The sequence below is a fragment of the Syzygium oleosum genome, unplaced genomic scaffold, assembly GCF_021117445.2.
Source record: "Syzygium oleosum isolate NSW1041296 unplaced genomic scaffold, Sole_v2.1 Sole_v2.38, whole genome shotgun sequence".
Classification (NCBI taxonomy): Eukaryota; Viridiplantae; Streptophyta; class Magnoliopsida; order Myrtales; family Myrtaceae; genus Syzygium; species Syzygium oleosum.
In genome coordinates, this window is record NW_026607522.1 from 2467327 (window position 1) to 2537722 (window position 70396).

Genomic DNA, 70396 nt, shown 5'->3' on the forward strand with positions numbered 1-70396 from the left:
CATAGTGTGGATGGTTTGAAAATCTGTATTGTGACAAGGAGTTAGACTCATAAACATGTCATGTCAAATGAGTGTATGACTTCAACTTAGTATTTGCACTTGTTGCCATTTCAATCCTTGTGAAAATAACAATTCTCTTATATGACCTATTTTAGAATGCTAGTTATTGTTTTGTTTTGTACTAGAAATGTTGGTTTACTGCAATATCTAGTCAAGTTCATGAGTGGTAACAAGTTCACGAGTTATTATTTGAGGGAAAAGTGTCACAAAAGTCATAAACCTATTGCATTTGTGCCAATTTATTCTTAAACCTTCCCTTGGTGCCAATTCAATAATAAACCTTTTGTTTTTGTGACAATTCATTCCTTTCGGCTAATTTTAGCCTGATATTGCTGACATGGATGCCGGTTAGCCTACATGGCACTGCAAACGCTGACATGGATAACTTTGAATAATATTTTTATATTTTTTGAATTTTTTGTTTTTTTTTTTAATTTTCTTTGTTTTTTTTCATTTCTTTCTTTTTCATTTTCTTTTTTTCCTTCCCTTTCTTCTTCCTCTAGTTGGTCACCGGACCGGCTATCGGCTTGGGGCCAAAGCTAGCGAGGCTCGCCCTCGTTAACAATGGCGAACTCAAGCCTCGTTTTGGTTGGGCAAGGCACGACCTCGCTGGATTTGACAAGGTCGAGCCTCACCCATGACCGCGAGGCTTGACTCTTGCTACTCTAATGCAAGGCCACCCTCGCGGCTGTCCAGCGAGGTCGAAGGCCACGACCTCTCGGCCTATGGCGAGGGCTTGAGCCTCGCCGAATTTGGTGAGGTCGGGCCTCACCCATGGCCAGTAAGGCTTGACGCTCGCCAGCAAGTGCAACGTCGCCCTCGCCACCATCCTGTAAGGCCGATGGTTGCGACCTCGCCGGATCTGGCTTTCAACCTCGCTGGATCTGGCGAGGTGGAGCCTAGCCTAGCCATGGCGAGCCTCACTAACCCCGGCCTCTGGCCGGTTGCTGGCTAGAAGAAGAAAAAGGAGAAAACAATAAATAAAATAATTCGAAAAATATTATAATATTATTAAAATGTGCCATGTAAGACGGACAGTGTTCACGTTAGCAATATTCTGCCAAATGCAATAAGTTTAGGACTTTTATGAGTGCCAAACATCATAAAATGGGATCATTTGAGTGCCAATTTTTGTTAAAAGTGATCACTTCCGTACCAATTATTGTTATAAAGTGATCACTTGTGTTGTTCAACTTTTTAAAAAGTGATATGTTAGTTTCACTTTCTAAAACACTCCCTCATAGCATGAGGACCACTTGCTTGCAGATACACATTACATACACATGTCGAAACACATAAAAAGCAACATTGCACCACTATGGACCAATCTCAACTAGGTTTTGTACTTGCATTAGCTACGCTAATAAGTGTCGGTGCAAGCACAATACTATACCAGGTAGCTACACAAACAAGTGCTAAGCACCCACAGCACAAACAAAAGTTGTCACAGTCTTGTGCTTGTATTAGTTGCACAAACAAGTACTAGTGCAATCTTGTGTTTCACAAGCAGCACAAGACCAAGCAAAATTTAGATAAAACATAAAAACCACATGGAGCACTAGCTAAAAGCAAAGACAAATTGGAACCGCAAAAAGTATAGATAAAAACATTGTTGCCTTCACATTCTAGTGCTTCTTTACATAAATTTATCTTTGAATATGACAAAAACATCTCAAAACCAACCAAGCAAAACCATGTGCGGCAACCCCAATAGTCAATATCAACCCCCATCAGTCAAGTTTCCCATCCCCTCAATCAAAACCATGAGCAACAACCCCAACAAAAAAAAATCATATCATGCACCCCTCCTATCAGTAAATATAATAACCCCACATTTCATTTTCCTTTTAATAAACTTTTGGTTTGATTCATAATCTTTGCACTCTTTCTAACTAAAAGTGGATCTCCAAGTACTGGAATTGTCCTTCCTCTCCCATGTATCTTCTTAGCATTAATCATTCTCTTTATGGGAGAACGTAAGGTCATTTGATGGGAGTTATCTGAAAATGATATTGGCTCTATGGTAGTGACATTAGAATCATTGTTTGTGCCATGATCAATTGGTTGAGATAAAACCAGTGTCGGGTTATTTGTTGGTGGTTGTTTTGGAGCTACACCCGATGTCATCTTCTTTGGAGCCACCTCTCTTGTCTTTGGACTTGCTGCTCGTGTCATATGTTTTGGAGCTTCATTTGATTGCTTCTTACTCGATTGTGCTCCACTTGCCCTTGGTTTGTTTGTTTGGGCTTGCCTTGCTTTCGGGTGCAGCCCTTCACTTTTGACTTGGGCCACATTGAGAGATCAGCACCTCCCAACTTCTCTTAGGCTACAACAACATAACCACATTGTCAACAGAATCAAATATCATAAATTAAATACACAAGATTTACAAAACGTACATTCAAAATGGTCATTCCAATATTAAAGTCTCTAAATAATCCATAACCATATTGTGTTATCCTTTTGCCAATAGTCCCTCTTGTTGGTTGTGGTGCTTCACTTTTAGAAACCTTTTCAGATGGTTTTTTTCTCACCTGAGAAAGACATAACAAATTTATACTTTTCTAACATATGGACATAAAACAACACTAACACAAATTGTACAATTTACTTTATTTTTTCTTTTCGTCTGTGCAATAGTCGACTCGAGGGTTGGCCTTGCACCTGGCCCTACATTAAGCCCTAAGTTGGGCCCTCAATTGTCCCTATATCAGAACCTTTAGCAGCCAGCCTTACACCTGGCCTATATCAAGCTTTGCAAATAGCTCTTCATTGCATTTTGTGGTCTATTATTGTTGATGTTGCTTCTTCAAGTACAACTAGCTTTATTTTTCCCTTCCTTATAGCAACGCAAGCATTTCATTTTTGCCTCAGTCATGCTTATACTCTTACTTGTGATCTCCCCATCCTGTATCCTATCTTTCCTTTTTGTCCTTCATAGTTGCTTCTTTAATGGCAAATGATGAATGGCTTCATGATTTGTTGGTCCGAAATTTACTATTTCTAATAGGCTACAACATGTATTGCTATGTAGCAAGATACATGCTTCTCTTGTATCAATCTTCTAGGTAATTCTCAAGATTTTGTTTCTTCGGCTGGATGGCACAGATGACATGTGCACAGAGAATTCCGGTTAGTTGCCAGACTCGACATTAAGACTTTCTCCTCTCCAATTGAACAACACACTTATCAGCATTGTTCATGATCTCATATCCATTATTTCCATCCCAAATTAGATGACAAAACATACTAGCAGCCATATTGTCATCCAATCTCTTGGCAATCTTAGGACTACACTATCTAGCCCACTTTGCAGTCTCATCTCTCTATATTTGCAGCTTAATCATGACCATAACTCGTATATCTTCAAGTATGTTGATGATTGGTTTACACTTGGCCACTATGATTCTGCCATTGAATGCTTCACTGAAGTTATTGTCAATGCTATCGTACTTAAATTATTCACTGAAGAAGGTTCTACACCAATGCTTAAGTTCAGTGTGTAATAGTGCTTCAAAACCTTTCCATGTCAACTCAAACAGCCCCTATTGTGAATTCTGAAATTTGCCAACTCCTTGCTGTGAGCTAAAATTGCTTCTTCAATTTATCCCCTTTATAAATCTTTACATATAGGTGCTCCATACACATTCTATGTTTAGCATGTGACATCAATTCAGCTAATGTAAAAACAAGTTGCTACAATAATTCAAACTGACAAATACTTGTAAGCTATAATATGTGATTAATATTGAAAAGACAACAGTTGACAATGGCATTACCTTTTGTTGGTTACTCATGAATGTCCAACCTCCCCTATTAGTTATGTCAAGGTCAGCCATTGCATTTTTAAGGAACCAAGACCAAGTGTCATTGTTCTCTACCTTCACAACAACCCAAGAAATTGGAAACATCTAGTTATTTGTATATCTCCCCACAGCAGCCAACAACTCTCTTCAAAAAAATCTGTCCAATCCTATCACTCTTTTACAGCTAGCCAAAAATTCCCTTCCACATGCATTAAATCAAACATAAATCCTATCAAAACTTAGTCACACATTTAGGCAATCGTCTCTCCACAACCTCTTCATATACTCTACTGGATGGATTCTGAAACCTACATTCGACAACACAATCCCAAGTCTGTGCATATTCTTCCTTCTACCTACTTATCAGTGTACTCATCACCTTTTACTTGGCTCTTTTGCATTGATTTCTAGACACATTAATTTCTACCTGCACCTTCACTAACTGTTTCAATTGACGACTCTTGATTTCAAGTATGGCCTTGATAGTGTTGTAGAAGTGCTTTGCCAATCATACACTAGTTCCCCTTTTATTGTCAAATACAATGGAACAAGTATGTTTCTCCTGCAATGATAAGACTGAGCCATTCTTCTTACTCTGTGCACCATATATCTTCCATGAACAATTTGGTCGTGAACACTTTGCTCTCACAAATTTTTTGATATTTTTTAATGAATTCAACACTCGTTTGTTGAGTAATTGAGTAACTTGACAAAGGTTTCTTTCAACTGCTTGGTATCATCAAATTTCATACCTACACACGACACTAAACATGCAAAAGTCGAATCATAAGAACAATGCTTACTTTTTCTTCTATGCATAGCTACTTCATCATCTTTATTCTCATTCTCCAAAATATCACTCTCATCATCATCATCATCACTTTCTTCATGTTCAGTTTCTTTACCATCAGCCACTGGAGCTCCTTTGTCCCTATATACTAGTTTAGATTCATGTGATTCTCCAAGTTCTGTAAATTATTTTTTTGAAATTTTCCTCTACTTTTACCTTGATTGTGCAAGTTTCAGACCTGAAGAAGCAGAGATAAAGGGAGATGTGAGTTGGCAGTCGCGTGATGTTAAAGAGCTCTTTTATAGTTTCCATCGAGACGAAGTTCCAGCAAATTTTGTGATGCACAAGTGTGTGGAACACTACGTTCCAACTGACAAGCAACTCCCTCATCGAAAACAAAATCCTGGTTTCGTAGTGCAAAAGGTTTATGACACTTTTAAAAAGAAATTATGGAAGTTGACTGACAAGGATTATAAAGACAATAAACAACATGAGATAGATCTTGTCCTTCAGAAAACCTTTCAATGATTGGGAGATCTCCCAAATATTGATACAGATGATGCTCATGCTAATTAGGAAGATAAGTTGAATCATGTGTTCAAGTATGAAGTGACCCTGATTCAAAGTTACCAAAGATCTAAGATCGGATTGGTTGGATACGTCGTCACTAGCAGACACTACTGAGAAATGGAAGATGTAGAGAGAGAGAGAGAGAGAGAGAGAGAGAGAGAGAGAGAGAGAGAGAGTACCTGAAGAATCAGGTTCGGTCAAGATTCAATTCAGCGACTAATCGTGATGCTTTGAGAAACTTTAAAGAGCACTTAATAATGATTTCTACTTTTTTTGTTTTTCGATTTTTTTTAATAATACTATCCGTGAGATGATTTCTATTTAACATGAGCTTCATGATGTCTTTTAAAATATAGCCACAAAGATGCACACTTATTGCGTTTATCCAAGAAATAGACATTCCAAAATTACGTAAAATCACCCTTGTTAAGAAATATTTGAATCAAAGAAATTGATAATAACACATAATCAGTTGAAATTGTACACATTTATATATATATATATATATAGAGAGAGAGAGAGAGAGAGAGAGAGAGAGAGAGAAAGAGAGAGTGACAATTGTTTTGAGATTCGAAAATTTTTCAATATGTTTTTATAATGAAGAAATCATAGAATTTGGCAAAGCTTCATCATCTAATTCTCATTCTCCAAAATATCACTCTCATCAACATCGTCACTTTTTTTCATATTCTGTTTCATCACCATCAGCCACTGGAGCTCCTTTTATCCCTATACTAGTTTAGATTCATGCGATTCTCCAAGTGCTGTAAATTTATTTTTTTGAAATTTTCCTCTACTTTTATCTTGATTGTGCAAGTTTCAGACTTGAAGAGGCAGAAAAAAAGGGAGGTAGGAGTTGGCAGTCACATGACACTAGAGAGCTCTTTTATAGTTTCCATCAAGACGAGGTTCTCGCAAATTTTGTGATGCACAAGTGTGTGGTACACAACGTTCCAACTGACAAGCAACTCCCTTATCGAAAACAAAATCCTGATTTCGTAGTGCAAAAGGTTTATGACACTTTTAAAAAGAAGTTATGAAAATTGACTAACAAGGATTATAAAGACAACAAACAACATGAGATAGATCTTCTCCTTGAGAAAACCTTTCAATGCTTGGGAGGTCTCCCAGATATCGATATAGAGGATGCTCATGCTGATTAGGAACATTAGTTAAATCATGTGTTCAAGCATGAAGTGACCTCGACTCAAAATTTGCCAAAGATTTAAGATTGGATTGGTTGGATACTTCATCACAAGCAGACACTAGTGAGAATTGGAAGATGCAGAGAGAGAGAGAGAAAGAGAGAGAGAGAGAGAGAGAGAGAGAGAGAGAGAGAGAGAGAGAGAGAGAGAGAGAGAGAGAGAGAGAGAGAGAGAGAGAGAGAGAGAGAGGGAGAGAGTACCTGAAGAATCGAGTTCGGTCAAGATTCAATTCAGCAACTGATCGCGATGCTTTGAGAAACTTCAAAGAGCACTTAATAATGACTTCTACATTTTTGTTTTACGATTTTTTTTTTAATAATACTATCCGTGAGATGATTTCTATTTAACCTAAGCTTCCTGATGTCTTTTAAAATATAGCCAAAAAGATGCACACTTATTGCATTTATCCAAGAAATAGAATTCCAAAATTACGTAAAATCACCCTTGTTAAGATATATTTGAATAAAAGAAATTGATAATAACACATAATGATTAGTTGAAATTGTACACACATAAATAGAGAGAGAAAAAGTGAAAATCATTTTGAGATTCGAAATTTTTTCAGTATGTTTTTATAATGAAGAAATTATAGAATTTGGCAAAGCTTCATTATCTTATTCTTATTCTCCAAAATATCACTCTCATCATCATTGTCACTTTCTTCATGTTCAATTTCATTACCATCAGCCACTGGAGTTCTTTTGTCCTTATTTACTAGTTTAGACTCGTGCGATTCTCCAAGTACCGTAAATTTATTTTTTTGAAATTTTTCTCTACTTTTGTCTTGATTGTCCAAGTTTTAGACCTAAAGAGGAATAGAAAAAGAGAGGTGGAAGTTGGCAGTCACATAACGCTAGAGAGCTCTTTTATAGTTTCCATCGAGATGAGGTTCCCGCAAATTTTGTGATGCACAAGTGTGTGGTACACTACATTCCAACTGACAAGCAACTCCCTCATCAAAAACAAAATTCCAGTTTTGTAGTGCAAAAGGTTTATGACACTTTTAAAAAGAAGTTATGAAAGTTGACTGATAAGGATTATAAGGACAACAAACAAAATGAGATAGATCTTGTCCTTCATAAAACCGTTCAATGCTTGGGAGATCTCCCAGATATCAATACAGAGGATGGTCATGCTGATTAAGAAGATCATTTGAATCGTGTGTTCAAGTATGAAGTGACCCCGATTCAAAGTTTACCAAAGATCTAAGATTGGATTGGTTGGATACTTCGTCACCAACAGACACTACTGAGAAATGGAAGATGCGGAGAGAGAGAGAGAGAGAGAGAGAGAGAGAGAGAGAGAGAGAGAGAGAGAGAGAGAGAGAGAGAGAGAGAGAGAGAGAGAGTACCTGAAGAATCGGGTTCGGTCAAGATTCAATTCAACGACTGATCACGACGCTTTGAGAAACTTTAAAGAGCACTTAATAATGACTTATACTTTTTTTTCGATTTTTTTAATAATACTATCCATGAGATGATTTATATTTAATATGAGTTTCTTGATGTCTTTTAAAATATATCCACAAAGATGCACACTTATTGCGTTTATCCAAGAAATAGACATTCCAACATTGCATAAAATCACCCTTGTTAAGAAATATTTGAATCAAAGAAATTGATAATAACTCATAATGATAAGTTGAAATTGTATATATATATATATATATATAGAGAGAGAGAGAGAGAGAGAGAGAGAGAGAAAGTGAAAATTGTTTTGAGATTCGAAATTTTTTCAGTTTGTTTTTATAATGAAGAAATTATAGAATTTGGCAAAGCTTCATCATCTGATTCACTGGATAGAACGATTTCCGAATTTATATGCCTTGCCTCCCTCATTTGTTCTCCTTCATCTAAAATCGATCCATCCCTAACGTGAGTACTAATACCATCTCCTACTTGAGTGCTCTGATCATCTTCATCAACACCATAATGTTCAACATACACTTGAACTTCCTCACCAGAAGATAATGGTAAACTATATTCCTAATACCATTATCATCATGGAAGTATCTCATACCATCCTTCAAGCTCTTCTTGGGAACTCTAATTTTTTATTTTATTTTGCATCATAACTGTAGCACTAACATATATGACGGTCTACTTACATCAACAATGATAGAACCGACATTTCTACTAACATATTCTTACTTACAGCCACCAACAACAAATTCCTCACCATAACAAATAGTGATGGATACAGTAGTGTCCCCCATGATATATATATATATATAATTAGTTTTCCAGTCTGGAATCACCATAAAACCTATCTCCTCTCATAAAAAACCAAAGAATGACTTTTGGTGAAAGGTGAACGCAAATTCTGGCAAAACACAAGGAGACTAATAATTTCTCTTCAAAAAGAACTGTAAGTACAAAAACTTGGTTAGAATTTAATGAACGACTAAGTCAGAGGATATAAAGATATAATGCCAGAATTTAATCGATGGCGAGGATTTGGAAACTCTACAATTATGACTACAATACAGGAATTGAAAGATAATTGAAAGATAACAAGATTTCTTTGTTTGTGCAAGGGGATTTCCGAAGAGTACGATGTGGCTATTTAAAGCCTACAAATGACAGTTACCAACAGAGGTTAGATATAGATGTTACAAACATAGGTTACAAAGAGTTTTCGAAAAAGAAATAACTTCCTACTGGTTACGAGAAGTTACAACAATCCTAAAATAGTGGCAAAATAACCAACCGACGATTATCCTATAGTCAATTGCTTGTTGTCACTGCCAATGACTTCGTCGATCAACTTCATTGATCTTGTTGACAACTTCACTAACGATTTGTCAATTCTTTTCAAGCTACCGATAATTCTATTTATAAATGACCAAATTCTGCTCTCATCAACTAAGTCTATCACTTGTCGATAATAATCAATAGTTGATCAATTTTTGGTGTAAACAAAGTGCACATTTAAAATAATTAAATAATTTATCAATCATTCGATTCTTTTAAATTAGATAATCATGAGTCATCATGTGCACCTTTGTCACTACCAAATTTGATTTTTCCTTTGTCACCGTCCCATTTTATTTTGGTCAGATTCATTATCTGACTCATATTTTCTACGAAATGCATGTTTTGTGCAAAGTCTTCATGTGGCCATTTATCTTTTTTCTTAAGTAGTTGCTTATACTTACATACTCTCATTGCCAATTGGGATAAATTTGGCAAAATTTTGGCCTTCGAATTTTTTTCGAGGATTGAATTTCAATCCACCGAAAAGGCAAATTTGTGAATTCTTTCTCTAAGAGTGAAGTATGACATCTATTTCTAGCCCTCTTGAATCGAGCAACAAATTGATCAACTGGCTCATTATTGTATTGATATATTATAGCAAAATCAGCAATCAATAGGTCAAATACCATTTTATAATATTAAGAATGCAACTATCTATCCATCTTAGTCCAAGTATGCACTGAGTTAAGAGATAAATTTGTATACCAAGTAAAGGCAATTTTTTATAAAAGCAAATGGAACAATCTAAGTCTCAGGTCATTCATTTGTTCCTGCCTCTTCACATTGGACAATGAATTGACCAACATGTTCAACAGTCGATTGATCATCTTCGCTAGTGAAAACAGCGACGTTAGGAGTTTCGAATTCTCTTAGGTAAGGTATAATGTCAACCTAATCACAATGTGGCTTCTTACATATTGGCTTGACCATTTCTCTATTGACACCTAATTCTTGTAATAAGAGTTCAGCCACTTGATTAGAGTTTGCAAGTTGATAAATTTTCCCTTCCTGCCCCCTAGGTTCAGGGTAGATAGACTGATAACTTGACCTTCCACCCCTTAGGTTCAGGGTAAATGGGATTTTAAGGACTTTGTAAAATCCTCATGCGAGGTGGGATTACCTGGCGTAAATTATTTCCAGCATTCAATTGACTAAGAGTTGGAGGAACATACCGGAAACCGCCGTATTGGGTTGGATTGGTATAGATTGATCCGATGTCCCGGGCCTAATGATATCATAGATATAGCCATCTTATTTTGTTGTTCCTCAAACAGACTCTTCATAGTAGCATCCAAAGTCGAGTTTGATGCTACTTCCCTCGCTTACTCCTCCGTAAAGTGCGGTGGGATTTCAACATTGCCCCCTTGGCTTGGCTCTTCTGCTATAGAGGTTGAAGTCTTGTACTGGATAACCATATCACCAGGGTTGTTACCACAGCATGATCGAGCTCTGGATGATTCTTTATTCTCAGCGTTGCACTTCCTCAAATTGCCAAAAAGATGTTTTGCTAAAATTTGCATCCACAACGAAATACCTTTCATCAAAAGTCATTCTTTGGTTTTTTATGAGAGGAGACAGGCTGTGGTGACTCCGGACAAGAAATATCACAGATACACAAGGAAATCAATAATTTCACTTTAAACGGAACCGAAAGTCCATAAACTGTATCGAAATTTAATCGACGACAAAGTCAAAAGACATAAAGATGCAACATCGGTATTTAATCGACGACGAGGATCTGAAAACTATAACTATGACTATGATACATGAATTGAATGATAATTGAAAGATAACGAGATTTGTTTGTTTGTTCAAGGAGTTTCCAAAGAGTACGATATAGCTATTTAAAGCCTACAATCGACGGTTATCAACGAAGATTACGAATAGAAGTTATAAACATAGGTTACAAATGGTTACTAAAAAAGAAATAACTTCCTAATGTTTACAATAAGTTACAACAATCCTAAAATAGTGGCAAAATAACCAACCAGCAGTTATCCTCTTGTCGATTGCTTGTTGTTGATGTCAATGATTTCGTCGATCAACTTTAAGGTTCTCATCAATAGCTTTACGTTGTGTATCATCGATAACTTCATTGACAACCCGTCAATTCTTTTCAAGTTACTGATAATTCCATTCATAAATGATCAAACTATGTGCTCGTAAGTCTTTCACATGTCGGCAATAACTAAAAGTTTGTCATTTTTTGGTGTAAAGAGAAAGTGTATGTGAACACTCCTCGTTTTGAATATGTTGATCTCCTTACTACTGTAGTGGGCAAGTGTTGAACAAAAATTGACATGGTTGTTTGGCACCTGCATTTGCTTTTGTGAGTAGAGGTGAGTAAGACGGACAACCCGAACCGGGAACCGCTCAGTTTGGTCCAGTTCCCGGCTGGTTTGGTCCAGCTCCCGATTCCTAAAAGTGGAACCAATTTATGGGCGGTTCGTTTCCCGATTCCAGGGTGGGAACCGAATCAACCGGACTAGACCGAATATTTTGAAGAAAGTAGAAACCCTAATATGATTAATCTGCCTTTCCAGTTTCCCCAATTCTCCCTCTTCTTTCACTCTCGTCTAATCCCTCGCTCGCTCGAACGCCTTTCCCTCTCGCGGTCTCGCCCCACGCCTCACTCGACATCGACGCCTTTCCCTCTCACCTCACGCCTCGCTCAGTGTCGATAGTGCTCAGCTCTCGCTTGACGCTCAATCTCAAACGGATAGCCCTTTCTTGATTTCCTATAATCAGTAAGTTTTTCTTGCTCAACTTTCTTTTGGAGTGAGGATTTGAGTATAGTTTCTCTTGTGATCGAGTTGTGGCATTCTTCTTTGAGATCTGCTCACTTGAAATCTACGAATGTGATTGGATTTGTTTGATTATATGGAAAAGGGAAGTCTCGTGAATTATTTGGTCAATTTGTTTTTGCTCTGTGTCACCTTGCTGATGGAAAAATGTTGTTGGCGAGCACAATTGACTGATTTTGGGAATTTTTAGATGAAAACATGGCATCTCTAGCGACATCAAAGATGTCAATACTTCATTTTTGTCGTTAAGATGTAGATCAATGTTTTGGCTTCTGGCTTGCATTGTTCTGGTTCCATCCTTCTATTGCGCCTCTCTTAATCTTCACATTGCCTTCTTACCTGAGCAATGACAGGGTTTACTTAATATTATATAATCATTTGCCTGATGAAAGTGAAATATAGAAACCAAGTTGTTATATCTGGAAGAGAAAAGTTCAATTACAATAAAGATGTGTTGATATTTACATATGTGCTATAGACAAAATATGTATGTTTCTTGATGCCAATCATAATGGTATAATTATTACTAAATTTGGTGGATTTTCCGTTTTGATGGCTCCAATCTATGTTTTGCTTGATTCAAGTGATCTATTTAAATGTCAAGGGAAGTGGACAAATCCGGCAATGCTATGAATCCAGTAATTGACTCACTAGAAGATGAAGGTGAAGAAGATCTCGAAGAGGGATCCGACATAAACAAGGTATCTAATACTTGTCCTTCTGGTAAATGAAAATCAGTAGAATGGTTTCATTTTTGTAAAGGAAATATTAAGAATGGGAAAATTGAGATGTTTTGCAATTATTGTGGGGCCAATTATACGTACTATGTTGATAACGGTACTTCTGCTATGTTGAAGCACTTGAAAAGGTGTAAAAAGTATCATCACAATATAGAAAACAAGCAAAATTTGTTTGTTGCACGTAGAGTAGACGGGACTCAAATGATAAGGGGGCATACCAGTACCGGTAATGCTAATGTCTTATCGACATGGACATTTGATTATGACCGTTTTAGGCAAATGCTTGTTCAGATAATCATAATGGATCAACAACCTTCTTCGATGGTTAAGCATGTCGGATTCTGTGATTTTATTAATCAGTTACAACATTTCTTCAATCACATCTCACGATTTACAGTGGCTTGAGATTGCATGAAATTGTATCTTTGTGAAAAAACAAGTTTGAAGACTTACTTTCGCAAGCTTAAGTCTAGGGTCGCACTCATGACCGATATATGGAGTTCCATTCAGAAGTTGAACTATCTATATATCACTGTATATTTTATTGATGATGATTGGAAATTGCACAAAAGAATCATTAATTTTGTGGTGATGCCTAGTCACAAGGGCAAGGATTTGGGAAAATGGTTCCACAATGCATCTATGAGTGAGGAACAAAGAAAAAAGTGTCCTCAATCACTATAGATAATGCTAATTCAAATGATATTGCCATTGATTTTTTGAAAGAAAAATTATCAAGAGATAGGCTATTGATCCTAGATGGCGATGTTTTACACATGAGGTAGATGGCTCATATATTAAATTTGATTGTGAGGGATAAATTGACCAAAGTACATGATTTTATTGCATTATTCAAAACGTGGTTAGGTATGTGAGGGGTTCTCCCATGAGAGCTAAAATGTTCTGAGATTAGATTTAGAGTGTAAAGATCACTTATAACGGTTGAGTTTGTCTTGATGTCACAACTAGGTGGAATTCCACTTACCACATGTTAGACACTGCCTTAGAGTTAAGAAAAGCTTTTGAAAGAAAGGAAGAGGATGATCATTCTTTCTTAACTAAGCTTGACTATGAAACTCCTAAATATGAAGATTGGAAAAATGTCAAAATTCTTTTCATATTTTTGAAGAAGTTTTGTGATGCCATCAAGAAAATGTCTGGGACTCCGTATATCACTTCGAATGATTATTTCAATGTGATAGCTACTTTATATAAAACTCTGAAACAAGCGGAGAAGCTTTAAATCCTAGGATGAAAGCTATGGGTGCGAAGATGAGGGATAAGTTTGACAAATATTATGCGAGTTTCGAAAAGGTAAATATGATGTTGTTGATTGCGATAATATTGGATCGAAGAAAAAAAGATGAATTATGTGCAGTATTGTTTTAGACTGATCTATGATGATAGTATGAAAGTTAATGAGGTGTCCGATAAGGTGAGGATTGCCTTGGAATGTTTGTTTCATTTTTATGAGAAATCTTTTCTTGGTTCTGGTAACAGAAATTTGGGCGGTCAACTTAGTTGCTGGATCCTGATACAAGGATGAGCTTGATTTGGTTGTGGATTTTTATTCGGAAAAGGCGTACGAATTCTTTCTGCACAAGAAGAAAAAAATGTCTACAAACAACTTATCTGAGCTCAATAATTATCTTAAAGCCGAACATGAAAAAGGTCGTTATCTTGACCTTTTGATGTGGTGGAAAACTGCTGGCCAAAAGTTTAAAATCCTCTCTTTAACGGCTCGGGATATTTTTTCTATTCCTGTAACAACTTCGAAGTCGACTTTCGGTACGGTCATGTGCTCGATGGCTTTCGAAGTTCTTTGACTCTTAGAGTGATAGAAGCTTTGATTTGCACTCAAGATTGGTTGAGAGTGGTTACCATACCAATTAATGTTTAAGAGTGCATCGAGAATGCGAAAAGGTTTGAATGGGGTAAGTCATGAATATATCTTTTTATATTGTAATTCTTTCGTATACATAACAAGTGAATGCCTTATTTAATATTTTATTTTTTTAAAATATGGACGATGTTCACTCGGAGCTTACTGGTAAATAGAGTTTGCAAGTTGAAGTGGAAGAAATATACGTGGTGAGATTTTCCATTAATTATTTGAGTTCGATTTTTAATAATTCTAGTTTTAAACTGATGTTTAGTGATCATATATACTTATTGCAAATTTAGCCATGGTTTTTGGGCTTTCGGCTTTGATCATATTTTGCTTACTTGATCAAAGAATATGTTCTTCCAAGGGTACGCAACACTGAGTGATTCAGTGAGATGTGTGGAGTTTGGCTGTTTAATGTTGAATAATGTCTTTCTCTTGCTCTGATTGTTGAATTTGATTTCATTTTTTACTCCTCAGAGAATTTGTTCCGGATTAGTTATGACCATTTTTTTTTATTGTTTGTACTAGTTCTTTATCGGTGTGCTTTTGCAAGAACTGCGGTAATATGGTGATTGAACTAATGCTTTTAGGGTGAATGTAGTCTGTAATGTTGGACATGAAGAGCGAACTTTTGTCATAGATGTTGAAGATTTCTAAATGTTGAAGATATTTATAAATCTTCTAGGAATATTTAGGATATTTCCTATGATTTTCTATATCTATTTTCAATATATCGAAATACATACAATTTCTCACATTTCTCTCTTCCGTAATTCTTATATTTAACTTGGTATGAGAGCCTCTTTTCTTGAGGCAACTTAGTGCACCGGGTGCATTTCTCACCCGGTGCACCTCATGCACCCCAGAAATTTCTCCAATCCTATTTTTGCGCTTTACATTTATCATGGTATCAGAGTCTGGTGGTGGTTTTGGCTTCTTGAAACAATGCGTGAAAGGTCGAGAATCAGAGGGGAAACAGCAAGCGATCAATACGGCTGGCTTGCAAAATAGTAACTAAGCGACGCAACCTATACGGCTAGCGTCGTAACATCGAGCGGCCTATACGGCTGGCTTGGAAAAGAGTTACTGGGATGCAGCATGTGCAGCTAGCATCGAAAGAAAGCCACCTCCATGAAAAAGGCTCGATCGGTGACGTGATCAGTGCGATTAGCATCGAAACACTATGCGGACTTGATTAAGTACTTCCTCATATGAAACTTGTGGGCACCAAGTGAACACTATTGAACAACAATGATGGGGATAGATTTATTCTGCACTGAGAATGATAAAGCGGAAAAATAGGATTGGGGAAATTTCTGAGGTGCATGAGGTACACCCGGTGCACTAAGTTGCCTCAGGAAAAGAGGCTCTAATACCAAGTTAAATATAAGAATTGCGGAAGAGAGAAATGTGAAAAATTGTATATATTTCAATATATTGAAAAGAATACATAGAGAGCCTATTTATAGGCTTAGATAGAGGAAATATCTTAAATATTCCTAGAAGATTTCTAAATATCTTCAACAATAGACATGGAACTTAATGAGAAATTATTTGGCCGTTCATCTATGGCCGGAGTGAGTGTTGAAGTTCAACACTCAAACGTAATGTCTGACTTCCATTGGACCATTTTGGGGGTCTTGGTTGAAGAAACCCGACACGAGGCAATATCTCGACTAGGGGAAAAGTGTCGAATGTGGTCATGGGGATGCCTAGACTAGAATTTTTTGTAAAGCAGGACCAATAATCTTCTAAGAGCAAAAAAGTGTCCTGGTTTGTGACTAGACAAAAGTGACAATAAACTAGATTCCTGTATGAAGAAATTGAAACTAATTCAAGATCCTCAATGATTTTCAGTTCATTCCAATAACATGATCAGGCAGCAACAATTGAGGCCCTTTCAAATGGGGACATACAAAAAGGCACGAAGAAAAACGAAATTGTCAACATTCTAGCGACCCAAAATAGAAACATGCGACCTCTTTCTAAATTATGACAAACATAAACTTTTCCAAATTAAAAAAGGGAAGAGATATTTTTCCCAAAGATAAAAAAGGGTAGGAAGATGACTGAGCGAAGAGACGTTGGGAACGTCACCTTGAAGCTCCATTTCCTCTATTTCCTAGTGACATTCTCTTTTGTTTAGTCACAAATTGGAATGTTTAAGGGTTGAACTTTTTTACTCCAAATTTTTTTTTGTTCAATGTAATGATATTAAGTGATTGGTTCCATTGAAACTGCACCGGTGGTTCGGTCTAGTTCCTTGTTCCTGGGTGGGACCGAATCGGATCGGAAACTGGTCACCCCTATTTGTGAGTATGTGGATTCTTGATATGCTTGTGAATCTACATCATGATGCGTGCTTGCAATAGGTGAATTAGTTATCACAGTAGATTGGGATTATATTACAAGCAGTTAAAATATGTATAATATATTCTGTGTTCCTCGAGTGATTGAACTATTCTATTATGAATATGTAAATAACTAAGATATACCTTGAATAAATGAGTGATTGGTAGTTTTCAAATTAGAGTGACCTGAAACGAAATGTGATGTTATTTGTTAATTGTTACGATGATATTGTGCTTTATGGTCAAGTGGTAAGTATATCTCCTACTTTAGACCTAGAACTTTGATTTACTAATATTAGACTCACCTCAAAATAACTTAGATTGGTCGAGTTTGAAGCTCAAGGCATTTGAATTAACCCTTCCAAAGACCTATTTTACGGATTGAATCAGAGTGCGCAACAAAAATAGAGATGTATTTCTATCAAAAGATTTTGGTGTATATTAATTGATATCATATTATATGTACAATTAAGGATAAATTAGTTATTCATTGAAGAAGTGAAGTTATATTATTTATCTGTTCGAGGTTAAAATTGTATAAAAAATTTTAGGTCGTGACACCGATTAACTATATTTGATAAAGAAATGCTCTCATTTTCAATACACTAATTACATATTACATGAGAAAGAACGGGTAATATCACATCGACATCATGAATAGTTCGATAGAAACCAAGATGGTGGGTCCCCATGCCTTGATTTCCCCTCCCGAATTGTCCTCTCCTGCGAACCTGTTGCACAAAAATTCTGAATTGGTTGGCTCTTCGGTCAAGGCTCTCCATGGCGGCACTCTCTCTTCTCTCCCTCCTCCTCCTCCTCCTCCTCCCTCTGTCCCTCCTCCTCCTTCTCTCCCTCATCGTCCGCCCCCGCCCCGTCAAGATCCCCATCAAGGACCGCCACGTCTTCATCACTGGCGGCTCCAGCGGCATCGGCCTCGCAATCGCCCACCATGCCGCCGCCGAGGGCACCCGCGTCTCGATCCTCGCTCGGTCCCAGTCCAAGCTGGAGGAGGCCAAGCAGGGAATCCAGCTCGCCACAGGGATCGACGTCGCGACCTTCTCCGCCGACGTCCGCGACTTTGATGCCGTGAGGCGCACAGCAGAGGAGGCCGGGCCGGTGGACGTGCTGGTGGTGAACCAGGGGGTGTTCCTCCCCGAGGAACTGGCCAAACAGGAGTTGGACGAGGTCAGGTTAATGATAGATGTCAATCTGATCGGCAGCTTCAACATGATCAAGGCATTTTTGCCGGCGATGAAAGCTAGGACTGATCGTAGGCCGGCTTCAATTGCTCTCATGTCCTCTCAGGCCGGACAGGTAATTACCGTTATGGCTCAACGTGAGAGCATTCTTAGTTTTGCCTTGTCTCTATGCTTTTGATGGAATTGGTGATTGGTGATTGGTGATTGGTGATTGGTGATTGCTGTAGGGGGGGATCTACGGCTACACTGCTTACTGCGCAAGCAAATTTGGGCTCCGAGGATTGGCCGAAGCACTGCAACAAGAGATTATTGCCGATGACATTCACGTTTCGCTCGTTCTCCCACCGGATACCGATACTCCTGGACTAGTGGAAGGTATATCTAGACCTATCAAAACAGATTATAAATTCATTTCTTAACTCATATATAGACCTATCAAAATAAGTCATAAACCCATATCTTAACCTATATTTGATAAATTGAGCTGTTACATGGATTAGTTATATTAAATAAATGGATTCATAAATGGGTTTAGACCGAACTCTATGGGTTATAAATGAGTTTAATATGAATGTTAAATGGGTTCATAACTTATTTAAACTCAACCCACCTCTATGATTCTCTCTCACCCTCACTCAATCTTACGCTCGCTTACCGTGTTTTCACCTTCATTTGGATATGAGTTTTTTTTAAATATAGTAAAATATATAAGTGTTTTAGTAATATGGATCGAGTATGGGTCGGGTCGGCTGTAGGTCGTTAGACTTGTATTGTATGAAAATGAATCAATTTGGGTCAAACCATTTTCAACATGACCGTATGTAACAGTCTGAATTTTCGATCCTTTTCCCGGGATTTAGGAAATGAATTTGATCAATGCACTTATAGTGAGATCTCACCCGGAAATGCGCATTCTCGGGATGCTAACATTAGGGGTAGGGCCGTTACGGGATTGAGTTCGCACGACCAAAGAACTCGACCTGGGTTCGATCTTCGACCATATTGATTGACGAGGGAATGTTTTGAGCCAACCGAGACCGGTCTACTTGATTGATCGTGTCCAAAGGGCACTAGTGACAGACCCTCGCAATTATATGACAATCGAGGTCGCCTTGGTTCGAGCAAACTTAAACGTGATTTGACTTAGTGTCGGTCACGGGTCGAGAGCGCGTAATCCCAATGAGCCACCCGTTAGCAAGAGATAAGCTAAAGTCGCGATTGTTCGATTTTAGTCATTTCTTGGAATTCGGGCCTGGGAATCGAGAATTTTGAAAGTGACAATTTTGAGCGGTCGATGACGTTTTTGGCTTGGCCAACCTTGGGGCCACCCATTTCTGCAAAAAAATGGATTTCGGTCCGGGACCCGGAAAATGACGATTTTGCCCCTCTGGTCACCAATGGCGATTCTGAAGTCGTTTGAGGTTATTTTTCGAGGCTAGTGTCATTTTGGGGTGGCCACGCATACCAGGAGTGGTTTTGGCCAAAAATTGGAATTTCGACAAAAATTGAAAAAATAATATTATTTTATTCTCGAGACTTTGACGTGGATTTTCGAGGGCTTGCGCGATGAATTTCGCGATTTCGACGCCATATTATGTTGGCCACGCACATATGGAACACGTATGTGCGAAAATTGGAATTTCTGTTCGGGATCGGAAAATTACGAAAATGCCCCTAGGCCATTTTTAATTAATTCCGAAATTTGGATTAATTTTGGGATTAACCAAGGTGAGTTAGGCTTAACTCAGGTCTGGTCAACCATGGTTAAGAGCAAATGACCATTCTACCCCTAAATTATTGGATTTGATCAAATCTTGTCCCTTGGATCAAGGGCAAAGTTGTCCAAACCCTTGGATTATTGACACATGGATCCCACTAAGCTATCTTTGACCCATTTGACCATATAGTCTTCTCTCTCTCTCTCTCTCGTGCAGACCCATTCGGCCATTTTCCCATTATTTTCCTCTTCTTCTTCACGTTTCTGGTTCTGCAGTCCCGTTTACGCCATTTAGGTCTTGTTCACGCACGAACGCACGATCGGGGCTGGCGGCCGCCCACCGGTGTCGCCACAAGCACCCTTGGACCTCCCTCTCACTGTTCAACCACCACAGTCCCGGTTTTTGTCCAAAACAGCCTTGTTTCTCTCTTTTCTCTTTCCTGCTCGCAAACGATCCGCGGGAGCTTCGCCGAGCTCCGATCGCCGTTTCGTCGACACCCAGCCATCCAGCCTCGCCGTACGTCGCCGTCCAGCACCGTCCGTACGGTTACTGTTTCACCGCCGTACGATCACTGTTCACGCCGGACCGTACGGACGCCGCGGCTGTCACCGACACCTCGCCGGCACCGTCCCAGCCCCTGTCCGTACGGTGTCCGTACGAAAGCACTGTTCACCGCCGTCCGTACGGGGTGCACTGTTCACGCCGTCCGTACGTCGCCGGCGACGCCGCTCCCGTTGCTGCTGCTGTCCCGGCCCGTTCCAGCCCCGTTCTGTCTCGCCTTTTTGGGTAAGTGTTTTCCCCAAATGTCATTTAGGACCTCGGGTATTTCTAGACTCGTTTGAAGTTCGGTTGAAGTGATTTTAGGGACTGTTTCGTGGCTGTCTTTGGGACTAAGTTAGAGGTTGAATGTTTGGAGGTTGTGGGCTGATTGGGCGACGAAATTCGAGGTTTAGGAATGCTGAGTTAGGGCGGTGATGTCGAGGATCGATCGGGAATTAAATGGGTGATTAATTGGAAATGTATTGGCTTGATTGGGTTTATCGGATTAATTGTGTAGTTTGCTGTCATTGGCTTGTTCTAGTTTGTGCTTGGGCCGAATGTGATGTGGTGCTATGCCGTGTGTGTGGCCGTGAGGTGTGGTGGCATGGACATGTGAATGTGCATTGAGTTCGTGTGCCGAGTGTGGGTGATCATGTGGTGTTCGTGTGATGAGAATGCGTGTTTGTGAAGTGTACGTGAGATGTGAATTTGGTGCGTGGCTATGTATGTGTGAGGCGTGTATGTTTGGCCGTGCGTGTGCTGGTTGTGTGTAAGTGTGGTTTGAGTGGAACGAGGATATGGAAATGTGAGATTGGTTGGAAAGGATCCGTCCTGAGGCGTGTACGTTTACGTGGGACGATGCCGTCCCTAACGAGGTGACGATGCCCGGCCTGACGAGGTGTCGATGCCTCGACGTGGTCGAAGACCGTTGGCTCGATGCGTTTACGCGGCGCAGAGAAGGAAAGTGTGTGTAGGATTCCGTCGAGGCGTGTACGTTTACGCGGGACGATGCCGTCCCCCGACGAGGTGACGATGCCCGGCCCGACGGGGTGACGATGCCTGACGAGGTCAGAAGACCGTTGGCCTGATGCGTTTTACACGGGCGCGGTAGTGGTGGAAAGGTTGAAAATGAGTGGGATTTGGCAAGACAAGCGAGAGGATTGTGGAAACTGACGCATGGTGTGAGTAGCGTGCGAGTGTGTTTGTATCGCGCGATGTGATGCTTAATTATGGGGTAGAAACTGCTAGGCACGGTATGGGACGTGCCCAAGTGGTTTCTGTCTTATAATTGAGGCACGCGCGCGTCTGTGATTCCTTCTTTGTGATGTGTTGGCTGTGTTATTGTCTAACGTGCAGGAACGTGCGTGATGGATTCCAGGTAGGGTCGCATGTGATTGTTAGTTTAGCCGATCGTTGTGTGTTATGTGTGTTTTCGTCTGGCGGTACGTGAGTGCCTACGTGGGGTTTGGGGTTGTACACTTATTGAGATTCGTCTCACGGTTGTATAACCGCCACTTTTTCGAACCCCGGCCCTAAACCGGGAAGTGCGCCTTTTCTTTTGGAAGTCAGGAGAGGCTGCTTGTTGGTGCCCGGTGGAGCTGGGGTGAGTTTCGAGATTCAAGCCGGAAATTCGAACGAGAATGGAAGAGGGCGACCCCTGGGTTTTTCCCTAGGGTGTTTTAGGGGTTGTATAACTTGGGTTATCCGATAGTGAAGTTAAGATAACTAAACCCCTGAACTTTTGTTTAAACGGTGACTGAGAATGTTAGTTTGTATTTATGTCTGTAATATGATGTTTGTATATTTGGTGTTGTATGAAAATGTGGTTGCTGGATTGTTCTGTTGTTCTACCCCGTTGTCGTCATTATTTGTCCGGGGTTTTATTATTCGCTTCCGCATGTGGCTCTGATGTTTGGGTTGGGTCGGCGACGTTCCTGGGACGTCGCATCATTTCGACCGGAGCAGGGGATGTCGCGAGCTCGATGGGGTTCGGGGCGTGACACCGTAACCCAACCCACCCGTTTAACAGATCTACCCATATATGATTGATTTAGTTGTTATATGGGTTAATTATACTTAGTAAATGAGTCATAAATGAGTTTCACCATAATATGGGTATTAAATGTGTCGTAAATGGGTTCATAACTTACTTGAATTAACCCACCTCTATAACACTTTCTCTATTCTCTCTCGCCCTCATTCAATCTCGCGCTCATTTTCACTTCAGTTTAGGTATGAGTTTTCATAGATATGATTAAATATAGAAGTGTTTTAGTAATATGGATTGGGTCAGATTGGATATGAGTCACTAGATATGCATTGCATGAAAATGGGTCAAGACAGATTAAACGGATCTATTTGGGTGAGATCATTTTCGATCCGATCCACCCGTTTGATGGGTCTAGGTATATCATTGTGAAATCGCCTCTTGCATATTGCCCCTGCGTAATGTTTTTAGTTGGACTGCTTTGCTGTTTCGAGGATTCAATGCTCTGCCATATATTGCTTGTGAAATCTGTGCAGTTAGACGACTGTAATGGAACAAGATAATCTGAATTTTGGTAGAATATCGAAAAGTAAATGACAGTTCATTCTCTAGGAACTTCCCTACAAGATCGAAGGAGAAGCAGATCACTTTTTATTCCAAACCATAGAGTTCTTTTATTAGTTCACAATAATTGCTACTCGGCAATCCCGGGGTTTTCTGCCGGTAGTTTCATCAATCATGAAGCACATAGTTGTTTCTACGGCACATAGTTAGCATTCATGATTCCCGCTAGTTTCGCTCAAGCTGCATCTTCTTTGTTCCTAGCTTATGATCTCTTTCCTGCTCTTTATAGATGCTTTCTAAGTTAGTTGCAGGAATGCATTGTCATCTATTGTTTTATCGGGCATCTTTAAATAGACATCATCTCTCGCTATCAAAGTATCCCGCAGCTTCAATGACAACAGCTCCGGCCCATATATTAGTGCTCTACAATGTATCACTGTTCGTATGACTGGCCGCCTTATGTCCATATGCTTCCGTACTCTGAGTACTTTCAAGAATCAAATGCTGAGGACATGCCAGCAAATTGTTATTTTTCTTGCCAATGCTCTTTGAATTAGTACATCACTTCCTGACTGCAGAAACTAAGAGACGACATCCGATATCAAGCATCATAGCTGCTTCTTCTGCTGCAATGACAGCGGATCAAGTTGCTGAGAAGACATTAAACGGGATCAAATCTGGCAGCTTTATTGTGCCTTGCAACTTTGTGGGCTACTTGCTAGCAATTGCTACTGCTGGTTTGTCTCCTCAAAGATCATACACCATGGCATTCGTGGAGGTGGTTGGTGCTGGTATTTGCCGTCTTGCCGGCCTCTTCTTCCAGTGGAACTGGTATGGCAGTATAGAAAAGTGGCATGCGCAAAGTAAGCAGTGACCCGTGAGTGTTCCGCAGTGGACCTCCTTAATGCCGGTTTGTTTTGTCGTCTGTTGCTGCTGTCGTTGCTTTGAGTTTTGTTATGTGACACGATGACTTTATATATGATGCTTTTATTTGATCTTTGTATAGCCTGAGATACCGTTGGCATTTTGGAGTATGATGACAATTTGTAAAAAGAAGATGATTTCAGATGCTCGATTGTTTCCAGTAGAATGTCTTGGATTGCTAGCTAAAAAGAAAGCTGCCATTTCTGTAGCAAGATGACCATAGGAAAAATTCCCAAAAAAGTCTTAACCTATTGCATTTTATTAATTCGGTCATAAACCGTTTAATTGTACCAATTGAGTCTTAAACATTTTCACGTTTTGCCAATTGAATCTATCTGGTCAATTTTATTTGGAAATTGCTAATGTAAATGCCGACCATCCTACGTAGCACGGCCGGCGCTAATGTGGATATTTTTAATAATATATTTAAAAAAATTGAATTTTTTATGGTTTTTTTCTTTTTCTTTTTCTTTTTCTTTTTTCTTTTTCTTTTCTTTACCTTTTTTTCTAGTTTTTGGAGTGAGGGCCAGTTACCCTCGCCGACCATAGGCGAGGGCGTCGTGGCCCTCGCTTTGACCTATGAGGGCCGCATGCAAGCCCTCACCCAGGCCCTCAACAGCCACAGCGAGGGCGTCGCGGTCCTCGCTATGGCTTGCGAGGGCATTGGGCAAGGGCCACCAAGTCCTCATCGACCACCCTCCCCTAGTGGCCAGCAAGGGTGTCGCAACCCTTGCCTAGCCTCACTCCAAAAATCAGAAAAAAAAAAAAAAGGACAAAGAAAAAAACCAAAAGAAATTCAAAATATTATTAAAAATATCAACGTCAGTATTGACCATCTTATGTGGCACGGCCAGTGTCCACATCAGTGATTTTCGGCCAAAGTTGCCTAGGGGCCCGTTTGGTAACATGCCAAACAGTAAAAATTTATGTTCTTTTGTTCCCAGAAATAGTTTGGGAACATAAATGCGTTTAGTAAACTTTTTGTTCCGGCACATTTTTTGCAAAAATTTGTGCCTGAAGCGAGTTTTGGAAGAGAAACAAGAAGTAAAAAAAATTGCTTCTTGTTTCTCGCATATTTGAGAATCAGTTTTTTCTTCTTTTTCTTTTTTTGTTTTCTTCTTTTTGTGTTCTTGTTCTTGGGTTGTGGCGGTCGCCGGCGCAGCGGCGGCCGGCCAGGCCGGCGAGGGCGTCTGCCCTCGCCGGGCCGCCAGCGGAGGCGAGGTCCCCCTTGCCGGCGAGGGCGAGGCTGGACCCTCGCCGCTTGGGCGAGGCGGCTCGCCGTCGCGACCCACGGCGAGCTCGACCTCGCCCGATCCGGGCGAGGCCGACCTCGCCATGATCGACGGCAAGCCACCTCGCCCGGGCGGCGACGTCCCGCCTCGCCCTCGCCGACAAGGGGGACCCTCACCTCCGCCGGCAGCCGGCCAGGGTCGTGACGCCCTCGCCGGCCCTGGGCTGTGGCCGGCCGCCGGTCGCCGGCGACCGGCCATGGCCAAGGAAGAGAATGGGTAGAAAGAAAAAAAAATATTAAACAATTCAAAAATTATTAAAATATTATTAATAAAAAGAAATTTTGTGTAGTTACCAAACGCATTTCTGTTCTTTTCTATCCCGGGCATAGAAATTTTGAACAGTTACTAAACGCCTTCAAATGCTTAGAAATTGTTTCCGGGCACAGAATAAAAAAGAACCATTTCTGAGTAGAAATAGTTCCCCGGCATAGAAACATTGTCATGCGCACCCTAGATGGACTCAATTGGCAAAACATGAAAATGTTTAAAACTGAATTAACAAAATTACAATAGGTTTAGGACTTTTTTGGTAACTTTCCCAATGACCATATGATATGTTTTTTCATCCAAAATAATACTTTGTTGAGTGTAACGGAGCATTTGTGTTGTGAAATTGATGAGAGAGATGATAAAAATAAAGGTATGAGTTAGCCTAATAAAAAAAAGGAACAATAATTTATAAAGAGAGATCAGGTATTTCGGTAAGTTAACTGGAAAAAAAAGAGTGCGTTAGCCAAAATTGGAGTAGAATAATTTATTGGCCTAATTCCAAAAAAAACATCAACTTTACCTTGAGTGACAATTTTGGCTCGAACATTTTTTTTGTCTCATAAAAAATTACAAACTTTCATTTAAATATCAAATTTGGCCCGAAAAATTTAAAAATTTCACATCATGAGGGCCAAATTTGTGAATAGAGCAAAAGTTGATGTTTTTTATTGAGACAAAAAAATGTTCGAGCCAGAATTGTTATTCAAAAGAAATGTTTGTGCTTTTCTTTTGAATTAGCCCCAATTTATTTTCTGAAGTTTTTGGCTGCCATTTGATTTAGTCATGAAGCAAAATCAGCCAGAAAAATTGTCTCAATCTCATCCATCCTGGTCCTCTAGTATTACAGTTCTCTGGAACGTTAGATATCTCACTTGAGAGTTGAGACTCCTTGATATGTAAGGCTAAACCCTATCACGTGATCTCCTCTAGAATTACTTACATTTCTCTAGGAAATTAGCTTGTCGATATTCCATGCTGCTCTGATGTAGATCTTACAGGAGAAAGGGGTGATGTTTTTATAGATCTGTATCGGTCAAAATGTTTCGAAAACGTCATGTTCGACTGTTAATCATTCAAATTTCAACATGTAACATTCGGCATATGCAAAGTGGGAAGTGAACAATGTGCAGGCATAATTTTTCTCCATCAAACAGTCCGTTCCGCATTGGGGGATCCGGGCTCGGCCGTAAGGGGTCCTTGGCCTGCCCTTGAGACCCAAGTCCAAATGTCCTGTCCTAGGTCCGAGCTTTAGGGTCTAGTCGTATTTTGGAAAATGATTTCTGATTTTCGGGAGAGGCAATCATTTTCCTTAAAAAAAATTTGTCGAAATTTTTTTCTGAATTCAAGTATAGGTTTTCCATCGATTAGGAAAAGACTTTCTATCGACTTATTTTTCTAAGAGATTTGATCACTGAAAAAATGAGAAAAATATTTTCTAAGCGTAAATTCCTACAAGACATAGGGACCTCCAAACATCTTCGGATGTTGCTTACTTGCCTTCATCCTCATTAGTAAGGATCAGCAAAACTGATAATGAAATTATTGTAGTCCACAGAAAAATATAGAGTTAATATCACGAAAAATTTCAAATTGGTACATTTGATATATTTACTATAAACTAATTTTTTTACCATCAAAAACCTCAAAATGGTACACTTATGACGCGGACCCTAGAAGCCGAGATCCCAATCTTGGGCATAGAAGTATGGAGTCTAGCCTTGATGAACCTGGGCGCAAACACCGGCACTAAGCCTCGAGCCTGGCCTCAATGGATCCAAGCCAGGGCACCGAAGCACGACCTCGATGGACTCGAGCTTGGCCTCTATAGGCCCGGGCCAGGGCAATAGGGAGCCAAGCATGGGCATCGGATTCTTGGGCTCGACTTCAATGGACCCAAGACTAACATCCATGCTCGTGCTAGGGAGCCGGGAACTGGGCTTGAGACTCCAATACTTTTGGCGGGTTTGTGAGATTTTTCTTACCAAATAATGAAAAATATTTTCCAATTCATCTTCAGATTTTAGCCAAATATCGGAAAATATTATCATTTTCTTGAAAAATGACTTTCCGAAAAATATATTTAAAAAATATTTTATTTTTCATAAAACAAACAGAGCATTAATGTTGATATATTTTGATTTTTTATATTTTGGTCAAAACGTATTTCAATTTTTAATGGGTCGAAAAAGACTTCACTCCTTCCTCAAACTGCGGAACAAAACTGGTGGAGAAGGAACCACATCAGTCCACTGCGAACCTCTGCCGATGGCGTCGCTGATCGCGAAGCGCTCGAGCTCCTCCGTCCTCGGCGGCCTGAGGATGGCGGCGGCGGCGGCGGCCAGACCCTACGCTTCGATCGCGGTCGGCGGCGACATAGTCTCCGCCGCGCCGGGCGTCTCCCTCCAGAAGGCTCGGAGCTGGGACGAGGGCGTGTCCTCCAAGTTCGCCACCACCCCTCTCAAGGATATCTTCAAGGTGGGTGGTCTTCGATTTCTTGCGATTGCTTCATTTGCAGCGGAAGTTTAGTATCTGAATTTTACTGATTTGCTTGGCCTGGGCTTCATCTGGACATGGGATTTCAGGGCAAGAAGGTTGTGATTTTCGGTCTCCCGGTGAGTGAATTCTTCACTCTTTTATGTTTGTAAATTTGTACGAAATGATTGAGCCCTTCTTTTCTTCTGGGCAGTGGATTCATGTGTGTCAATTGCAGCAAGCAATGTCTTCCTTATTTAGTGCTAACTTATTGGCGAAGTTTGCTCTTTTCCCTGACATCTGAAATGGGTTGAATGCAACTGATGGAAATCGTTGCAATTGTTTTTGAGTGGCTTGCTTTTGTGTTCTTGCCGTCTCGGTTGGTGTTATTGTATGGAGGCTTGAATAGATCGGTAGATATGTGCCTAGACTTTACCATGGGAGAGTCATGTTGTGCTCTTTGATTTCTGGAGTTGTTCCTGGTCTGCGTTGCGACAGAACTTATTGCTCACTAGATAGCGAGAGTTGAATTCTGTCTTTTGAACTCTGCAACGTTCTTGTTTCTTAAAAGCTGGAAGGCGGATATAGAAATCTGAACAAGAGCCTAATAAATGACATCGTATTAGAATTCGATTTTTGATGGTTTTATGTGAAACTGTCCCATTCTCCGAATATTGTTGTACTTTTAGAAAGAATAGGTGCTGGGTTTCATGCAGAAACTTCAAAGGCTATGCAGTCCATAATATGAGATTGCATGCTAGTCCACCATGTGTGGGTTCTGTGGTCCACTTACTTCATGATCCCAGCTGCATCATTGAGGAAGGTTTGGACATCGAGGTGACTTTTACTAACTGTTATGACTTCCCACCAAAATCGAATAAAAAAAGAGAAAAGAAATTTGGATTTTAGACAATTATAAATAAGTTTCACCAGACATTAATGTTATAATTCACATACATTTTGATATCGTGGTGTTCAATACTAAATAATAGTCAATCTAAAACACTAAAAGCAAAAAATAGAAATAAGAAGTTAAAAGCATAATTCACCTTGAACAAACTTAGTTGCACAACAAATTAGCATGTTTTGAGAAAACTCTGTTGTTGTCTGTTAATAATGTAGTTTGATGTGATGACATATTTAATCTTCCGTCTTACCTCTTATGGTATTCTAGTTTTATCTACACTGTATCTTTATTTTTTTTAATTTGTACCCAGGTCCCTGATACTGAATTCATCTTGCATCTAATGCCACTCTTGTCAAGAGAACTGTATATGAGCTTAAAACTGTTTATGTCAGTCTCTTCTTAATGATGTTGCATATGCTTTCTTGGAATGCATAATCCAGTTATTGTCTTGCCATTTTAACCTCGGAAACTGAGACACATTAAATGTAAGAAGATTTGACATATTGAAGCTGTAGCTACTGCAAGTCAAATAATAAAGAATAGCGAGTCAATATTTAAGAATTCTTTACTGGTTTTACTTTTTCTTCTCTCTCTTGGTGCTTTCTAATCAAGTTTTCATACTTGACGTCTCCCAGGGTGCATACACAGGAGTTTGTTCACAGCAGCATGTGCCTAGCTACAAGAATAATGTCGATAAGTTTAAGGCTAAAGGCATAGACTCTGTGATTTGTGTGGCTGTTAATGACCCCTACACCATGAACGGCTGGGCCGAAACTCTCAAAGCGAAAGATGCTGTAAGTTGTTAATTTTGAAACCCAATTCTTTGCTTCTAGAGATGAGCTATTGTGTCTGGCTTACATATTTTCTTCATCCAAATATCCTTTTGGCAGTCTTTTCTCTGTTAAATTAATTATGAACAGTTTTGGAATGTTTGAGTTGGTTGAGTTGGGTGTTGAGTTTCTTGCCTTGCCTTTTTGATAATTTCTTGAGGAAAAATTTGATTGTTGTGAAGATTTCTGGTAATGCCTCACATTTACTCCTGCAACTTGTAGAACATCAATATGAGGTTACTTTCTTTCTTTCTTTTTTTTTCAAGAAGATAATTCTCCGTTTTGTCACAACGTCCCTTTTGCAAAACTGTAAATGCACATCGTTAGGACGTGCATTGATCACAATCAGAGGTGAACTGGTGGTAGTAGAGCAGCTAGAATAGTTACCTCAGTTTTATTATTAGCACCATCTTTAAAGAAAGTGTACTACTACAGAAGTTTCCTTGGGCAAAACAATGCATTTCCAGAGATGCAAATGATGCTTCTTTATGATAGTATGTGTATGACACAGTGAAGGAATGCGGTTCATGTATCTATCACAACAAGGGAAGCTTGATTTTTGCCTTGTTTGTGAACTTCTCTCGTCTGTACCTTCCCACATTTTAAAGTGAAAGAAGGCTCTGACATGAACTCGTGCTGTTTGTCCTAAACATAATAGATCGAATTCTATGGGGATTTTGATGCTAGCTTCCATAAGAGCTTGGACTTGACTAAAGATCTCTCAGCAGCTTTGCTTGGACTTCGCTCTGAAAGGTATACCCTAGGCTCTAATAAGTTAATATTGGACATCAAACATCCTTGTTGAATCTCCTTCCGTCTGTCATTTTTACCTTTGGACCAGAACTTTATGGATGAAATGCCTAACTAAATGATAATTTTACCTTTGGATTTACTTTTTATGTAATCAAATGGCTGTTCTGGTGTAGATGGTCAGCTTATGTGGAAGACGGGAAAGTGAAGGCTCTCAATGTGGAAGAAGCTCCATCCGACCTCAAGGTTTCTGGTGCCGAGGTTATTCTGGGACAGATATGAGGCACGTTTCCTTTTTTTGCGATCCTCCGAGAAGCACTTGGTTACTGAGGCCTGACTCTCAGAAAGAATGTCATGGCTAGCTGCTGTGTCCTATCTTGCACAAGTTACATGAGGTTGTCTGTTCATTGATACACTGTTTTATGAGGGGTAGGATGATCACTTGCAGCTTGACTCTCAGGTATTATGATAATAAGCTGATTGTGAACAATGAGAAACAAGGTTTTTGTGCTCCTCCTACACCGAAATGAAAAATTTTATCGATGCTTTTTGCACTGTACAAAGATTGACTAGCCTCAAAACGCCTTGTGGCTCTATCCTCGAGGTCAATTGTCCTTGATTAACGCATTTTGTGTAATATGTGGCATTTGACAGGAGCGGCCTTGCTTTGTTCTCTGTAGAGAACCAGTTAAGCTCAACCACTCTTTTAATTGTGATAGAAGATTCTTCACTTTGATTTGATAATTGGCAGCTGAAGATTTTATTTCACGGGAGTAGTTAAGGGTGGAGTTGAGCCAAGTTGAGTCAACCAGAATTTACTACTTAGCGTGACCACACTCGAATGTTTAACTGGATGTTCAACGCTAGTTCGAACGAGTCTTCTCGAGTTCAAGCTCAACTTGACTAAGTTTTCATCAGGCTCATCTTGGCTAGCGGACAAATTTTTTATCCCCATTGAAATCCAATCTCAAGCTCGAAGTAGAATTTTGAAAGCTCACTAAAGTTGAATCTGTTCTGCTTTTGCCATTGCTATTGAAAAAGATGGGATGTGGGGACGTGGAAGTATTTCTGGATCTTCTCCGTAATGATAGATATACAGCAGCTTTCTAGGCTCAAGCTTGACTCAATCAGTTATTCTAATTCGAAAAGAAAATGAGCCGAGTTCGAATAATCGACAAATCGAGCACAAATAGGTCAGTAGCTTGACTCTCACGCTCCCCACTTAGATGAGCAGAATCATCACTAAGACGAGCGATGCAGAGAAAAGAGGCCAAAAGAGGCATCGATGGAAATCATTAAGGCAATCAAGAACTTACAGAGGACAAAAATGCAGCAATATGCATAGCAAGAATCTCAGAAAAAAAAATGACCATGCAAATAGATCCACCAGAGTTCTGCAGTTATCACAACCTTTACTTATCCCATATCTCTTTGAGCTTGCATATGCGAGTGTCGTTACCCAATCGCAGTTTGTTAAGGTTTAAACCTTGGAAGCCCCCTACAAAATTCTCTTTTTTTGCACAATGGTATCGGGATTTTTTTTCTTTCCTCTCGCACCAGTGTTATGCTTTTACCATTGCAAAACAAAAGGATGAGATGCCAAGGCTTGGAGAAGTGTTTCTGTATGATCCCCATAGTGAAAGACACTCAGCATCTTGGTCTGTCCATAGTAAATTGTATAGGAGGAAATGGAAATATCTTTAAATTCTTGAAGGTGCAAGCGACTTTGTGAATAGAAACATAAGCAATATGAGAATTATCCAATGACTCTTCAATACCCACAAGTACATAGAAAGAATGCTTTCATATGTTAAACAATCAGCTGATGGTTCCTTCACATGAACAGTGGATGCAGGACGCAGAAACCAATGAGGAAGTTGGTTTTCTAACAGTACGTCACTTGCTTCACTTGCCTTCGCACGAGCCACAAGTAGAAAAACCAATATAGCTCACGGCCATCCCACAACACAGCAGTGTCAATGTCTCTCCTGCAGAAATATAAGACGAAAAAAATTTATCATGCTTCCATGTGCAAAAAATAAATCGCCCTTTTGATGCTAAGCAAACAGCTCATGCAAATACATTCCGCAAGAAAATTAAGTATAAAATCAAACTGCAGAAAGAAGGGTGTTGTTACCTGGGTTGGAATAACTTCAAGTCGACCTGGGATATTACCCATGTCATGCAATTCTGCATCTGGACTTATGTTGTGCACTATTTCTGTACCATCTCTAAAAGATTGAGTCAGAAGATCCTCCAGAGAACACTTTTCCCTGGTGGAGAAATTCGAAGTTTCTACGACATGACCAGGGACAGAAGCAGAGGTTCCAGATCGCTTAGGAGTCAGGTCTAGGCGCTCAATAATTCGGGCAACACCAGCAATTCCAGCACTCATCTCACGCTGAACTCCCTTACTCAGCTCCTTGACTGAGCTGTTGCGTGCAAGTATCTTCTCCTTCAAACCTCTAGTGCCCTTTGAGATTGACTCCTTGTATCTGATACACATATATCATAGGTTAGACTCTTCACAGAATAACCATGACAAAAGGTAATTCTCCAGCATTATCAAGTTGCAAAATACTTTTACCTGGCAGTTGCGGAAGAGAACTTAGATTTTAAAGACTCTGAGAAGGAGGAAATTTCAGGTGGACTAGGTTCCTGTGGGCTCTGATGACTGTTAACTCGTACCTGGCTCCGAAGAATTCTGTAAAAAATTAAATGTCGATCATAAGAACATCTTTGAAAACCACTAATCAACAAAGGCACCACTCTGAAAAATCAATCCCCCTAAGAATACCCATACCACACAGGACATTTTCCACAGGTGTTCAACAGATATGAGAACATCCTACAAGGGTGATTGAAGTTAGCACTAGCACATATAGGATGACAAGCTACAGATAATATGTCATGTGATGTATCATCCTACTATTAATCAAGATCATGAAAAATCTATCGACGCTTTCGATCAGCATGAGTTAAAGAAAGATATATCAATAATATAAAGAGAGTAGATTCATCAGGGAAGGCAAGACACTGAAAAAAGTATTCAATTTTCAACTTTCTACCTGCTACCAAAAGTTCCTCCATTGACTGCAGCACCGGGAGCCATGTTTGCAATAGGAGAGGACATTGGGGATTGAGGACGAATGTTTAGACAGATTGGAGTTCCAGAAGTTAAATCGCTACTAGAAGATTCAACAATTAAACCTTCTTGCCCTTCTGTATTAGTCAGGTGTGAATGGTGCATCCCGGGTGAATTGTCTGGAGAGCTAGAAACACGGACTCTGGAAGAACCAAGTCCAGAGGATCTCTGTCTCTCCCTTCTGCGTACATAATGAGCCCTACTCACTGCAGCAGCTAAATGCTGCAGAACACGCTCATCAATATCTGAGACATCTTGTGAGGAAAGATCCTGTAGGGAGCGTGAAGGGACAAAATAAATACACACTCATCTAATGTGCCTCTAACAACACTTGTGAAAGCATAAGAAAAATGACTCTTATATGTGAAATACTTGTCCGATGCCAAAATCCTCAGGGAAACTGATGACAGTGGTCGGTGAAGGGGTAGATCTGTTCCTCGACCTTCTCTTTCTTTCCTGCTCAACAGCACTGAGAAGCTCTTGGCTACAGAAAAAGGAACATATATATGAGAAGCGGTGCTTGATGAAACAAAAGCTTGAATCAACATGCAAACATCCTATTTGCTTGTGAGGTAGGCTTCCAATTACAAATGCAAGAATAATCCCAAGGAATAACCAGCCACAATGACTACATACCTGCCAGGGTCCTTCAGGGAAAGTAACTGCCAACAGATTGGGCATTCTTTGCTTCTTTGTGACCTGTAAGAAAGTGATCTCAATTATTGTGACTGGGTGATTGCCTGGATGTAATAGATTCACCACAAACAAAGTGGAACCAGAATCCCACACGGTGGGAAACAAGCCAAGAAAACTATAAATCTAGAGTCGAATGATATTAGGTTAGGCTTTACCATTCAAGAATACATTGAAGGTGATATTCATGATTGCAAGTCGTAACCTGTAACAGGAAAAGGATAGAGACGGCCCACTTAAGAAATAACTTCGATTACACAACAGTTCTCCCCAGAAAAAGAAATCATCGGCTGAACAAAAAGAAGTTTAATGCGAAAACAAAATAATTGATGCATCCAAAAGAGAGTGACACGCATTCATAAACAAGTAGTTTTTGTCTCATCCACTAAAGAATGTTTGGCTATTGAAATCTATCATTTCCCAAATATGCACCAGGTATTCCAATAGTTGCACCCAGATCAATAGGACCATACTAGAGGACAGTGCAGCGCAGCCTCAAACAATCAGGCACCCAGTTCCCCCATGACCATACCTTGGGCCGACCAAAGAAAATCAACACCTATCCTGCTCACACTTGCAACACAAACTAACCCACATTTCGTTTCGAATCCGGCAGACCAGGAAGAAACAAATTAACACACCAATGATCCCCAAACCTCCCAGACATCCTGTATTGAAGCAGATGGTGAACTTCAGACCATTGCCATCATATCCTAAACCAGAGGCAGTACGAATCTACCGGATGCAAAACCAAATGCAATTCATCCTCTTTCATAACACGATCCGACACTCCGACAATTCCAACATCATAAAGCTCCCACTACCCCCCATTACGTTCCCAAAACCCCAGAAAATCACTTCCACGACACTGATCCACCAGCGACACTATCATCAACCCACACCATCCCTCACCGTCACACACGCACACGCACACGACCCACAGAGCCAAAAACAACAACGACCACCGACGCAGCGACGGGTAATGATCATACAGTGGCGGGGTCTTGGGAGGTGAAACACTCGAGGCAGATGCTGCAGCCGTCCTCCTCGAAGACGTCGTCGCCGCCGCCGCCGCCGCCGCCGGCAGCAGCATCAGCCGGAGGTGCAGAGGAGGAGGAGGAGGAGGAGGCGGTGAAGAAGCTCGGGGGCTTCTCCAGGGAAGAAGAAGGGAAGGGGGCGAAATTCGCCATGGGAGCTCAACTGGGTCGCTTCACAGGGAGGCGATGGGAGATGGGTCGCGGTGAAGGAGAAGGAAAGCACCCTGGAAAAGCGGAGACGCGGAGGAGAGAGAGAGAAGAGAGAGAAAGAGTCAAAGAAGAGAAATTTATGGGGGAGGAGAAGGAGAAGTGTGGCGAGGGGCGAGGGAAAGAAAGAGAAGAAAGAGCAGAGGAGGAAGGAAAACATCCGATTCAGGCGGTGCTGCTCTGCTTTTTGGTGGGATCAAAAACCCCACCTTTCCTGCATTTATTTCATCATTTTATTTCATTTTCATTTCATCTTACCTTTTCCATCAAATCTCACCCAAAAACAAAAACAAAAAGAGTTCAGCTGTTTCATCACTTTTTCTTTATCAAATATCAAGATTAGGCTCCCTTTAATTTCAATTTAATGGGAGGAAAAAAAAAAGAAAAAAAAAAGACACTGCTTTTCAAAAAGCTGTACCCCCACCCTCCCCTTGGTTATTAAGGCAAAGTAATGTTGGGTGCCATAGATGAATTGCATAATATAAGGGATTGAGAAAATTTTACCCTTGAAACACATGTAAAAATTATTTACTTTTGCATATTTAGTGTGCTTGCAAAAACCATATATCGAACTTCGAGGTTGAGTTTTTGGCTAAAATTCCGTTTATGATAATAAAATCAAGAGTTAATACTGCGAAAATCCAAAACTGATATACCTATGACAAATTTACCCTCCGTTAGATTCTGTTCAATTTTACTGTCAAATTGCTGAGTTGGATGATATATGACAGTTGACGGGTGTACCAGTTTGGGGTTTTACCCTCCATTTGTCACAGGTGTACCGGTTTGTCGTTTTTTGTTGTATTAATCTAATTTAACGGAAACTAACGGAGTGTAAATTTGTCACAAATGTATCAGTTTGGAGTCTTTGGTGATATTAACCCTAAAATCAAATCGAGTCAAGTTGAGTCGAGACGAAATTTGTATAATATATCGGCAAGTCCAATTTGTAGTTGAAGAGTTAAGGCACTTCAAGTTTAGAAAAACACAAAATATCATCGGATCAACTACGCCTGCTTTTTCGACCCACAAAAAAAAAAACCCGCTTGCATTAACTTAAATTGCTTGTGCTCGTTTAGAGCAAAGGAAAGATTTAAATTTTTCACTAATTATAATTGTTTCTCTTTTGCTAACTCATAACCGACAGAAACCCTTTTGTTTTCAAAGCCGCGATTAGATCAAAGGTCGCAACCTACAAGCAAATGATAAGTCAAAATCTTCATGGCTTAAACCCAATTAGGTATGAGACCTATGTGACACATTTCTTGCAGTTTTCATTTATGGGAACGCTACCTGGGTCAATTTTCATTTCTTGCAAAGCTGATTTTGATATATGTGTATACTATAATATAAATACAATATAATATAAAATCTTTCACGAAAAAGTAAAGGTAAAGTTGAGAAGCAATAATAACACCTTGTCCATGTCCATGGCTATCATCACCTAATTATTGCATGTCACCTAAAATTCATACGTTTTTGTTTTTTGGGCTATTTTACTCTTTTCGTCCTCCTCTCGATTTGGCAGTGATGTCACTTCACTTCTAAATCAAGGGTTAAGAAATCTAAATCCATTCACCAACCCCACTTCCCTCTCCCCACCTTTATAACCGAAGCTTTGGAGCTTTTCATCCTCCGTGATCGGACGGCCGCCGGCAGGAGTTCTCCACCTCCGATCCAACGGCTCTCTATTTAGAAAGCATATGAACCGTCATGTCTGATGGAATTCTTTACATTCACCATCCTAACTAAATAATGGCTCCTCGGGATCGTGATAATTTGTGCCGCTTACAATTAAGATCAGCCATTCGAAACTTATTTTATAGATTTACATGTCATAGACCGGAAGTTTTCAAGACCCAACAGATCGTGGAGATGGCCAAGATGACCGGGCAAGCCTTGTAGGTGCCGGCTGCTGGTTCGCGACGTAACAAGCCTCTTGAGTTCCTATCCCGAAAATTATCCAATGACATGGGAATGGGAAAGACTACTGCACTCCCGCATAATTAGGGTTAGTCGGAAGTAATCTTTTGGTTTTCATGCAAAATTCAAAATAGTGTGAAAAAGTTATGTGTAAATCTAAACCTCAATATAAGACTACTATATTTAAAGATTTCAAATATTTTACATTGAAAAAAAAACAAAACGCACCCACTATAAGACTTGAAAAAAGTCGAAAGTAATAATAAAAGAAGAGTAAAACAACACAAAAATTTGAAATTATGTCTACTCTGACACAAATACCCTAACTTTTTTTGTGTCACGAAAAAAACCTGAACTTATACATATATGACATATATACTCTTTATTACAATTCCATTCAAGATATATTTGTCACACTAATATAATCCGGGGTATTTTACGACTCAAATAAAAGTTTGAGGTATTTGTGTCACAATTTAGAGGTTTTAGTGACACAAAAAAAAATTGAGATGAGCAGGTTATAGTGGGCATAATTTGAAATTTTTAGTAGTATTAACCCTAAAAAGAAAAATAATACTCTCCCAGGCAGACATGCCGACATGTCCTATGGAATCTTCTCCTTCGTGAATCCCACGTCGATTTCTTTTTCTTTTTTTTTTCTTTTCCTTTTCTCATTTTTCTTTATATATATATAGCGGGTGCCTAAATAATAATAATAATAATATGGCTCGGAAATTGAGGTCAAAAAAGGGTGGGGGAGAAAATTAAAATAAAGGAAGGGACACAATGAGGTCATCTTGAACGAGTGTGAAAATTTTCCCAAAGCACGAGGATAGAAAGTGGGGGGGAGAGTGTATGGCCCAACGTGCGAACTCCTACGGTGACGACGAGTCTTTAAACGAATCTTGACTTTTCGCAACAGCTTCGTGGGAACACGTTGGCTGTCCATTGGACCTTTCCACAAAAGTTACGGCCGTCAAAAGGTGAAAAAACTGGGCGAGTTAAATCGTGGAAAAAGATGTGCTTCAACCCCGGTTTGGATTTTTTTACCTTTTCTGCAGGAGATCCCGCCGTAGAAGGTGGTGCTGCGATTTTACTTTTTCTTTTTTCTTTTTTATTTTGGGAAATATTGTGTAGAGATTTTGGAAAGATGTTGTGCGGCTTGTCGCCGCCGGGGCAAAAGGGTCGGTCGGCTGGCCATCGCGTGCCCCTCGTAGCGACCTCGGCGAGGGTTCCCGACCCTGTCGCACATGTCACCGCCCCTATCCCCTCTTTTTTTTTTTTTGAATATGTGCATCGGAAGTCCTAAAACCTGTTACGAAGGTGCAATCCAGTTCTAAAAATTTCAAAAAGTGCAATCAAATCCTAAAACTTGTCAAATTTGTGCAATCGAATTATTTTATTAACTCTGTCCAATTTGGTCAATGGAAAATGTTAACGCGACTTTTTTTAAAATTTTCTCTCCTATGTGACGATGATGTGGCTAAAACACAAAACATAAAAGCTAAAACAACATCGTTTTGGTTCAAATCTGATTCTTAATGCAATTATTAATTAAATTAAATTAAATTAAAAATAAGCTAAAAAAAAAAAAAAAGGAGAGTCAGACCAAACAACGACCCTCGCCGCCGCCGTCGCCGCCGCCCCACCATCGTCGAGAAGGGCTGGCAATGGTGTGGAAATGGTTAGCAAGGGTCGCTGGCCCCTAGAGATGGTGCGGTAGCAATGCGAGGCCTGCAAAGCCCTCGCCACCTCGTTCTAACCTTTTTTATTTTTATTTTTTTTATTTTTAATACGACTTAAATAATTTGTATTAAAAAACTGATTTGGATCAAAATAACACCATTTAAACCATGCCATCGCCACTTATGATAGAGAAAAAAAATCACATCGTCATTTTTCATCAGTCAAATTGGATAGAATTAACGAAAGGGCTCAATTATACCAATTCAACAAGTTTGAACACTTAATTGCACTTTTTGTAAGTTGCAGAACTCAATTGCACTTTCGTAACAAATTTTACGAATTCCAACAAACATATACCTTTTTTTTAGTTTTCAGTTTATTTCTTTATTTCTTAATTTATTTTTATTTTTTTGGTTTATCTGTAACACGAAACGACCCCATTTTAGGTTTTAATGAACTCCATTGGCTTATTCGACCCTGCGTGGACCAAAAAATTAATAAAAAAAGTTATCTTGGACTTTTGGTCCACCAAAAAGCTAACAAACAAAGCTAACAGAAGCACAAGCCAAACGTGGAGAATGGGGACAAGTTTTAGAACCCAAAAAAACGCACGAATTGAAAGTTTGACGACATTAGTACTTCAGAAGTACAAAGTTTTAGGACTCCCGCTGTAATTGTCCCCAGATTGATAGTATACCTGTTCACGTGCCCGGTAGATCCACCGAGCCCGAAGCGCAGATGGGCGGGTTCGATTAAGTAATCCAAATTAAAAAGCCTAGTCGGGGCCGAGTCGTCGGTTGGTCCAATTGATTCCGGCCCGCCCATTTGCCGCCGGTCCAATTGATTCTGGTCCCCATGATTTCTGCAACATGCATCTATACTACATTGGGGTAGGATCCTGGGTCTTACCTATGCAGCTGTGATCTTTTTTATGAAAGCAATTGGCAATCTCTTCTTGTTTCGTAATCTGCACTAACAAATTTATCGTCGTCCGGTAACTGTTTCATAAACTTGTCGAGAGAATCTGAATGTAAGTTGTGTTACAAGAATCAATCGAAAGACGGGCGAGGATTCGGGTCGTTCGCATCGCATACTGATGTATGCCTTGAGGACACTGGCTTATTGCAGTGACATGTTTCTTTCCCTTCTCAAGCAAACATAATCTTATGTTCGTCGTCTTTTTTGATCCCCTTGATATCCCGTCCTAATCGCAGAACAAAATGAAAGGATGGGGTGGATCGTCTATATTACAAATCCGTCCGGGATCGTCGAGTTTTTCAGTGTGATGGTGATGCCCGATCTGATGTAGAAGCCTTCCGAAGATCTGTCAGCTTCTTGTATTCCCTGCAACAGGATTAGTGAAATTTGGTCATCTGAGAATTTGATGAATATACTCTGACCAGTTTAGTCCACAGTGTGAGCGACGGGTCGATATCACTTAATGAAATGAACATCTTTTAGGTTGCATAGCAAGGGGAATTTAAATCGGTGTACCTCAGAGTTCGCAATGACGACATTCTTCCCGATTCTTGCATTTTTGTCGATGATGCAATCCCTGCACAAATATGTAACGAGAATCAAGTCGAAGGCGAGAGTGCATAATGATCACAACTTGATTCAGGCTCCTTTGTATTGCATGCACGTGCAAATACTCCTAACATGCCCGAACGAAAATAATGGAAAGATTAGGAGCATCGTGATACTTGATTTTCGTGTTTTCTCCGATGCCAATAGGGACTTTTCCCTCAGCAACCTGCGCGGCTACTTCAGCATCAGTTTCATAAAAGTCAGCTCCGAGCATCACCGTGTCCTGCAACGCAATGTAATAAGTCAAAGCAGAACATTTCATACTAAGCAGCAAGCGACATGGTAAAACTTGCCAAAGTAGCAATTTCCGACATGTTTGATTCACTTAATATCAGAGTAAACTTTGGTACTTACCTTTAGGTGAACGCTAGCATTTATACGCGATCTGATACCGATGACGCTGTGCTCTATGAAGCAGTTATTTAAGAAGCTCCCGTGTGACACGATTGAATCAACAACCTGAAGAAAGGATGAACAGTTGGCCAATGGTTCATTGGACAAAAGATATCGCAGCACATTGTTTCCTTCCCCGATATAAACTATGTGAAGATAAATGCGATGTTACCAGGTTCATGGAATGGGAGATGTAACCTAACCTCACCTTGCAGCTGTCGATCTTGGACGGTGGCAAGTTCCTTCTTGATGTGTATATCGGCTTTGTCGCATCATAAAAGCTAAATCTTGGTGGCTGAGAGATAAAAAAGAAATGCTCTGTATGATTTAGAGCTCTTAATAAGAACAGACAACCATGTATAAAAGGCATTCAAAGTCATACTTTTTGTTCCAGATTGAAACAGAAAGAGGCATTGGAGGTTGATGACGGTAATGAGATACAATCGAGTTAAATAATGCACTTACATGCTCGGTGAGGGCGAGGTTTGCCTCGAAGAAGGATCTGATGGTCCCTATGTCTTCCCAGTAATCATTAAACAGATAAGCCTGCAAGAGTGTTTCAATTTATTTGTTAATGCTACAATCTAAAGATAGTAGCTAATGGACCAAAAGCATGCTTCATCAATGACAATGAGCATGAAACAATTCTGACCTTTATGAAGAATTCGTTGGCAGAGGCAGGAATAATCTCAGATCCAAAATCATTGGCAGTGGGAAAGCGCCATCTGACTCGACAAAGAGGCATAGAGTTAATTTGCATTGATCAGCCAAAGATGTGCCAAAGTTCTGCACATTCGTGCATGAGAAACACGTCTCTGAGTCAATCAGTACCTTAAGAGATTCAGAAGTATCTCCTTCTTGAAGACGTAGACTCCCATGGATGCGATATATGGTTTCTTCTTTGCTTCATCCCGTGAAAGACCCAGAACCGTGGTATCCACTTGCTGAAGCATTGATTTATATCAGCACGTTACCAGTTTCTGAATATGACTAAGTATCCTGGTTTTTGAAAGTACCATTGCTTTGAGCTCAGCTCCTTTGGGCTTCTCGCTGAAGGAAAGGATCCTTCCTTTGTTGTCAATCTTCACTAAACCAAAGTCTGAGGCCCGTCTGTGTAGAAACACAAGAAAGCTTGTCAAATAGATAATCTTCATTATGAATGAATGCTAGTAATATAACATTGAAGGACAGCAACTGCTGATTGGATGCGGCAAATGGAGACAGATGAGTTTGGTATACGATTGAAGCTTAACTGGACATGATCCAAAGTATACTCAAGGAAAATTTGGTGTTTTGAGTAAGTTGGAGATATGTTATTAGGCATGGAAAAAGACCTGGGTTTGATTGAATCAGTACTCTACCTGTCATCCACTGGCAAAGAAGCAATGGTGATATCGGCTCCACTCTCTCTATGGTTCTGAAATGAAGATATAAAATCATGTGTGAGAGTGTTATGAACATATAAAACGCTGTTAAGAGATGAGACTAATCCCATTAAGATACCCTGGAGTTTTGCAATGGTTCATCACCTGAACAAAATCCATATAGTCCATCCGATATAAGTGATCCCCAGATAGAATAAGGACATCCTCAATATCCTTGCTTCTCGCGTCCTGCATCAGGAAGGAACAAGATATTTGGCATCGTTGTCGCATGATGGACATATCATTTCAGGTGAAATGCATGGACATTCTCATTGGACATATAGTTTTTGTCTAGAAGGAAAAGGGTCAAACTGGGATGGATCATACCATTGTGTTGATTAATGTTCGGATCCAGTTTCTATCAGGAAATATAGAACATTAGCTGTTACTGCACCATCCTATTGGAATAGCAAGAGCATCATTGCCTGTCTCTAAGGTTCATTCTTGAGGAGCATAGAAATAAAGGGGCAACCTTAAAATTGATCATCAGCTAATGTGTGAATTAGCTAGTCCAGAACATCTTATAATTTCGTCCAAACCACTTCCATATGTTGTATGAGTCCTGAAACAATCCACTTTTAAGGTATCTCGAGAGCATTCGACTCTGAGCAAACAGACTATCTGAGTAAATTCAACTCCTGTAGAACATTAGAAGTGCATATCATTTCAATGCCTTGAGATTATGAGCTAAGCATCTTAGTAGTGTGGCACAGTACCTCAAAAAGCCAATGGAACTGTCGAACCGCATCTGCAGTGCCCTGGAACCACCTCTTACCTGACTCTCCTGGAGTTTGGGTTGCTGCAAGAACCTGGCCAAAAGTCAGCCCTAGTAAGCCTCAGTTAACTACTCCAAATTGACTTCCACTTCCCAAGTTTCATTCATAAGAGACGTTATAAATCAACAGCACGCAACGAGCAACAGTGAGTTGTAGAAAAGTGATTACCTCAACGGAGCCATCTCCAAAGGTGACTCCACTGCCGAAATTGTAAGCGCGGGCAAGGTGCCTATTGAGCGATGCTGAATTGAACTGAGTGAGGATGTAGACTTTGTTGATTCCGCTATTAATGCAGTTGCTCATCGGCACATCAATCAGCCTATACGCACCCCCAATTGGAACCTACAAGTAGGAGCAAAAGAAACACCGCAAATTCGGTAAGAGTCATTCTATCAAACAGTTAATTGCAATCCCCATAAGATACTCATTTGTAGAATCATGAAACCGCCTGCGATACTTAGGTCGGGCAAAATTGCTAGGCAGAATCGCTTTTCAGCGAACATAACTCAAGAAACTCAACAAACATGTGGCAAGTCATTTATGAACCCAATGTAGGCCCCTTGTGTTTGTCACTGAAGTATAGGACAGATTCAAGAGAAGGTCGGAGATAAAGAAATGATGTCATAACACTTACGGCGGGCTTGGCACGGCGTTTGGTAAGAGGGAAAAGACGAGTACCGGCGCCGCCTCCCAATATAATTGCCACAACTGTCCTTGCATCCCTCCTTTCCATCTCCAAGTTCCTCAACTACATCATGTAACATCATTTAGAAGCTACATTTTTTGCTCAATGCAACTGCATCGCCAAGTAGAACTATGTTACTAATTTGCAATTTCACTCGGGCATTCAAAATCCATTTCCGGGTCGCATTTTGTTTGTGAGAATAGATTGCTTTATTCAAGCAGTGAACGAAGTTGCAAAGTGTTTTACATCCGGCCGATGCATAAATGTCCTGTATAAACATACCAAACCTTGTAACTAAAAACAGTAATATCAATCCAGCAATTTGCGTTTCAAACATGTACATCGTACACACAACATAGGATCTTCTAGTCGATATTCCGCAATCCTCCAAACATGGTATCCTGACGTCTTTTGGTTCGACGATTCTCTTTCTTCATGCTTAACTACTTCCTCAACCACAAAAGGGCAAAAAGGGTCGTAGACAAAACGTCTGCCATCTTAAGCTTTAAATGGTTGAAACCATGAAGAAAACTTCCATATGCTTGCAGCCCGGAGAGCCCTGTCCTGTTTGTACATAATGCAATAGCTACACTATCTTTAATTAATATGATCTCTCAACGGTTACTGAACAAATAAAAAGTACACAGAGTGCACTCATGCATGGTTAGATGGCTCTCGCATTTTCTTGAACTGCAAGTGGCTAGCGGCCATCAAGCTCTTACCTTTACCTTAGACTCGCCTGCGATATCAGCAGTGAGAGACATGCACACATGCCTCTTGACATCGCTCTTTCCATTGACCCCGCGACCCGTTTGGCTCATCTTCAGCTTCTTCCCCATCAACTCCCCGTTACAGAACTTCGCCATCTTCCAGCTCCGGCCCACCAATCCGGTCGTGCCGCGCAGCTGCCCGGTGGCCGAGAGCGACACCCGGCCATCCGCCGAGACCGCCATCTCCTACTCAAAAATGAAGTGGAGAAAAGATTGAAGTCTGGAGAAGTGCCAATGGCTTTTAGTGTTTTGTGTGTTCACGTAGACGATGAGCTATGGACACTGAACAGGGGGACATTGAAGGCACAGAGAGAGAGAGAGAGAGGGGGAGAGGGAGATTTGGTTAGAGGGATTTGCATGGAATTGGAAGATTGGGCCACGTTATCTTCAGTAAATGGCGTCCACCAGTTTCTTGTGTTCGCTTGTGGTCCTCTCTCGAAGAACTTGCATGGTACAAATTTGTAACTAGTGACTCCTGGCCATTCTCCTTTTGAATCAGAAACCACGTATAGGGGAATATGCCCTTTTTTTTATAAGTAAAAGAGTAGAGATGGTTGATGAGTGTTTAGGATTCCGTATGGACGATCCCACTATGGAATGCTCAAATCGAGTCATAATTACTCCACACCACCCTCAATCCGAAGATCCAAAATCGAAGAGCCCATCATTGCAGTGACACCAAGATGCTGCTCACTAAGAAGATTCACCACACGATATATCCCGTCACCGTGCGGTTAGCTAACAATAATGTATCACAACTCTTCGAAAACCCGATGGCTAGACATGATCATCGAGCAGGTGGCCCAACGGCTCGCCCAAGCGCAGTTAGACTCTGTTAGTTCGAAGGGCCATATAGGTGGGCTCGGACAATCAATTCCCTTCTTCGACACGGCCCATCTATCTTGGCTAACCAAGTCCCCTGGATTTAGGTGATCAATTATATTAGCTGAAACACATTATGCCTCTTAAATTTTTTAGAGTAGGGCAAGTTGCCCTATGACATTTAAGTCTTTGTAATTTACCTTCTGACTTTTTTGAATCAATTGCCATTTGCCCCTAGCTTTGACGCCATCTAAATTTGCTCGTTATCTGACTACATATATATATATATATATATATATATATATATATATCAACTAAAGAAAATATGTCAAAATTATGTTAGATATGTTGCTGGTTTTAACTTCTGTCATATGCTCACCAGAATTTTGGTCACATGCAATGTATGTGTACATATATGTGCTTGCGTGTGTGATCAGTTTGCCATATGATTCCAATCACATGTTTGAAGCTCCAACTAGAATTTGATTGGAATCACACCAAGGGGGCACATTGCAACCGCTTTTAAAAATTCAAACGACAGGGCATTTTGAAATAACCTTAAAAACTTGGGGGCCAAAGAGTAAATTACCCCATCTTTTAAAATAAAACTTTATCTTTTTAACAATGGAGGGTAACAATTTTTTTTAGGTAAGCTGATCTTAAAGAGGAAATCCGGATATGACACGGTACAACACTTTCAACATTATATGTCGACACAATTTGATATGAATTAACATGTTTTCATCGTAATTTAGTTGTTTGACACGTGGAATCACTAAAATCAAAATGTTTTAGACTAGCACGAACTGACACAAATTACACATACGATTTGTCAAACCCTGCGATGCTTTAGACAAAATCATCATCTAGACTCAAATCCGTGTTTAAGAAACTACAAATTTCACCATCTCTCACCATGACATTCCCTCAAGTAAAACCAAGCAATGACCCCACTCGATTCAAACTTTTTCTTTTATTGGGGGGTTTATACTTGGGTTGAACTTAAACATATGCTCACCTTGAAATTGAAACATTCGCAAAAAATTAAAAAAAAAATGATGGAGGATAGTTTCGGTTGAACTCATCGAAAGTACTCATGCCTTTCTCATCAAAATGGACAAGAATTTTCGATTTTAAAATAATTATGAAAAGATTTCACATGACTTGCTGTCGGGTTTTGAGCTTCGGTTTGCCCTAATGGACTCGACCCAAACCCGGCCCATTTTCACTTGAATTCCCCTTTTGGTGGGAACACTTACAAATGAGAAATAACTTCTCTTTTGTCAAAAAAAAAAAAAAAAGAGAGAACGAAACTAATGGTCCATACTTATGTAGTTCATATACTTTTAATTTGTTCAATATGGTTCACAAATTTTAGCCCAATGTGCAATGTGGTCCTTGAACTTTTATATTGTCCAATGTGATTTCTAAACTTTTGGTACATGTTCAATTTAATCCATTGATCATATTAAAATATTCAATGTTGTCCCTAAACCTGAGTTAATGGAAGGACAGTATTGAACATGTACCAAAAGGCCATGGACCACATTAAACAAATTGAAAGCTCACGGACCACATTGTACATCGGGCTAAAGTTTTGGACCATATTGAAAAAAATTAAAAGTTTAAGGATCACATCGTACATTGAGCAAAATTCAGAGACCATTTGTGCCATTATATGGTAAAAAAAAAACTCACCATGCACGTACGAGATTGCGCACGCAAGTGACAAAGTGAATCAGTCTAAGCGTGCAGTTACGTCATTTTTGAACGGCGCGGATACACAAGTATTACATGGGCCAATCCCGGTTCTCGAGGTCCGAGGTATACCATTCCACGGAAACCCGTCGCTTCGAATACCCGGGATTTGCTCAGACATTCGGGACTTCATTATTGAACAGAATAGTTGAAATCCCAAGCTCTAAAGAGTAGGTAGTTACATCTATAGCCAGCGTTCCTAGTAAGGGCCGGTGCCGCACGGCCCGATCCGTCGCCGGCCCGTCGCTGGGCCCTGCGCTTTCAACCAATTCTAAAATATTCGGGCCTGGGCCCAAACCTATCAAGGCCCATTTGGGAAGCGGGCCCTGGCCCACACGGTGGGAAGAAGAACCGGCGTCGCGGTCCTCGCGGAAGGCTTCGAGCCACCAACCGGTCGAGCCCCGGTCCGACCGTCACGGCAAGAACGGCCGCCCCGGTCCTGACCTCCACCGGAAAAAGTGGCTTATACCTCGTTAGGCTGTCGCCGTCGGCCGCTTTTCGGTTAGCCAGTCTCCTTCCTCGCGAACCACCTTCCTCTCTCTCTTCTCTTTCTTCTTCTCCTCCGCGGAGCACGTAAAGAAGCGCAGAGAGAGAGAGAGAGAGAGAGAGAGAGAGAGAGCTAGAGAGAGAAACAGGGCGAGCGAGCTCACCAGCATTCTCTCTCTCTTCAGGTCCGTCCCACCACCAGCAACAGCAGCAGCAGCAATGGCGTCGTCGCCGTCGTCGTCGCCGTCGTCTTCCTCCTCGGCGCTCCACCGTCTCCTCCCCGCGCTGCTGCTCGCCGCCCTCTCGATCCTCTCCTCGAGCCGCCTCGTCAAGTGCGACGGTAAGCTCGCCGCCCCTCTCCGCGCTCTCGCCGGCGTCCCTTCCGTCCGCAGCTTCGCGCTGCTTCCGCTGCTTTGTTTTGCTCGCTCGTTCGTTCGTTCGTTCGTTGTTTCCTTTACGCCGCATTTTGAACATCGCGAGCGCTTTCGCGGAGTTCCTGTCGGTGTCGTGGGCCTCTGGATTAGTAGCGAGATCTGAGCGTCCTTGATCTGAGCGACGCTGTTGAGCTCGGGGAGTTCTTTGTTCGTATCCGCAAGTGTCGGTTCGACTTCGGTTTCGGTAGCGATCTCGTGGTTATCGTTCGGTAAAAGCCGACGATCGGCGTTGCATTTCGGGAAAAGTGGAGGACTCTTGCGGTTCCTCGCGGTTGATTTTCGTCCTGGACCAATGTGGGTTGTGGGAGCGGCTGCTAGCGATGGTTTGTTTGTGCTTCGATCTATCGGGGTGCTGCTGAATCTTCTCTTCGTCTTAGGAAGATTTAGACTTGGATGGGAACTTGGATGGTAAAAAAAGTGATCTTTGACTATCCTGTGAACGTAGTCGGTGGATGTGTATATGTTTGAAGCAATTCGTAAATGTCCGATGCGATGAGTGGTTGACTATTACTGAAAGCAAGCGAATTGAGAGTTTGGATTTGTGTTATGCAGTCGCTTAATTCGTAGGAACAGATCTGACCTGAATTTTTCCAGGCTTGGGTGGCCATGGAAATCTACACGATTGTCATCGAATTTGTTGATAAACGACAGTCTTCCATATGTCACGATGTCGTTTCTCCATAAGTGTTTTTGGGTGCTTCTTTGCCACTTGTCCTTAGAGATCGTTTCTGAGGTGTCTTAAACTGATGACTAAGAGCATGGAGTAGATTCTTCACACACACACAGATGCCAAGTCTCAGCAGTCCATCGTTTTGCTTGACTTTAACTGAATCTCGCGTAGTTTGTAGGAACATGCCTTTCCAATTAGAAATGCCAAGTCACTGTCAGACTGTCACTCACATCATAGTGAAATGGAATCATCTCTCTTTAACTGGACAGAATCATCTGGAGACAAAAAATGGTAATTGCTGTCAGTGGACTAGATTTATCTCAGCCATCGTCATTGCACAATTTGTTTTATCATCAAACCTTCTGATGAACTGGTTTTGATTCTTTATCCATGTTGTCAATCTGTAACTTTGCAGTAAATAGGTTATTGAGCCATATGTTTACTTTTAGTTCCTATGATCCTTACACTAGAGCTGAATTTGTTCTTCATTAGGTAAGTCATTTGATTTTCTTGCCATCAGAGCAGTTCTATAATATCCAGGAGAGATAAATGCCTCAAACTATGTAATGCTGCTTTTTGCTACTCCTCTCAGTACACTATCTTGTAATGCATGACTTGATGTATCCTACTTCGCAAGATTTTGATTCCATTGGTAGTTCGATGCAGAGTGCCATGTGAGTTTGTAGCTGGTCACCTTCTGCTGCTTTTTGCTACTCCTCGATGCGGAGTGCCAGTCTAAAGTTTTGCCTTTAATTTCTGCATATGGACGGGCCATGTCTTTCATTGTCATGAAGGGCATGGTTAAGGCCTTCTATTGCAATGGGCTAATCCCACCCACCATGTTCTCTTATTTTCATTGTTTCTCATAACTTTGCTAGCCTATTTAGTTGAATGACTGACATGCTAAAATTAGAACGATTTTGTATTTCAGAGCTGGTATGCTGTTGAAAATCAGTGCCACATAATGCATTGAATAGTACATCTCCAAGGAACAACCCCCTTACTCCCTCTCCCATCTCTCATATGCGCACCTGCTCGTGCTCCCAAACTACCATCTAATTTATCTTGTCCTTGTCCTTGCAGGTGAGGACGATAATCTTCTTCAAGGCATTAACGGTTATCGGACATCTTTGAACTTAACAGCCCTTACGAAGAATGATAATGCGGAATGCCTTGCCAAGGAAATAGCTGATCAATTTAAGAATAAACCTTGTACTAATACAACAGGTGCTGACACTGTACCCGGGACTGAGCCTCAATTCTCCAACTTTCCAACACTTTTAGCCAACTGCCATCTGAACGTCTCTGTCACAAGGGATGGGGCAATAATGCCTGCTTGTGTTCCCAACTTGGTCCCAAGCCTTGTCCTCACTAACTTCACCCAGTCTCAGTATTCAGGTAACCTAAATGATAGCAAGTATACAGGAATTGGAATTAGTTCTGAAAATGATTGGATGGTAGTCATCTTAACCACGAATACACCCGAAGGAACCTACTTGACTGTCAAGTCAGCCGGTTTGATTCTGAAAAGCAGTTTCATTTATCAATTGCTCTTTCTACTCATCGGTTTTGTGCTCCTATTGTGAAACTGGTGATAACACGGCCTTATGGCAGTTTGACTGAGAGCAATCAAAGCATAACTACAGAGGATTCATTGCCTTGTTTTAATTTGAAGGAAAGGTGAAATTGCAGAATAATCGAGAGTACATTCTTTTTGTATTAGCTTGTGTTGTGGCTGGAAATATGTAACACGTGATTTGGTTTGAGGATTCTACTATGTTATATGTGTTCTTCGTTTTGCCTTAATTTCTTCCTTTACTTGAATCCTGCGATTCATTTGCAATTGAATTAGTGCAAAAGAGTTACAGGTTGCTTGGTTCTGTCCTTCCAAAAGCTTTCCTCATTACTCCATTTGTTGCTATTAGACCATAAACCTTTTCTTTTCTTTTCTTTTTTTCTTGTTGCTACATTGCATCTCGAGAGCTCATAGACTATTTTGTCTCCAACCCCATCAAAGGCGAGAGACTGAGAGTCGAACCTCGCACTTCTCATAAGAGCAGCTGGCCTCTAGTTCAAAGCCCTAGAGTAGTGATTAACCTTGAATTATCTGTTGCTCTTGCTCATTATTTCCTTGGTGAAGAGTCTAACTCGGGGGCTGTCGCACGATGCCATTGAGACAGGAACTGTATCATCCATGCTGTTGGTTGCTCGGGCATTCTTGGGTGTGGTTGAGTGAGGCTGGATGCCAATAGGTTTAGGACAGCCTATCTGCATATTGAAACTCATTCATTTATTCATTTTGTTGCTTTTGAATTCCGTTCTTTTATGTGGTCAATAAAAAAACTCAGAAGAAGAAAACAGGAGCTAACTACTTGGTCTCTGATAGTATGACTAAACTGCAATTGATGAATGATGGAACCGCGGGACGATATCGTGCGGTAACCGCCCGCGTGGCATATTTCAGCTGGCTATTTCTAGAACTTATGTGTAGCTATTAAAAATGCAATAGCTTCGCCGAACAAAGGTAATAGCCTTCATGGTAGGAAGCATTCTTCTTACTTTCAAAAGGTTCACACTCCTTTAGAAAAACCTTATGTTAAGGAACGGTCTGGGGCCTATGGGCGGGATTCTACCAAATCTGTGTGGCATCGATGAGATATTAGTTGTTTTTGGTTTACTCAGTGCAGTAGATCGAGCTTAAAGTCTATGGATCTGCAACATTCTTGTGCTATCACTGATCGTCGCCAAATTAATCATTCCAAAATATTTACACTTGCTTTACTTCACATGTCAATTGTGTACGTGATGCGGCAACCGCTAGAGTTTGAAAGCAGAAACTTCATCCCGGAGAGGCCAGTCTTAATCGCCGACAGCTTATCGAGTTGCAAAGGCAGCTGGGCATCGTGTCTCGGATACATGGCACGTTTGCCTTCAATGTGATGGTGATGGTGGACTTTCGACCCGAAACGGTCGCGCGTTTTTGTTGGGCGAAAGCATCCTGTTAAACACCATCCCTTGAATTGCAAAATGTTGATTGTTTTTATTGAATCCGGCCATCTCCTAGACAAACGAGTCACTTTGTGACAGTGTAGTAGATGGATGCTATGCTCTAACCTACGGCTATGGTCAAAGCTGTCAGCGTGCTTGAGGCTCCTAAGTTCAGACAAAAGGCCAGGCTTTGTGAAGAATGCTTTCTCAGACTCGCGGCTACCCGCAGGATGTCTCACCAGTTTTTCAACTCCTAGAGGCAAATCAAGAGGAGAAAAGAGAAAGGAGAAAAGGTATAAGGCCAAAGCCAAAGCCCATGTATTTTGACCAACGAGAAGAAGAAGCTACTGATCAAACCAGTCATCGCTCTTACCCTCTTGAGGATTTGATTGAAAGTTCTTTAGTAGCGGTTCACAGTTTAGCTCAATCTAGCAACCACTGCTAAAATCAACCATGTTGGAGGACAGTTCTCACCTCAAAATATGAACGGGGATTCTAATGGTCACTCGAGAGACCGATTCCCCGATTGCATCACGCGCTATCTTCTTCCCCAATTGTCCTACGGTACAAATACTTCAAAGGCTTTCTTGCTATCTTCTTCCCCAATTGTCCTACGGTACAAATACTTCAAAGGCTTTCAATGGAAGACGGAGATTTGTTCTCTAATAATCCAACGATCGCCAATCTCCAAGAATCGTATCCGTTGGGAATTTCAGAAGTGCCCTTAAAATACTAGACAGAAGAGTGATAATATTGCTGTTTCTATAGTTTGACTTTCTTTAGCATGTTCTCATCCTAGCGCATGGGCTTATAAAAACAATGTGTGATTTTTTTTGAAATAAATAATCCATTTTAAAATTTTGGCTTTTTTTATTTAGTTGAGTTTTCAAATAAATAAAAATATATATTGGCTTGGTTCTCAATATAACTGGATGTACTCTTCATCACTTTGTTATGTCTTAATCATACTTTTGATATTATCATATAAATACCTGCTCATATTTTACTTATTAGTTTTGTTCTGAAAAGAAGTTTGTGTAATTCTTTATTAATGCTCTGATGGTGCTTTCGAAAGACTACCCCCATAATTACACAATCAATAATTCAATTTTATTTTAGGATTCTATTAAGGGGTTTACCGGGAAAATTGTTAAGCGATCAAATTACTAAAAATTCTTCATTTTCAATGTAGTACTTTTCTCGTGTTATGAGTGAACAATATTTTGAAAATCGAATTATTATGATTGAGTAAGGTCAACAAGCAAATTCTTTTGAATTATTGAAAACAGTCAGCTCATCAATGTACTTCACTTATGAGAGAAATACAGATTTATTAATGACATGTACACAGATTAGTTCCTGTTCGACTAATGAAGAAGTCATCACACAGCTACAGCTAGATACCAGCAATTGCCTGTTTCAGTAGCTCTGGTCAGAATCGGTTGAAGTCTTCTGCTCGCGTTAGCACGCTGTTTATCATGAGGATATGCTCTCTAGTCCCAGTGAAGTACCTACTCTCCTTGATCGATCAAGAAGTCAAAGCTTATATCTTTCCCTATAAATAGCCACCTGCTCCAATCACCCAAAATCATCCCTCAAGGCCTGAACACTGATCCAATCCAAGAAAAGAGAGAAAAAATGCATCTGGTTCAAGCTTTAGTGCTCCTCGCACTTGCCCTTGCCTGCTGTCGTGTTTCAGCATTTCGGCCCTACAAATCCCTAGTTGCACCCATCACCAAAGACACCACCACTTCTCTCTACTCCACCACCTTCAACTTCCACGAGAACTATGTCGTCGATCTCGGCGCTCCGTTTTCTTGGTCCACTTGCCCGTATAAGCACCCTCTCGTGACTTGCAGGTCTGCGCCATGCGAGTCGGCGAGGTCCTACCTCTCCCCGCTTTGTCCTCCATCCAGCAGCTCCACCAACAACCTTTGCCAAAATTGCATCACGACTCCCGTCAACCCACTTACCAAAACTTGCGCTCTCTCTGACCTCACATACAAGAACATCGCCCTTTATGTAACAAATGGCGGACACCCGACTAGTTCTATAACTTTAAATGACATATACATGTCTTGTGCTCCTGGGTACCTTTTGAAGTCTCTTCCTTCGGGCGCTACCGGTTTGGCTTCCCTTTCGTGGGCTCCTCTCGCTCTTTCTACACAACTAGCCCCTCCTTATCTGGGAATAACCAAGAGAGTCGCAATGTGTCTTCCTAGCGTTCCTAATGTTAAGGGCACGCTTTTCTTTGGAAACGGCCCATATTTCTTTAGGAGCCCTGCCTTGGTTGATGTATCCAGATTTCTTTCCTACACCCCATTGATAAAGAACCCTAAATCATCTGACTACTACATCGGCCTCGACAGCATATCAATTGCTGGGAAGGCGGTCCGTATCCCGAGAAACGCATTTTCCATTGATTCTGTTGGCCGAGGCGGCACGGTGCTGAGCACTGTGATTCCTTACACTATCCTCAGGAGTGATATATATAACGTCTTCGTCGAGGACTTCAAGATAGCCACCAAGGGCATTCCTCAAGCGAAAAGGGTGAAGCCCTTCGAGTACTGTCTCAAGTCAAGCGCGATTGTGTCGACTCGGGTAGGTTTACAGGTTCCCCAGATTAGTCTGCAAGTGGCGAGTGGGAAGACCTGGACAATCTACGGAGCAAACTCGATGAAGCAAGTGAGCAAGGATGTGGCCTGCCTGGCCTTCGTGGACGGAGGAAAGGCAGCCAAGCATGCAGTGGCGATCGGGTCTTACCAAATGGAGGACAACTTCCTCGTGTTCGATCTGGCTCAATCAACATTCGGGTTCAGTTCCTCGCTGCTGGGCTACACCACTACTTGCGCCAACTTCGACTTCACAGTTAAACCTTGATGAGATCTGTTTAAGTTGGTGTGGCCCTCAAAGGAACAAGTACCTTTGTGTGCAATAATGCCGTGTGCTTGTGTGTTTGTTATTTCTGGTTGTGTGAAAGAATAAGAAATAATAATGTAGCCCCTAACCAAAAATAGTAAGTAGCTAACTTTGGTTTTTGGGCAAATTAGGCATCTTCTTGTCTATGTCTATGTAATGCACTGCTTTGAAGTTTAAAATTGTCCTTTTTATATTTTGAATGTCAACTGAAGCAATTGCCAAGCTCTTCCAATCAGATAATAGTACAGAATGCACATCTTGCTAATAATCCCGGTCGAGAGATAAAGTTGCTCTTGCACACATTTATACCATCCATCAATCTAAGCCTGGATTTTTTTGAAGAATTTCATAATACGAATGTGATCAACAATGGTAAAGATTTGTCACGTGTGCACATGCACTTAGGTAACTAATTATGATGCTATAAATAGATCCAAGATGTTCAAATGGCAGATCAATGGAAAAAACAACTTTATTAGCCGAGGATATAATAGAAACTGTTAGGATTCGCCGCACAATCACAAAGAAAATAGAAAGTAAAAGCGAGAAAAAGAATTTAAGACGCAAGGTTTTATCCTGGTTCACCCTTAAATTAGGATTACGTCTAGCTGAAGATTCTACTATAATTAGCACATTGCACATTTCATTACATCTCTCAATTACAAGAGAAATAGACTATATATAGGCAATAGTTTGATTCAAAATAGGAAACTCCTTTATAGGAAACCTACTCTAATTAGGAAATCCAATTAAGAAATCATTCAATTAGGAAACATATTCAAAATAGGAAACCTAATTGAATCAGGAAACTTTCATTTTTCGGGCTCAAACTATAAAAGCCCTCTAGCAACTTAGGACCGCTGCTCCCACGACTCTCACCCACTAACCAGGGAGTGAGACCCCCGTGCCTTCCTATCGATGGAGAGTATGAACCATACCCCAACATTCTCCCACTTGGTGAATACTCCACATGCTTCTTCAGACCTAACACAGTTGTACACCATTCAAACTTTTTCTGCACTCATTGCCTTGGTAAAAAAATCTGCACTATTCACCTGTGTGTCAATTTTCTCTGGTACCACAACCTTCTTATTGCTTCATGTACATATCTTCCTCCAAGTCACCATGGAGGAATGCTGTCTTCACATCAAGCTGCTGTACCTACAGATTATATGCAATCTGCTGGATAAGACAAGTCTTGTGGAATTTGATTTAACAATAGGAGAAAAATCTCACCATAATCGACTCCCTCTATTTGCGAGTATCCCTTCGCAACCAAACGAGCTTTATATTATTCTATCTCTCCATCTGCTAATATTTTCTTCTTGAACACCCATTTGCAACCAATTGCCTTTTGATCATTAGGTAATTTTACCAAACTTCAAGTTTCATTCTTTTCTAGTGAGTCCATCTCATCTTTCATAGGTTTCTCCCACTATTTGCCATTCTTCGCGCTTCTTGCTTCCTTGACAGTACTTGGATCATCATCCATAACGGTTAGAGCACAATTCTCATTGCTGGCAAACATGGTATACCTCTCAGGTGGTTTTCTCAATCGTGTGGACCTTCTTAAGACCGGTTCAGGTAGTGCTTCAACTCCAAACTCAGTTTCAGGATCTACTATATCATCCGCCTCGTTAGGCTCATTAGCTTCAAAATCCGAATTTTCTGTTCCAACTAGTGTAGGCACTGTCTTTTCCATTAAACCAACATCTAACTCAATCGCCTGTGGTTTTGCAAGAGCTTGGCAAACAATCTGATTTGTTGTAGATTCTCTGAACACCATATCCCTACCATAGATGATACGTTTAGTATCAGGATTCCACAACTTATACCCTTTGATACCATCCTTATACCCAACGAAGATGCACTTCTCTGACTTGCTCTCAAGCTTGTTCCTCTTTTCCTTTGGCACATGGACATATGCTTCACAACCAAATACTCTAACATGGGATATGTTTGGCTTCTTTTCAAACAGTGCCTCAAACGATGTCTGATCCTTCAAAACTGATGTGGGAGACCTGTTTTTCAGATAACACGCGGTAGCCATTGCTTTTGCCCAAAATTCAGCTGCTAAGCCTGCACCACTTAGCATACTCCTTGCCTTTTTTATGAGAGACAGATTAAGTCTCTTTACCACCCCATTCTCTAACTTGGTCTCAAGCTTGTTCCTCTTTTCCTTTGGCACATGTACATATGCTTCGCAACCAAATACTCTAACATGGGATATGTTTGGCTTCTTTTCAAACAGTGTCTCAAACGGTGTCTGATCCTTCAAAAATGATGTGAGAGACCTGTTTTTCAGATAATACGCGGTAGCCATTGCTTCCGCCCAAAAGTCAGCTGCTAAGCTTGCACCACTTAGCATACTCCTTACCTTTTTCATGAGAGATCGATTAAGTCTTTTTGCCACCCCGTTCTGTTTAGGTGTATAGGACGTTGTCTTTTGCCTAGCAATGATACTGGTTGCACAGAATTAATCAATTTTCGCTAAACAAAATTCTCGTCCATTATCAATCCGTGAGACTTTGATTTTCCTATCAAACTGATTTTCCACCAAAGTTTTGAACTCGCAAAATTTTTCAAGCACATCATCTTTCCGCTGCAGAAAATATATCCGCACATATATGGAAAAATCATCGGTGAAAGAAACATAATGCCTTGATTTTCCAAACGATACTACAGGTGTAGGATCAAAGACGTCACTATAGATCAAATCTAGAATCCCTTTCGCTCTCCCTCCTATGGATTCGAAAGATACCCAATTCTGTTTTCTATGTAAACAATGTTCACAAAATCTGAAACCGATAGAATAGTTTGGTATTCCATCCACCATCTTCTTTGAGGTAAGGGTCATCAGCCCTTTCTCATCGATATGACCCAATCTTCGATATCATAGCATCAAAAGATCTTCTATCTACTCTGAGATATAACTCACACCGCTAATCACTGTGCTTCCCAAGAATTTCCACAATTTTCCATACCGTTTGCCTCTGGCGATTACCACAGATCTACGAGTTAGCTTGCATGAATATTTGTCACTGGTGAAGGTAATGCTAGGATCTGCCATAGTTCCCACAGAAATAAGATTCCCGGTAAGACCAGGAATATGCATCACATTAGGAAGACTCTTGATTGTCCCATCTTTCAACTTCAGCTTCACCTTTCCGCGACCAACAATATCAAGCGTCGAATCATCTCCCATTCGCACCATACCTCCTTGATATGGTTCATAACAGCATAACCAATCTCTATGAGGCATCATGTGGAAAGATGCTCCAGTATCAATTAGCCATGCACTGCAGTCACCCCTGTGATGAATTGCAGACGAGTTACATGTCTCCTGTGCTGCTGTCATCATCCTTCTTTGTACTAGATGATGATGCCTCATTTCGTTTCTTTGGAACTACACTTTTGCTTCTGCAATCTTTCTTCAAGTGTCCAGGCTTTTTGCACTTCCAACACATTATATCCAATCAATCTCTACTTTTAGATTTTCCTCTGGACTTATTTCTGCCACCAAATATGGTTTTGGATTGTTCACTATTCCTTCCTCTTACGAAAAGAGCATCTTGCGTTGCACTATCAGAACCTGCTCTCCTCATCTCCTCAGATAATGGAGTAGCTACAACGCTCTCAAAGGATAACGCACTAACACCAGTGCCATTCGAAATAATCATATGTTCCTGTGAATTCGGCAATGAACACAACAAAGTACGCGCTTTATCTTCCTCATCCAAATTGACATCGATTGATGCAAGTTACCCACAAATAGTAGTAAACTCGTTTAATTCTTGTTGAACCTTCGGTAGAAACCCTGCCACTGGGAACCTCCAGCAGTATGACATCCCCATGGCGCCGTTCCAACCTTCGCGCCCCCTCAAGCTCCAGCCTCCCCTTCATGTCCTTTGACATCGGCCCCGCCACCTCCGTCGCCACCTCCACCATCTACGGTGGGGGCCCCTCCGGCTCCGCGAACTTCGACGATGAGGAGCCCTTCCTCGATGAGCTTGGCATCCACCCCGAACAGATCTAGAAGAAGACCATATCGATCCTCAACCCTCTTTGCGTGAACCCGGCTGTCCACAAGGACTTCGATCTGTTTGACCCAATCATCCTGTACCTCTCGCTTTGCCTGTTCTAGTTGCTCGCCAGCAAGATCCAATTCGGCATGATCCTAGGGTGGATCGTGATCTCCTCGATGTTCCTCTATGTGGTGTTCAACATGCTCGTTGGGTGTAACGACAAGCTGAATTTGCACACATATACGAGCGTTGTTGGGTACTGTTTGCTGCCCGTGGTGATCTTGTTGATCTTATCGAATGAGGTAATGATTGATGTGGCTGAAGAGAAGGATGCCTCAGCGTTGTGAGCAAAAGTTGAGGCACTTTATCTAATAAATGATTTGAACAATTGCTTGTATATGTTGAAAATGACGTTTCTGTTTTGTAGCGTTGAATGCACACAGATGAGTTTAATAAATTCATGATGGACTTGAAGAACATCAATGAAGCCTTGCCTCATGAAAAACAAGATATGATGTTGTTGGCATCTCTACCATATTCTTTTGAGCACTTTATAGATTCGCTGCTATAAGGGTGCACTACAATTATGGTAAATTCTACTTTGTTTTCTAAATAGTGGAAAAAGAAGTTACAAGAAGATAACTTAGCGCAAAATACGGTGCAAAGTTTGGTTATCCGAGTCAGACATGAACGAAGAGAGTTTGGAGGTAGCAAATGGAAGAGCCATTCTAAATCGAGGTCCAATATTCAAAATCGTCAATGTCATCGCTATGATGAGGTAGGGCACTACAGGAGAGATTGTCTAAAGCACAAGGCTAAATAAGTTAAGGTGAAGTCTACAAGCGATGGTAATATTGCTACCGTGACAAATATTAGTTCTAGTAATGCTAATGTTGTGTTTACAATCACCATGAGTTCATCAGGTGATGTTTAGGTGCTTAACTTTGGATGTTCTTATCATGTGACTTCTCATGGATATTAATTTACTTCCTATTAGTGCATGAAGGGTGGTAAGGTAGTTATGTGAAATGGTGTTGCTTGTGAGTGGTGAGAATGTTGATTCATGTAAGGCATGTACCGAAGCTGAGAAAAAAATATTATCTCATTAAGTGCTGTTGACAAGTTCGGATATCGGTTCTCTGCTGAAGGTGAATTTTTAAAGATCTCTTAAGGCGTGCTTACTGTGACGCTAGAGAACATAGAATATGGGTTGTATTACCTTGAGGGAAAGATAGTGATTGGTTCATGTCATGCCCTGACCCGGAATCGCTTTCGATGCTAGTTGACCATCACGATCTGATCGAGCCCGTGACTCACGAAAATGAGTTAGTATGTCCCATTCATTGTATTCAATGCGCAAGTGGAAGCAATTCTAAACGAAACATCACAAGATAGCATGAGCAAGCCATCGCAAGTTGTATTTACATGATTGTGCTTATTTTTAACAAGCCTGCCTCTCAGGCCCTTGCAAACAGCATACATATTTTTCATGCCTATTCCAAAGGCTATTCCGCACACAAACCGACTATAGATAAACAAAACTTCGTCTTAGGTGATCTACTCCCACTACTTCATCTTCTCGCGCTTTAAACTCCGTCCACTAGCTCGCCCCCTCCCCGTGACCCGTCCGCTTGGCCATCCTATACCCCACCCGCGGCATACCACGGAACCGGCCCGCCGTTTCCGCCAAAGTGTCCGTTGAACCTGCGCAGGGGTCCGATTAGGTCTCCGTTCGACCAGCAGTACTACGCCACATAAGTGTGGGGGACCAAGCTCTCGAGGCCTTCATCCACCATAACATGGGTCGTAACCTGGCGGTAGGCACGGCGTTCACGGGCGTCAATCACGGTGAGCACCTCAACTTGCATCTCCATGGGATAAACAAAACGGGTTGGGGGTGATGCCATCCTACGGACCTGAAAAGGGAAAACAACGGGAGATGAGTCGGGGAGATTCGATAAGTAAACTCACTAATATCAAGTGAGGATGAATCAATCGCCGTTAACATGAGTCGGCTCTACCGCACTGGCGTCGATAGCAGATCAATAGCAAAGTTCATGCCAGCAATTAACTAGAGAACATCAAGCATGGCTATCACACGTGAACATCACTAGTCAAGTTCCGGTTTCTATTCAAGTACAAAATAGAAATAAGCCATGGAAAGGATCAACCACGACCAACCAAATGACCGAACACGGTCCAAGCAAACCACGTCACAACGTATCTCATCTTCCTTTCCCGATATTATGGAATTCACTTACACAAATAATAAAACTAGAACACGTGAGAAACAAAGAAAGTGAGAGGCATGTGGCTTGAACACGTGAGCAAGGCGGGTCTTGGACGTAGATTCTCTAGTTGGCCGAAGAACAAGAGAGAAAAGGGGATGGTCGGTGAGGTTTCTAGGCGTGAAACAAGAAGGCAAGAAAGAGGTGATGGCTGGTTGGTGTGAGTGTATATGCGTATGTGTCTCCTAAATCAAATGGGGTCTCTTCTATTTATAATGGTCGACACTCGATTATTCAAGGAGAAAAAACAAAGCCATGATTATCTTGATCTTGAAGATCTTGGCATTAATGAAGAAAGGCCAAAATGAAATGATCTTAGCAAATCGTAACAATTAATGGCTTTCTTCCTTTCTCTCATTCTCTCTCTCTCTCGGTTTCCTTCTTGGTTGACTTCCACCCTCTCGGCTTCTCCTTAGCCGACTTACTCTCTTGTCTCTAGCTCATTATTGGTGACAATAAGTCACCAAACTTCAATTATGAGGGTGGACAACTCAGCTTGTGACTATTAATGGAAGGAGACACCTAAGCTTGGCTCCAATCATTGTGGCTTGAGCATGAAGATTGAACTTGGGGTCAATTTTGTCTGCTAGTCCCCCCCATCTTCCGAAGCGTGAGGCCTAATTCTAGTCCTACCTAACTTGTAATCCTGCATCATTTTTATTCATCTTATTTTTCTGAGGGTTTTCCACGCTAAAACATGCTCATTGATCCCGTTCAATTCGAGGTTTGGTGTAGGAAAACCTCCAAATGTGACCAAGCACAACCAAGCAAAAGTCCATGTTCAACTGTGCAAGTTCGGGCCAGTCGGATTGACCAGGCACGTGGCCTGTACAATCAGGCTTGACTGAGTGCAGGGCCTGGTACACTATCAGGCCACACAAGTACACGGCTGGGCACATAGCCAGACCCGTGGTCGAGCGCACGGGCGCGATGTCGGGCAGTACGAGCAGTGCGCCGAGCACGATGCCGAGCTACACGAGCAAGGGACCGGTTCATGGACTAAACACATGCATTGGCTCATGTATGGGCACCATGCATGGCTCATGGCCAAATCTCTTGGGCACGAAACTAGGCCGAAGCCGGATCTGACGGGCACATTACCTGGAACATGGGTTAGGCATAATGACTGGCACACGGCCGGGCACGTAGCCAGCCCGTTGCCTACTTAACGGGCACAATGTTTGGTCATGACCGGGCATAAGGCTTGGCTGGCACGACTGGCACATAGCCTAATCTGTGACCAAGCCACTAGGCTCGTGACCTGGCACCTGGCTCGTCCATGGCATACCGACTCAACACAACGATCCATGGCCGATTCGCGACCGATCTATGTTCGAGTATCAACAACCTATGATCGACCCTCGGTTGTCATGTAGCCTCATGGAATATAGTACCATGGGATTAATCCATGGTCATCTAGGACCGATGCATGGCTGTGCGGAATTACCCGCGACTGACACATGCCAATACGGTACTGATCCATGGTCGTCCCGGACCTTTTTACTAACGACTCTTATGGTCGAAGAGTCACTTCACAGTCGTCTCACTCTAATCGACTTGCGTGATCGGGGAGTCATTTGAGACCGTGGATTTATTAGGTCAGGATAGCGGTCGGTATAACTATCGTGTCAAGTATACACCCCTTCCATGGACTTTTAAGAACGAAATCATCATACCTGATGGTTGGGGTAGAATGGATGCCGATGAAGCCGATAGAAGCGTGGTGTCCATGATCACTCCATTCCTAATCAAACTTGATGAAGTGGATAAGTACGAGAAGGAAAGAGGTCATATAGAATCGGTTACTATTCGACTTCCAATCGATCAACTGAAGATCGAGGAAAAAGAACTTTAGCCTGTGATCATTACTTTGCCCCTAAAAGAAGAGTTTCACATTAAGTGCGTACCTTGGGATTACGCACCAAAAGAGGTCGATGCTATAACTCAATCAGGAAGATGCTATGTCCCAAAAGAGGGTGAGCATGAGATGAAGGGTGTAACCGAAGAAGATGTGAAGCAATTGCTGTCGGTCATGAACACAATTGAATACGAGGTGATTGAATAGTTGAGAAAGATGCCAGCATAAATTTCTTTGCTGGATCTCTTCAAAACCTCAGAGAGTCATAAAATGGTGCTCATGAAACTTCTTAATGAAGTTCATGTCCCGGAGACAATCAACGGAGTGCAGCTAGAAGATTTCGTTCGCACCATTCTGTTAAAGGATCAAATCGCTTTCCATGATGAAGATTTCTCAATTGATGGACGTTCACATGATAAAGCCTTACATATTGCCGTCAGATGCCGGGGCAAAGAAGTATCGCGAGTATTGATTGATAATGACTCCACACTTAATTTGTGCCCACTAAGCACATTGCATCGTCTGGGGATTAGTGAAGAGCTTATCAAGCCTTCTAAGGTGATCGTACGCTCGTTTGATGGAATGAAGAAAGATGTCATTAGTGATATTGAGCTTGAGGTAAATATAGGTCTTGTGCCTTTTTTGATTGATTTCCAAGTGGTCGATATTCCGAGGACTTTCAACCTATTACTAGGAAGGCCTTGGATTCATATGGCTGGTGCCATCCCTTCAAGTCTTCATCAGAAAGTTTGGTTTGCCATTAATGGTAAAATGATCACTGTGCATGGAGAAACAGATTTCACCACTTATAAAGCGAGTGCAATACCTTACATTTAGCCTGAGGTAAAAGAATTCTAATCCAATTGAAGGTATTGGACTCTAGAGGATTAAGAGACAATTATTGGAAAAATTTTGGGAATTGCCTATTTATCAGTATACCGAGAAACCTTGAAAAAGTGAAATCCGGGCCAGAAACTAGGGCCCGCAAGAGGGCCCACGAATTTCTAAGAGCCCAATGGGTCTCATGGACTATATAGTTGGCCACGAGGGCCCAATGGAAGGGAAATTACAATTTTGCCCTTTTGGGTCCAAATTAAGAAGTTTTGAGAATTTGGGGTGAAGAATAGCAGAAGTGTCAAAACTTGTATACGGCGCTTCCTTTAGTGTCAAAAGTTTGTTTTGGATCACTTTAATCCCAAAAATTTTAAAAAACGATCACTTAAGTGCCAACTCCGGTCAGTTTGGCTGGAAATCCGATGTAGCATTTTTTTTTATTAATTCTGAAGCTGATGTGGCTCACCGGAGGATTTAGTTAGCATGTACACATCAAAACGACGAGTTTAACATGTACACTTAGATTTTTCAAATATTTTTTCTGATTTTTTTCCTTCTTTTCTTTTTTACTTCTCTTTCTTCTTCTTCTACCTTCGGTCACTACCGGTGACCAGAGGTCGACCACCGGCCGCGACCAGCTGCGTGGTCTCACCCGGAAGAGGCCACCATCGCTCGCCACAGGTGAGGCCCGGCCGACCCTCGCCTGGGCGAGGGCGGGCGAGCCCCTGTGAGGGTCGGCCTCGCCTCGCCTGGGCGAGGGTGAGCCCCGGCAAGGGCTCCCCTCTCCAGATCCGGCGAGGTCGTCGTGGCCTGGGCGATGGGCGGCCTCATCGGGGCTCGACCTCGCCCAGGCAAGGCAAGGTCGACCCTCGTTGGGCCTCGCCGACCTCGCCCAGGCGAGGGTCGGCCGGGCCTTGCCTGTGGCGGGCGACGGCGGCCTCGTCCGGGCAACGCCAGGCAGCCGGCCTCCGTTCACCGCCGGTGATCGAAGGTAGAAGAAGAAGAAAGAGAAGAAAAAAAGAAAAAAAGGAAAAAAATCAGAAAACATATTTAAAAAATCTAAATGTACACATGGAAATGCCACGTAGAATTATTTTTTTTAAAAAAATTCAACTAAGATTAAAATTTTAATTATAAAAGCCACGTATTAATTTGACCGAAATTTCTCGCCGTTGGCACTTAAGTAATCGTTTTTCCTTCGATTTGGCACTTAAGTGAGCCGGCAAAAACTTTTGGCACTAAAGTGAGTACCGTACACAAGTTTTGGCACTTCTAGTATTCTTTTCCTGAGAATTTGTACAAGAAAAGTCCGAAACAAGAAGCCCGCAAGGAACTAAGCCCAATAACAGGACCTAAGGGGGATTTCGGCCCAAGAAGAATGGGCTTAGCCCAAGTTTAAGGCTATTAAGCCTTTCAAGCCCATTTCTCTTCAAATTGGGCCCGCTCAAGCCCAAGCCCAAGCCCAAGCCCAAGCCCAAGCCCGTGTGAATAGTGCACGTGAATAGCGTCAATGGGTGAAATTACCAAAATACCCCTATCATCTTCTCTTAATTACCAAATTGCCCCTTCTAGAAGCTTTTGCAAGATGGAATCCTAGCCATTGATCTTGGCTTGGTGAGCAAGAGTTAATCTTGGCCATCCAGTTTTGGTTTTTATTGCAAGAGACTTTCTCTCTCCTCCTCATTTCTCTCATTTTCTCTCTTTCTCTTCTCTCTCTCCCTCTCTCGCGTTTTTCTCTCCCTCTCTTCTTTGCTTCCACCTTTAGCCACCACCATTACTGCCCCTCTAGTAGCTGGTTTTACCGCCATGGAACCACCACCGGGCCACTAACCACGCGCAGTGACCGCCCGTCGCCGTGTGCCGTCCGTCGTCATCCCGTGTCGTTTCCGAACCGAGCCATGCGTAGCCCTCATCGCCACTATCGCGCCCGTGTCGTCGGAATCATTTCGGGTGAGTTAACGCTCCAATTCCTTGATTAGTACATTAAACTTGCTTAGGGGTAGATTAGACTAAGTTAATCTTGCTTAGTGCTAATTAATGAAGGATTATTTGATAAGCTATCACGATAAGTGATAGACGGAAGTGATAAGCTATCGCGATAGGTGATAAGTGGACTTGATAGGTTATCGAGAAAATGTGATAAGCTATTGTCAAATAGACGATAAGTTATCGGGAAAAGGATAGATGAGCTATCACCAAAGGGGTGATAGGCTATCAAGCATTTGGTGATAAGCTATCACCAAAGGGGCGATAAGTTATCGGAGAAATGTTAATAAGCTATCACCAAAGGGGTGATAAGCTATGGAGAAGCTATCGCCAAATAGGCGATAGGCTATTGAGGAATGGATGATAAGTTATCACGAGGGGAGTGATAAGTTATCGGTTTTTATTTAATGAGTTATAGCAATTAGGCGATAAGTGATAGTGAATTGTGGTGATTCTATGCATGCTTTATGTGCTTTCAAGCTTGTGATGCCTTGAAAAATACTTGCCCATTTTATAAACCCTGTTTACTAATTTTTACAAGGGTTTGTTAAGGACATATAAGTGGAAAACCCCGAGGTATTGGGTTTATATGTCCGGTTTTATGAATTAAATGGGGCGAGGATATCTAAAAAGGAAATCGTGCAAAGTTTGATAGGTTGATTGTGTGTATGTGATCACGTGTGAATTTATTATTGCATTTTTATGTGTGGAAGTTGCAGTAATTTATTGTGTGAGCAGGAACCACGTTTGCGTTTGGCTAAATGCTGAGATATAAATGAGTTGTGTGTTTGTTGTACTCATGTGATCACATAAAGGAACCTGTCACCCATCGGGGGTCTGGGGATGCAATATGTGACATTGTGCATAAGAAAATAACACATCATATACCCTGTTGCATTGGCTAAATTCAAAGATAAAGAATTGACTTGAGTGGTTGGTGTGCCTGCATGGTCACATGAAAGTCCACCTAGGCGGAGGTTCTAGACGATGCCCGGCGAGGGTTCGGATACCGTCTAGGCGAGGGTTCTAGACGATGACATGTCGCGGGAGTTCTAAATTGATATTGTGTCTGCTTATGCATCATGATATGCCTCTGATTTATGCAATCATGTGATCTTGTTATATGCTCGTTAAAGCGATTGTGGAGTTATAATGGTTAGTAGATGGCCAACTTGATGTGAGTAACGCGGGTTGTGCCGTGGCCCAGTGAGGTCGTAGTAATCAGAACTCGCGTGAAAAAGTATGTTGTATTGCGCCTGATTATGAGATAAAATTGTGAGACACGATATAGGACAGGCCAAAACGGTTTCACTCCATAATCAGGACTTGTGTGGATACCTTGTACATAAGAATTGCTGAGTGTGTTTTGATTGTATTACGTGCTTGTTGCATTATGATTACACATGTTGGTTTATTATGTGCAGGACGTGTGTGTGTGCCAATGCAAGGTAAGAATGCCCGCGATTGTTTAATGGCACGTTTGTTTATGCTGGGTTGGATAACCTGCTTGTGTTTATAATTAAGGCAAAGCAGGGGTTGCTTTGCTATTGATTTGCCATCGATAGGTTGTTGTATGTTTAGGAGCGCCTGAGGCTAGTTGACTTCCTAACCGAGGCTTAGGTCGTTAATTTACTGAGATTTATCTCACTTGTTGTTGTTAACCATTTTTCAGGTACTCAAGTATGAGTACGCGTTGCGTTCTATGGGAACCGGCTGTTTTGAGGGAGAACACCTTTTGAGGTTGCCTTCATAGATAGAGGAGCTAGGTTAACCCCCTACCTTTTGTGGTTGTAATTAAGAAGGTCCGCGTAACGGACTTGTAATATGTTAACCCGATGTATATCTGATGATATTGTATATATTGAGATGTGTTTTCCTAACTATCCCTGTTGTTGTGATTGGGTGAATTATGATTGCTTCCGCTTGCGTTTAATTGAAAGTTAAAATGAATGAATTGGCAACACGTCCTGGGACGTCGCAATTCTACGACCAAGGAAGGATGTCTGCGCGCTCAAGGGTCTGGAGCGTGACAAAAGAGATATGTGGTGGGTTATATTATAGAAAGTTTTAATGATTACCATGGAGGCCAAGGTTGAGGTCGAAAGAGCCATGGTGGCTGTGGAAGCCGAGGTGATCACGTCATCAACCCGTCAATGTAGAAGGGTAAAGTCAAAGAGCTTCCCTATCATCAAATTTACATCAAGGAAACTTTTCCTGGTCCTTCTAAACTACTCCAAGAAGAGAATATTCATGCAGAGGAGAAACCTGCTTTGCTGGAGTTATTCGAGGAGAATATTATCAATGTCATCATAACTGAAGCAGAAGATACCTACACACCGGAGTAGGAAGATTCTCTCAAACCTTTACTTGTTTTGTTGTCTTTTCCATTGCATTGTTGCTTTCATAGTTTCCAGTTTCATTTTGATTGTGTATGCATTTTCAATTTAGTTGAAATTTCCATTCATAACAATGAAGTTGTAATATGTTCTCTTAAATTCAATAAAAGTGTTCAAATGTTTTGTTTAGGACGTATGGAAACAAAACCAAACCTATGATGAATATTGCCCTTACTTGTGAGGCTTGAGGCTTTAGGTTTCTGTATTGCTCCTAGTTGCGAAAGTGGACTTTAAGAGCAAAGATGTCCAAGGATATGAGAACTAGCTCTATCTTTTCGTTCTTTCGAAATAGATTTCAAAATGAATTTCCAAAAGGACTTTTCGTAAAACCTCATGCGTTATTATACTTCATATGCGATTACTAACCATGTTTGTTGCATGTCAGGCATGAGCATTCGCATATTCATAATAGGTTTTTATGTGGCCCAAATCCTTTTGAGAAAATCACTTGTGATATTGAAGAGGTCAACAAAGATGAAGAATGGGTCAAGAAAGAATGGATCCGTCTTGAAGAATCAAAGCCGCTTACATTAGAGAAAATAGTTACTGTCAATATGAGCAATGATGAGAATCCCAAAGAAGTTAAGATTGGAGAAAGCCTTTTTCCTGCAGAAGCACAGAGAATTACTGAATTACTTAGAGAATATCAAGATATTTTCATATGGTCTTATGCTGACATACCAGGTCTTGATCCAAAGATTGTTGAACATGCTCTACTAGTTGATCCGAGTATTCATCCAAAGAAGCAAAAACTTCGGCGAACAAAGCCAAAATTGGCAAAAATAAAAATAAAAGAAGTAATGAAATTGCTCAAGGTTGGGTTTATTGAAGTGGTACCTTATCTAGAATGGGTCATCAAATGTCTGAGCCATGACCGTTTTCAATGTGGGGCATTGACATGATTGGTCCAATCAACCCCAAGGCCTCAAACGGACATCGTTTTATCTTGGTTGCAATTGATTACTTTACCAAGTGGATCGAGACAACCTCATATGCTAATGTTACCGCTAAGAATGTCGCAAGATTCATTAGGCGGGACATCATTGCCAGATATGGAGTTCTAGAAGCAATCATTACCGACAATGGGTCAAATTTAAAGAACAAGATTATGGATGATTTGCTTGAACATTTCCACATTCGACATTTGAACTCATCTCCATATCGTTCGCAAATGAATGGAGCGGTTGAGGCAGCAAATAAAAATATAAAGAAGATATTGTCCAAGACAGTTGAGAACTATCGTGATTGGCATGAAAGGTTACCATATATGCTCTAATGACATACCGAACTTCAATTCGAGCATCAACTGAGGTAACTCCGTTTTCCTTGGTTTATAGAATGGAAGCTGTGTTACCTATTGAAGTGGAAATTCCTTCATTAAGAATATTATCTCAATTGAATCTTTCAGAAGGTGAATGGATTCAACAGAGATATGAACAACTCAACATGATTAACGAGAAGAGATTGAGGGCTATATGTTACGGACAAGCCTATTAGAAAAGAGTTGCCAAATCCTTTAATTGGAAAGTGAAACCAAGGCATTTCAAAGTTGAGAATCTAGTGGTGAAAAACATCATCCCCAATAATTCATATTCCCGTGGGAAATTCACTCCAAATTACGAAGGTCCATATGTTGTTAAGAAAGTTCTACCTGGAGGAGCATTGATTCTTGTAGATATAGATGGAACAGAGTTGGCTTATCCTGTAAATGCAAATGCAGTCAAGATATTTTACCCATGAAATGAAATGACAAACTTGATTGAACATTTCAGAAGTCGATTTGGACCACCTTTGTCACGTCCCGAGCTCCCGTCGAGCCCGCGACATCCCGCCTCCGGTCGATCAGTTGCGACGTCCCAGGTTGTCGCCGACCTCATGTAAACATCAGAGATTTAATTGCGCACACGGAAGCCATAAAACACCCGAACAAAAATTTAACTGGGGAAACATTGGGAGAATATATACATTTCCATTACTCGGTCAAACTTGTACCACCATATTTACAAAATACAAGCCTTAGTTTACCAGTGCACACATTTGAACCCTTCAAGAGTAAGAACAAAAACCGATGACTTGCCATCCAACCCGTAACGACCTTTAACACCCCTTGCTTGGCGTCCACTCAGAATCTAACTCCACATCATCCCGTCTCCCATTTGAAACTCAACTGTCTCATACTCTGT

General features: G+C 41.1%; 6 protein-coding genes and 1 pseudogene across 8 annotated transcripts; 5 read left to right on the plus strand and 2 right to left on the minus strand.

The window, feature by feature from the left end:
• The first annotated feature begins 17678 nt into the window (after positions 1 to 17678).
• LOC130135859 (3-dehydrosphinganine reductase TSC10A-like) lies at positions 17679 to 24068 on the plus strand. 2 transcript variants are annotated; one of them, XM_056305669.1, is made up of 3 exons: positions 17679 to 18284; positions 18397 to 18544; positions 23557 to 24068. In XM_056305669.1, the coding sequence occupies exons 1-3, from the start codon at positions 17751 to 17753 to the stop codon at positions 23850 to 23852; spliced, it is 978 nt and encodes a 325-aa protein (XP_056161644.1). In that variant the 5' UTR covers positions 17679 to 17750; the 3' UTR covers positions 23853 to 24068. The 2 variants fall into 2 exon arrangements, with proteins under 2 accessions (XP_056161644.1, XP_056161645.1); XM_056305670.1 differs by having other exon boundaries at positions 23617 to 24068.
• Positions 24069 to 27654: 3586 nt separating this feature from the next.
• LOC130135817 (peroxiredoxin-2F, mitochondrial-like) lies at positions 27655 to 30986 on the plus strand. Its single transcript, XM_056305593.1, has 5 exons — positions 27655 to 27939; positions 28047 to 28076; positions 29479 to 29637; positions 30332 to 30426; positions 30600 to 30986. The coding sequence occupies exons 1-5, from the start codon at positions 27730 to 27732 to the stop codon at positions 30703 to 30705; spliced, it is 600 nt and encodes a 199-aa protein (XP_056161568.1). The 5' UTR covers positions 27655 to 27729; the 3' UTR covers positions 30706 to 30986.
• A 1124-nt stretch (positions 30987 to 32110) lies between these two features.
• LOC130135815 (E3 ubiquitin-protein ligase RHF1A-like) lies at positions 32111 to 35681 on the minus strand. Its single transcript, XM_056305592.1, has 8 exons — positions 35254 to 35681; positions 34420 to 34466; positions 34205 to 34267; positions 33941 to 34052; positions 33492 to 33838; positions 33011 to 33127; positions 32561 to 32918; positions 32111 to 32411 (listed from the first exon to the last, which is right to left on the minus strand). Exons 1-8 carry the CDS (start codon positions 35449 to 35451, stop codon positions 32400 to 32402), a joined length of 1254 nt encoding a protein of 417 aa, XP_056161567.1. The 5' UTR covers positions 35452 to 35681; the 3' UTR covers positions 32111 to 32399.
• A 4404-nt stretch (positions 35682 to 40085) lies between these two features.
• Positions 40086 to 45085, minus strand: LOC115688705 (glucose-1-phosphate adenylyltransferase large subunit 3, chloroplastic/amyloplastic). Of its 2 annotated transcripts, none has more exons than XM_030614610.2 (15): positions 44708 to 45085; positions 43929 to 44042; positions 43463 to 43636; positions 43235 to 43327; positions 42624 to 42707; positions 42456 to 42511; positions 42111 to 42204; positions 41926 to 42038; positions 41747 to 41819; positions 41560 to 41640; positions 41303 to 41389; positions 41056 to 41160; positions 40818 to 40924; positions 40609 to 40669; positions 40086 to 40458 (listed from the first exon to the last, which is right to left on the minus strand). In XM_030614610.2, the coding sequence occupies exons 1-15, from the start codon at positions 44930 to 44932 to the stop codon at positions 40357 to 40359; spliced, it is 1569 nt and encodes a 522-aa protein (XP_030470470.1). In that variant the 5' UTR covers positions 44933 to 45085; the 3' UTR covers positions 40086 to 40356. The 2 variants fall into 2 exon arrangements, with proteins under 2 accessions (XP_030470470.1, XP_056161701.1); XM_056305726.1 differs by having other exon boundaries at positions 44702 to 45085.
• A 2817-nt stretch (positions 45086 to 47902) lies between these two features.
• On the plus strand, positions 47903 to 50796 carry LOC115688707 (uncharacterized GPI-anchored protein At3g06035). Its single transcript, XM_030614612.2, has 2 exons — positions 47903 to 48155; positions 50003 to 50796. Exons 1-2 carry the CDS (start codon positions 48035 to 48037, stop codon positions 50503 to 50505), a joined length of 624 nt encoding a protein of 207 aa, XP_030470472.1. The 5' UTR covers positions 47903 to 48034; the 3' UTR covers positions 50506 to 50796.
• Positions 50797 to 53397: 2601 nt separating this feature from the next.
• On the plus strand, positions 53398 to 54992 carry LOC115688711 (probable aspartic proteinase GIP2). Its single transcript, XM_030614621.2, has one exon. It carries the CDS (start codon positions 53546 to 53548, stop codon positions 54785 to 54787), a length of 1242 nt encoding a protein of 413 aa, XP_030470481.2. The 5' UTR covers positions 53398 to 53545; the 3' UTR covers positions 54788 to 54992.
• Positions 54993 to 58526: 3534 nt separating this feature from the next.
• LOC130135848 (uncharacterized) lies at positions 58527 to 59198 on the plus strand (annotated as a pseudogene).
• Positions 59199 to 70396: the final 11198 nt, after the last annotated feature.

Bases quoted from the DNA above. Each gene is read 5' to 3' on its own strand.
- LOC130135859 (XM_056305669.1), top strand. From the start codon at position 17,751: ATGGCGGCACTCTCTCTTCTCTCCCTCCTCCTCCTCCTCCTCCTCCCT. The intron at 18,285-18,396 runs GTAATTACCGTT...TGATTGCTGTAG, and splicing joins TGTCCTCTCAGGCCGGACAG to GGGGGGATCTACGGCTACAC. The intron at 18,545-23,556 runs GTATATCTAGAC...TCCTGACTGCAG, and splicing joins TACTCCTGGACTAGTGGAAG to AAACTAAGAGACGACATCCG.
- LOC130135817 (XM_056305593.1), top strand. From the start codon at position 27,730: ATGGCGTCGCTGATCGCGAAGCGCTCGAGCTCCTCCGTCCTCGGCGGC. The intron at 27,940-28,046 runs GTGGGTGGTCTT...ATGGGATTTCAG, and splicing joins CTCTCAAGGATATCTTCAAG to GGCAAGAAGGTTGTGATTTT. The intron at 28,077-29,478 runs GTGAGTGAATTC...GACGTCTCCCAG, and splicing joins TTGTGATTTTCGGTCTCCCG to GGTGCATACACAGGAGTTTG.
- LOC130135815 (XM_056305592.1), bottom strand. From the start codon at position 35,451: ATGGCGAATTTCGCCCCCTTCCCTTCTTCTTCCCTGGAGAAGCCCCCG. The intron at 34,268-34,419 runs GTAAAGCCTAAC...ACTTTCTTACAG, and splicing joins CTTCAATGTATTCTTGAATG to GTCACAAAGAAGCAAAGAAT. The intron at 33,128-33,491 runs GTAGAAAGTTGA...AATTTTTTACAG, and splicing joins GGAGGAACTTTTGGTAGCAG to AATTCTTCGGAGCCAGGTAC.
- LOC115688705 (XM_056305726.1), bottom strand. From the start codon at position 44,932: ATGGCGGTCTCGGCGGATGGCCGGGTGTCGCTCTCGGCCACCGGGCAG. The intron at 43,328-43,462 runs GTAATCACTTTT...ACTTTTGGCCAG, and splicing joins TTGGAGATGGCTCCGTTGAG to GTTCTTGCAGCAACCCAAAC. The intron at 41,641-41,746 runs GTCAGAATTGTT...ACACTCTTGCAG, and splicing joins CCAACGAATTCTTCATAAAG to GCTTATCTGTTTAATGATTA.
- LOC115688707 (XM_030614612.2), top strand. From the start codon at position 48,035: ATGGCGTCGTCGCCGTCGTCGTCGCCGTCGTCTTCCTCCTCGGCGCTC. The intron at 48,156-50,002 runs GTAAGCTCGCCG...TTGTCCTTGCAG, and splicing joins CCGCCTCGTCAAGTGCGACG to GTGAGGACGATAATCTTCTT.
- LOC115688711 (XM_030614621.2), top strand. From the start codon at position 53,546: ATGCATCTGGTTCAAGCTTTAGTGCTCCTCGCACTTGCCCTTGCCTGC.